The sequence below is a fragment of the Chroicocephalus ridibundus genome, chromosome Z, assembly GCF_963924245.1.
Source record: "Chroicocephalus ridibundus chromosome Z, bChrRid1.1, whole genome shotgun sequence".
In the NCBI taxonomy this organism is placed as follows: domain Eukaryota; kingdom Metazoa; phylum Chordata; class Aves; order Charadriiformes; family Laridae; genus Chroicocephalus; species Chroicocephalus ridibundus.
The window spans coordinates 48,052,006-48,124,094 of NC_086316.1; the positions used below are offsets into that span (position 1 = coordinate 48,052,006).

The 72,089-nt window shown below is 40.3% G+C and overlaps 2 protein-coding genes across 3 annotated transcripts; one reads left to right on the forward strand and one right to left on the reverse strand.

Annotated features, from left to right (window-relative positions):
- Positions 1-9,247: 9,247 nt before the first annotated feature.
- On the reverse strand, positions 9,248-24,917 carry CZH9orf85 (chromosome Z C9orf85 homolog). The gene is made up of 4 exons (XM_063320699.1): positions 24,761-24,917; positions 15,159-15,265; positions 12,114-12,227; positions 9,248-11,340 (listed from the first exon to the last, which is right to left on the reverse strand). The coding sequence occupies exons 1-4, from the start codon at positions 24,860-24,862 to the stop codon at positions 11,163-11,165; spliced, it is 501 nt and encodes a 166-aa protein (XP_063176769.1). The 5' UTR covers positions 24,863-24,917; the 3' UTR covers positions 9,248-11,162.
- A 175-nt stretch (positions 24,918-25,092) lies between these two features.
- ABHD17B (abhydrolase domain containing 17B, depalmitoylase) lies at positions 25,093-51,757 on the forward strand. Of its 2 annotated transcripts, XM_063320757.1 has the most exons (5): positions 25,093-25,418; positions 31,834-32,067; positions 32,155-32,308; positions 47,892-48,071; positions 48,899-51,757. In XM_063320757.1, exons 2-5 carry the CDS (start codon positions 31,842-31,844, stop codon positions 49,116-49,118), a joined length of 780 nt encoding a protein of 259 aa, XP_063176827.1. In that variant the 5' UTR covers positions 25,093-25,418; positions 31,834-31,841; the 3' UTR covers positions 49,119-51,757. The 2 variants fall into 2 exon arrangements, with proteins under 2 accessions (XP_063176827.1, XP_063176826.1); XM_063320756.1 differs by having other exon boundaries at positions 25,094-25,418; positions 31,834-32,308; positions 48,899-51,753.
- Positions 51,758-72,089: the final 20,332 nt, after the last annotated feature.

Below are 72,089 nucleotides of genomic sequence, written 5' to 3' on the forward strand. Positions count from 1 at the left end.
AAATGACCAAATACAAATGTCTGCCACTTGATAAGCACAAATCCTCCTGTTACATGTTATTTTATGTAAACCAGCAAGAGCTTGCTGAAAGAAATTATTTTGCCATGTCACATCCAATTCCTAAAAAGTTATATTACACCTCTTTACAGAATATGACTTGCTCGATCTTCATGCACGTAAGGTAAAAATATGTTGTTCCGTATACAGTTTAGTCATGTGATGGCCTGTGTCCTTTACTGCAGTGTCATTTGCAACACAAGAAGCAATGTGGATCAAATATTCCTTGAAAAAATCTGCTTTCAACATTTACCAGCAACTTAGCCACTGCCTTATCCATTTTATAAAGCCTACCTAGAATATCTGATAAGACACCATTAGATTTATTCTGTGATAACAAAAACTAATTTTACATTATTAAAATATTAATATTTTTATTTGTACATTTGCTATTAATACTAGCAGTAAATCAGAACCACATTCTGAAAGCTGTAGTTTTCACGTGCATCTTCGTTTCATGTTTTTCATTTGCTCTTTAATTATAAATGTTTGCAATGTAATTTGTGGTACAAATATTGTGACGTCATCGGTCATGATTGTGACCAGACATTTGATTTTGATACTTTTACAATTTCCATTATGTAAAGGAAGAGTTCTTGACAGCCGAACATTGCTGGTGTAGCTAATTCAGTCACCACATATACTGCAGTCAAGGGAAGTGATTCATGAGCTAAATTGTGAACAAAAATGAACTTTTTGTCTGCTATATCTCCTCTACATAGTCAAACAATAAAAAATGCATCATTTGTTTTAAGCAAGTCTTAGACTTTACCTAAAATGGTTCAACTGCAATTACCTTTCAACAGAGAAAAGCGTTGATGCCCACCCCCAGTGTGATGTTTTATATATAGAAATACTGTTCTGCTGTTACCATAGAAATAGTTTAAGATCACAACAAAAAAATATTGGGGAATGTAGGGAAGATTTAACAGCATCTGTTAAATTTTGCTTTCAGTGCACAAAATACCCTCAGAAGTAAAAACAGTCAAGCCTCTGTTCATAGCAAGTGTCCTAACAGGGGACCTAGGGATTGTCGTGACAATGTAAAGTTGTGTAGATCATGGTCATTGGATTGCACACAGGGCTGTGGGGAAGTCTGGTCAGCAACAGGAGGGATGTCCTTCCTGTTGGAAATCTTTGGTGCTGCCACTCCCTGAGAAAGGGCCAGAAAAATAAAAGCATGGATGATTGATAGCTGTCTTATCCAGCTCTTCTCTGGCTACAAGTCTCACACCGTTGGAAGATGGATCCTTAAGATCAACTTTCCCAAGATCTGGGTCAGAGAATTCACTTCAGGGATGAACAGGAGTTACATCATTTTTTTGGGTTGGAAAGACTTTTACCCCCAAATCTGCCTCATTTCAGAGTTGAGACCTCCTCTGGAACAATAGCCTTTCCACCAAGAAAACTTCACATCACAAATATATACTGACATAATAGCTTTTCAAAGGAGTCTCTGTGTGACCAATTTGTATAAACAAGGTTTTTACCATTTCTGAGCAAATACCCTTGCAAATCGTCACATTATAGTGAGACTCCACATGCCCAGGAGGTCTTCTCAGTAGAAGCAAGTTTTGTTCTAAGTGTCTACATATGCATAAGGCTTCATAGTCAAAATTGCCATTAGTACAGTACAAATTTAAAATGCCAGCCCCTGAGACCATTAGATTCAGTAGCGACACTCCCATTAATTTTTATAGTCTGGTCTTGACCCAAGATGAATGAACAATCCCATAATTCTCAGAAAAACTTTCAGTACTTCCAGAACAAAAATCTTATGCAGTTCTGCTCTATGAATTACTATACTGACCTTTAACACTAATTAAAACTACAAAAGACAAACCACCTGCTGCTCTCCACAATTTCATATGTCACTCTTTGCATCCAAATCTTAAACATCCAGCACCTTATAGGTATTTTTTTTCCCCAAAAGTCTTCAAATACCTAACTAGTAAAGGAGACATTGATTTTTTTAAAAATGTAGGTTCAGGTCTTTCTTTCAAGCAAAGAGATGCTTATCATGCATTTTACCCCTTAATGAATACAGCAATTAACTTTTAGTGAGAGGCAAACGTTTAATCAGATTGGTGCATATGGATCCCCATGTGTATGCTCATAAATTTTTTTACAAATTTGTTCAGTCTGTACCTAGAAAGATCCGTGTTGACAATTTTACAATAATTTATATTTTTGGCACTCAGACCGAGATTACTGTGACAGTGAGACAATGCAGAAAGCAAGCTCAGTACATAGATGTATGGGGTCTGGCTGGGATGTGGTTGACTTTCTCCACAGCAGCCCGCATGGTGCTGAGATTTGAATTTGTAACCAAAACAGAGTTGACAAGCACACCCATGTTTTGGCTGTTGCTGGAGAGTGCTTGCACAGAGTGAAGGCTTCCTCTCTCTTTCACACAGTGTCCCCCACCAAGGAGTAGGCCAGGAGCGGGTGGGAGGCTGGGAGGGCACACAGGTGGGACAGCCGACCCGAACTGGCCAAAGGGATAACCCGTACCATATCACATCTTTGTGCTCAGCAATAGAAACTGAGGGAAAGGAGAAGGAAGGGAGGGGATGTCTGATGGTGTTTGTCTTCTCAAGTCACTGTTAACGCATGAGGAAGCTTTGCTCTCCAGGAAAGGAGGCTAAACATCTGCCTGCCCACGGGATGTGGTGAATTGGGATGGTGTGATTGTATGTGGTTTGTGCAGTGTCATGTTTTGTTGTGAATTGTTAGTTAGTTTGTTTGTTTGTTTTTTAAATTTGCATGACAGGGGGGCGGAGTACAGAACGAGCACATTAGCACTGACTGTGGAAAATTCAGCATCTGTCTACTTGTGGTATTGCAGCTGCAGGTGTGGAGGCCAGGCTGGGAAGCATGGCCTTTGAAGCTTTCCCTAAAAACAGGCACCAAGTTAAAAGCAGAATTCCCAGCTCGGGTGTCCGCCCTTGATCCCAGCTCCTCTCCTGAGCAGCTTGCTAGAAGTGCAGATCACCTGGATGGCAGCTCGCTGCACAGATCAGGGAGGGTTTCATCCCTGTGAGGTAAAAGCTGCTCCGGGGCATTTAAGCCACCCGCTTTCCAGACACCCAGCCTGGACCCCTGGGACTGCTGGTGGGTTTTAAAGGCATTATCCCCGCGCAGTGTGAAGACAACTTCCAAGCCAACTTTTTCACTTTGTTACAGTGACACCTGGTGTTGTACCAGAGCTTCTTTGAGAGAGACACGTGAGGACGTCCATAAACACAACTAGCAGAAATGCTTGCGTCTTTGCTCAGCCATTCGCCATATGTCACTGGCAAGCAAACGTGCCGATTTTCGAACACAAGTTTGGGGTTTTTTTTGGGCAATGTTTTCTTTGTTCCACATTCATTAAGTGAAAAAAAAAAAAGAGCTAAAAAGAGCTACATCCTTTTTTTTTTTTTTTTTTTTTCCCCTTACATCCTTAGTCTAGGCAAGGTCATACCTCTCATTTGTACGTGTATAGAAGTCGTACGGTGGGCAGCAGAATCACATGGGTAAGGCATCAGAGTAGGATGTAAGAGTTTTGGGTTCTGCCGCTCGTCTCTTGCTGGCCTTGTAGCTCCTGTGACCTTACACATTTACCCTAACTGATTTACACAGTATTCTCTGGAACAGCGACTGCCACACGGATGTGGGGCCCTCATCTATAATGGGGTACCAAAGCACTCTTGTAAGCTAAAAACACACACATAAAAAAAACCAACCCATCCTTCAATGAAAATATGTCAAATATAAAGCCCAATGGACTATCTTGGTATTAAATCAGTTAGGGAAGATATATTTAGCCACCACCAATACAGTTTACTCAAGATCAGTAAATCAAGCTCCCTTGTAACACAACTTACCTTTAGGAAGGAGCAAAGCACTCCCAGCTGCAGAATAACACAACCCAGCGGTGGTGGTGTTAAAGCAGGAGCTTTGTGCAGAACATTGCTACGCTCAATAGTGTAACTAATGGCAAACACAGCTTTAATATGAAGGAAAAAAAAAAAAAGTCATGAAAACCCCCTCAAATTACAGAGCTAAAGTGGCAGTAACTCTGTATTTTGTCATTCTGAAGGTCTCACTTCAGTTCCAGGAATGGGTTTCTTAATCTGAATTATTCTTTTTAGGTAACTTCCATTTAGGCCCCAGGAGAACAAGTACCTTACAGCATACTGACTGTCCATTACAAAGTTTCATTTAAGTTGCTTTCCTTTTCACCTAAAATTAAGAGAACTCAAACAGTAACAAGGTATTTCGTTCCTTGGAGCCTGCTTGCAAATCTCCTTTAAAATGCTAGGGGGCAATAAACACTAACTTCTTGTCAGGCTAATTATGGTAAAGCTGTAGGTTTATTATTTGCGGTAATTTCCATGCACATTACAGTGACAGCTGGAGACTGTGAGGATGAAGAGAGGCAGTTGCAGCCTGTGTGAACCTCTGTATTTCCATACTCACAAGCTCAGTGCCGTGTTTGTTTCAGTTTGAAGCTTTTTCTTCTTTTTTTTTTTTTTTTTTTTTTTTCCCCCCCCTTCTTCTTTTTTCTTCTAAATGGCTTTTTTGACAGACCTGGCTTGGGCACCCTGCCTGTCACCCTCAGATATTTGGCAAAGAACCCTCTCTCCATTTAAAGGCTAGAGGCATGTACATTACCCTTCCTTTTGAGCCACACACTGTGTTCTCATTAATGGCAAGCAAAGCATCTCTGCTTAGTGGGAGAACAATGCACACTTTTAATTCCAGCCTCTATAGCAGAGAGAGGTCTGCACTGCCACGCGCTCGGAGTGGCAGGGGACAAGAATGCCCAACGGGACGCATTTCTGAAGTGCGCTGGGTGAGGGCTACAGTCCTTTTTTTGTCACAGCCAGTCAGCTGCTAATGTGGTTTTTTTGAAGTATCGTAGACAGCCATCACCTTTCTTTGGTCTCCACAGACCTTAGAGAGAAGTTCAGCAGTAACGATGTGAAAGAAGCCACTAGTTGAATGTGGTGATCCCAAACATAATTCTTTCTCAATGCAGAGAGATCCACATAATGTCAGTACTACTTACACCCAAATGCAACCTAAGCTAATACAAAAACTGGAAAAAGTAGAAAATTTTCTGCTGAAACAGAGCAAAAACAATAGCTCTGAAGTTCCAGTCACTACATAGTTTTGAGATGGCTTAATGCTTCATGTAACACTTCCCTAAAATAGGAAGATTTTGGCATAACACCACCAGTCTGGCTAGACATAAATTCCTTATGGTCTTCTCAGAGCATAGGACTATGGTTTTATAACATAAAGAATATATTATGTCTTTTCCCCAAATAAGGCAGGTACAAGCTTGTTCCATTCTTGCAGGTTCCATCACTAACTTATTATAAGAAGGACTGAGCTAATACTGAAGAGTTGTTATCCTTTGAGAATAAGATATTAGCCATTCCCAGAGAATAACTTTTTAAATCTTTGTCATGTAAGCAATAGCAAATTTCCTGTTGATAGAAGAATAGACGTAGTCTGATTTTATGGGTTTTATTTTGCCTTGGAAATGGAAGGCTTAGGGTTATTCTGCATTTCTTTACTATAAAAAAAAAAAAGATACTGTACGGCCCTTTTATCCTTTTCCCGAAGACGTGCGGCCTCATTTCATTTCACATACATCTCACAAACATCACTACTTTGAAGCAAGCAGTTTGGTTTATGGTTCTGGCATCAGTTCTGTTGCTGATACTGGGAATAACCCAGAATAATCTATTGTTGCTGTCAGTCAGAGGCTGTATCAGCTCTCATTCAAGCTAGCAGCTTCTACAGTTCTATAGTGCAGAACTACACACTGTGGGACAAAGAGAGAAAATAACCCTAAAAGGAACAAAACAGTCAGGGGACAGAGTAAAGTCTATGAGGAAAAAAAAAGAAAAAAAAAATTAAACTGCTGCACGTATAGCTTGCAATTACTGATTTAATATAAATGCTACAAGTTTCACTGCTTCTACATATGCTAATATGTAAACTATGGATACTCATTACAGATTCTTTTCATACATTATGTCACACTTGCTCATGTAAGATTTACGAAATAGCAAGCCAAGTGCAAGGAGCATAGCTATGACAAACTGGAGACTCAGAAATGCAAGCTGTCCTAAAAAGAGATTTCAGGTGATGCTGCCATTCAGGGAGATGCCTAATCCATACATTTTTTTATACAAAAACATGGTCTTCTATGTTGCAGTTTTAAGAAAAATATTAAAATATTTGGTTTCATATAATAATATAAGTGCTTTCAAAGCACTTCTAGTTACGAGACTACACCAGACCCTTTTAACTTGGGTTTCTAAAGCTGTATCAAAGTCAAATGAAAGTACAGATACTACACAGAGGTGAAATTCAGGTCAAACCTTAATGTGTTGGATGTGGTCTTCAGCCCCTGTTTTCAGATCCTCAAACTCAAGCTTCTTATTGGTGACTGAATTATGACTCCTATCCCCACTATTACAAACAGTTGTTTTCTCACTGACTTCAGCGGGAAAAAAGAGAACTCCTGTCTGATTGCATCTTAACTATTTTAGAGGCTCCGCCAGGAAAATCTGCTACCTGAAATATGCCAAATATTTCATTTCTAGTCTGTTATAGGTCATTTGTCTGAGAATGTGTTATCAATCCCTAGACAGATCTACCTGACTTCGAATACTAGTGTATTTTCAACTGGTTTGAGGTTTAGAAACCCTACTTTACACTCCCACTGTATGTGATGAGAACACAATATGCAGGGCACATAGTTTGTTTCATACACAGTTTTGTCCTTTAACAGCTTTCAAATAAAAGGTAGGCAGAAAAATGAAGTGAAGCAGATGCTGACAGCGTGCATGACCAGCTCCCTAAGCATCTGATTATTAAGAATGTCTCTCCCTGCTACTTAAAAACCTTTCCTCATTAACTCCGTAAGTCAGCCTGATGCTTCCTATAAACAGAGGTAGTTTTGCATTTTCCACCAGCATCCGTTTACTTGTGAGAGCTCCTGAACAAAGAAAACACATATAATTGTAGGGCTAGAGGGTTACAAGGTGTCTCACTTTTGATTACCTGCTATATTTTCCTCTTTTTCCTTGCTAATGCTATGATTTGCATCTCAGCATCCAAGTACATGCCCATTATAGTGAGAAAACAACCCATCCTTTTCCTAATTAACCAGTGGTTCTATAAACCTTCAGAGGCTGGTATTATTTCAGTACTTTAGAGGAAGACAGATTAATCAGTAGCTAAAACAAGAGCAGAAGAGCCCAGCCCATGCGAAACTAGAAGTAACTCATTGGGCAATGCTTTTTGTATAGCCTGATAGTTCAAAACATTTGGTGATAGGATGTTTCAGAGACGCCTGTGAACTTTGACAGAGAAGATCTGACAGAGAGGAATTATGCTAGGAGGCAGCACTGTGTCCATACTGGACTCTCCTCCTACTGCAATGAATCCAAGACCATCCTAAGAAATCCTTATGTATGGGAATTTGTTTTTCCGGAAATACATACAAGTCAACAGTGACAAGTTCTGACAGCTCAAGCCTATGATAAGCATTTCCCCTTGTGAAGTGCGAATCATCTTGCATGCCTGCTGACAGTCCATTATCTAATTAATTACTGTCGGTGTTGAGTCACACTAAATGAGAATTGGTAACACTCCTGAGGACAATCAGTTAACAGGAATCCAGCTGTGTCAGCAGCATCACCGCATCTCCTTTATTCTTCAGATGACTAATTATTAGCATCTGTCATTCTCTTATTCAGTAATGTATTTGGTAAGGACTCGCAAGGTTCAGTTAAATTCTTGAAACTCCCGATCAGTCATCCTAGACCTTGCATCTCAATATCCTGCAGGCATGATGGTATAATTATTTCCTTTCTCTTGAAGTTTACAAATGCAAATTCATTATTCTTTGTGAAAGAAGAGTTAGCAACCTTTCAAAATCTCAATTAAAAACTCTTAAATATACAACTACCCTAAAGATTTTCTCAGAAATTTCTTTGACTACTTTTCATCTCCTTCCTTTTTTTTGTTTTCTCACCTAGATATGATTTTACTGAAGATCAGTATTTAAAGGAGTTCTGTTCCTGCATAATCCTCTGTTCAACAAGTTCTTCAGAAAAAAACCCAACTTTCTTGAAATTCAGACTATTACTTAAAAGTCTTCAAAAAATAATATCTTACTGTAATCACAAATATGTTCTAACTTCAGGCAAAATCAAACCAGAAAACTAAAATTGTTCCTTTAATTCCTGTTAGAGGTGTCTTCAGTAAATACAAACTCCTTTTTCCTATGACAGCAAGTGTGCCTAAACTTAAAGTTAGCAATTTTGCAAGCTGACTCAGAACCACCATTGTACATGGTTTTAGTTGCAGCAGTCCTTCCCAGCAGTATATATTTTAACCACAGTTACGACCAAAGACAGAACGCTTGCCGGAACCAAGGGCTGTCTTCAGAGAGGTTGGACTAACACCAGCCAGACACCACTGCAGCCACGCTCACGCCAAAGTTTTATCAACCGCAGTATCAACTGCCCACCTAAACTCCCAACAGAGGATTAGCGGTGTGACACGAAGATGCTAACTTTAGAGGACTTTCCCTAATGTTTGTGTTTTGTTGCTACACGTTGCTTATCTGTGTGGCACGGCTCTTCCCCGGTACTGACAGCTTGTGTCACCACTTTGAGAAGAGGGCCCTTCCCCTTATTTTCTCATTATACAGCTCCTACCAGTTCCATGACACGGTTTCCTATCGTTTCAGGATTTCCTCTCGCCTTTGGGCAAAGGGCTAGGCCATTACCTAATTTTTCCAAGTGGCAGAACATTTCCCGTACGTATGTCACTTTCAAAAGCTGAGTTCACTTTTGATGACACTCATGGTTTCCCCTTCAGAGACACCCTTTCTGAAGCTAGCTCTAGATTGCTCATTAACTCCCCCTTACGCTCCCCACCCAGTCATTTGCAGTGCGTATGGGGGATATTCCGTGTTCACTCTATCAATGTCAACTGGCAGGACAACAGGTGATGTGACACAAAGTCAGACGTCACTGCTGTCCTGCTGGGAGGACTTATCTGTCAATGCAACGTGACCTTCAGACCAATTTCCAGTCACTTCTAAACACCAAACAACCTCCTTTTCTGCCATGAAGCGCCTCTCAGTGCTTTGCAGCTTCAATTACTCTTCCAAAACAAACCACTGCCCTTCTACAAATTTTAAACTTCTGAATTTCTTATTTTTTATTAGTTGCAGTTAAGTGAAAAAACCAATATGTTTAATCACAAAACTAGTGGTTTAGCTTATAAACAACACGTTTGTTGAGTAGAGAGAGAAAGGAGATGGGTTGTTTGGGTCATCAGTTCTTGTCCTTTAGGACTGCAAACAATTATGTAATAAGCAACTCCAGAAGGAAACATAATACCACCCAAACACTTAGTGAACTTTAGACTTTGTCTCAGTGAAAAGCCACAAAAGTCATGATGCATCACAACATGGAACATGTGGTTGTGATAACATGTGGTTATCACAAAACACTTAGCAAAAATCTACCTATGCAAAACCCCCTCAAAAAAAAGAAGAAACCAGAAAGCAGATTACTAGTCCTTAGAAAACATTAAAAAAGCATGTTTTAGATATTAAGATACAAATTTACAAATAGTTTAGAAAAGGTAAAAGGTTGTTTTAATGTACAATATGAAACTGAAAGACAAATCTAAATAAATAAAATGTAATAAAAGACAAAGCTCATTCTTACGGCCTTATGTGTAGTGATAAGCAACTACAGTTAAGAAAAAACAGTAAGAGTTCACTGTTCCATGACTGATTACAAGAATTTTGTTGTTGCCGGTTATTGCCAATACTAAATAATAAAGCTGTCCTTTAAATCAGAACAGTTTCTAGGCTATTGACTGCTGAATGTCAGTACCCCACATCTTGCTAACCAGATTTTCTTTTAAGTTAAGGTCTGCTACAGCAGCCACAGGGTAGCTATCTCCACCCAAAGGATAAAGTTTCAGTATTTTACCCATGGCGGGGGGGGGGGGAATAATCCCAGAGCTAAAGTCCCTCACAGTTTATTTGAAAAAGGTAGTTTGGGAATCAAATTTTTCTGTGCCCACTACTGCAAATCAGGCAGAACACCAAAGCGGATGTGTAGCTGTTATGCGGATAGTAAAAATGGCATAGTATATCGTAATAGGTTAAACCATTTAATTACTAGGACGTACTTCTTCAGCTTTATTTATAAAGGTAGCAGAAAATACGAAAGAAATCAAACCATCCTGATTCCCAAAAAAGGACAGTTACTGCAAATTCAGTTAAGTTCTTCCTAGAGCTTAACCTACATTGAAATAACCCCTAAAAAGAACTGAAAATCAGGAAGAGAGTAATTATATAAGCATGAAAACACTTGTGTAGTGTTGTGCTACCAAAGCAAACTACATTAGACCTGCAGTGAAAGGAAAAGAAAGCATGAGACCTGTTATGAGAAATTCTAAAAAGTCTTCAGGTTTTTTTCTTTGCAAAACACTGGTGGTAACAAGGTCACAGGTTTGTAATGCATACTTATATGTGGCAAATAAGCATTAACTACTCATGAACTTTACTGGTGGTGACGATTAGGCCCTTTTTTTGCACAGAAGAGAAACAACAGGCATAGGGGTAACAACCACTTGGTATTTTGACCGTGTTTGGAAACTCACTGACAGAAGTTGCAAGTTTTTCCTTCAGCAAACTATTACAGCTGGTTTAGCTCTTCCTTTTTGTGACAAGACTCTCTATTCATTCTAGTTTTTCATGTATCTTTCCAAGTGGCAATACAACAGTCGCTTAACAATGAATTTAGAACAATTACTTGAAAAGGCTTTATTCCAGAGAAAAAGGAAGTTGTTACTTGTATACAAAAAATAACTCTGCTTAAAGATTCAATTTCTGAATCTTTTCACAAGAAATTCTGCTCTTAATACAAAAAAATATTTTACACAATCCATCTGATGAGCATGCCAACATTTATATGAAAGGACCTGTAAGGTTTTCAGAGCAGTTTAAGACAAACATTGGTTTACGAGTTCTGATTGCATATAGTCTCTCACATAAACTCAACTTTTTAGATCTCTGTCCTTTCAAAATTCATACTTCTAAATTGTTCTTCAAGCACATCAGAATCTTCATCATTGTCTGTACTACTGAAGTTTGTATCAAAATCCAGCTCATCCTCCAATCCACTGCTCTTTTGGCCATTTTTAGTAGTCACACTCTCAGTTCTGTCTTGTCCTTTATCAATCCTGCAGAAAGCAAGAGCATATTATCACCACCCACATCTGGAATTTATTTTTCTCTTAAACAAGAATGGGATCATGGGTAGAATATTCCACCGGGGACGGAAGGAGGCAGGGATGTGGGGAGGAGGAAGAGAGGGACAATAACCTAAAGTTTCTTTCATGTTGAATAGGAAAGAAATAAAAGACAGTAAAGGAAAAAGACTTGGTGAAGAAAAGAAAAAAAAAATATATGAACACTTTGACCAACTACGCAACCACTGGCCAGTTGTCATAAACTAGCAAATTAATATAGGATGCTCAATAAAGAGAAAACTCTCTTAAAACAATTAAAAAAAAAAAAAGCTTGCTAAATATATTGCGGTAACTGTGCTCAATATCAGCCCTTGTTTAGTTTTTCTGTTCACTAGTAACTGAATCACCAAATGACAGACAAAACGCAAACAGTAAATTGGCTTATGCATATTTTATGGTGCTCTATATCAAAATCCATTCTGAAGTGCTTTGTTCCTAAGGAAGATGTGCCATTTACCCTTTGGTATTAAAATAAAGTGTCTTATCCAAATAATACTTTTTTTGGGCCAGCCCCACTAACATCAATAGGCATTTCACCCCTAGCTTCAGCAGAATTGAGGTTTCCTACTGATTCCTGTCAGGATTATTCAGAATATGGCATAAAGTACAACAGCTTCTTGGCAGTTTCCAAACAAGCTTTATTAAATGGGGAAGAAACAGTGCAGTACTGTTTCTTGTAACTATGTAACCTATGAGCTACTTACGGAATTACTATTTCTTCTTCTTTTCCACATTTAGCACAAATTTCTAGTTTACCAGCACATGGTCGACAAATAATATGGTAAGGATCTTTTACAGTCTTCTGGAGGCACTTCACACTGTGAGGAAAAAGAAAACATGATTTAAAAGTATCCATGGACACTTATTAAACATTCTGTGTTCAAAACCAATATAGATATACTTTTCAAAAGTGGAACAACATGTTACAGACCAGTTTCACATGAAACAATTAGTGTTTTAGCAAGCAGCACTATCAAAATCATCGCCTGTATTCCCTCTCCTTTAACTTTTTCAGGAAGAATGGAAGAACTATTAAAACAAGAAGCGAAGAAAAACATAAAATCAAGAATTTTTATATTTAAAGTGACAAAAGAAACCTTTCCATTAATTTCAGTAGGTAGTTTCACTTTAAAAGCTATCTAACTTCTTCTTTTGGTTTAACAATAAAAGAAAATAAGAATATGGCATAAAAGGTGCACACATTTTACAAATCAAAAGCTTTTGAACTTTTCAGAGGAAAATACAGCCAGTGCTGGACTTTGCTTCCTATGAATACAGGCCTGCACAGAACTGTATTCTGAACAAGCCCAATCTAATTATGTAGAGGTTTTTGGCTATTCTTTTTCAAGATATGATAAAACTCTGTAGATTAAGTCAGTTTTAAAATGCTATGGCTTAACATTCAGCTGACATTTCTAAAGCCTCACAGTTTTGGAGAACAGAACCCAGAACCATATATCCCATGTAACACAGCTGTCCTAAAAGTCACTCCTTCTTGGTTCCTCAAGTGCTCAAAAGTCTGTTAAGAAAGATTTAGCATACAGTTCTGAACAATGGATTTGCAGACTTGGCTAAAACAGGATGAAGAAAAACATCAAGTGTTTTTGCATGCCTTATAAGGAGAGATGCACTAACTAGCATCTAGCAAAATAGAATTTTTACTCGCTTTCTCAAATCTCATTCTTAAGCACTATAACCTTCTCCCTACAATCTTCATCTAGGCTCTGCTGGGCCTTCATTATTAAGATATGCAATTCCTTACAGCTTCTTAAAAGCTGTAAAATCAAAAGAATTGCTGTAGGACACATTTGACAAAAGCAAAGCCTGAACTGCCTAGTGTTTCTGGTCTTCCCTCTCCCCCAGGAAAACCTTCAGTTAGATGTCACTGGAAATATCTACGTAATTTGGGGGTGTGTGTGTGTTTATTTTTTTTCCTTTTTCTTTCTTCTATGTTCACTTACATTAGTATTAAAAACATGCCTACAGCTCTTCCCAGCCATGTCACACCAAACAGGGGCACTGTCAATGCAAGACAGATAGACCTTTTTTTTTAAAAAAAAGTTAAATATGTAATAATGAAATACTTGAAATAAAAGTAAAATAGGGATAACTTGTGATTGTACTTACAATCATAATTTTGAAGATGTTAAAAAACTAAAAATAAGTTGGGGTAAAAATAAAGGGGGAGAAGTCCTCCATTCCCATTGTTTGTGATGTGAAGAACTATTTTTTTTTCCAAAGTCATATTTTTAATGTCTACAATGTGTTTACTTCACCTAGAAGTTCACCCATTGAAAATCTTCATAGTCTTGCCCTTTCAGAACAGTGGCCCACTCCATCATTGTACTGCTGTAGGCTGGACTAGAAACTACCACCTCTAGAGCTAGAATGGTCTGCAGCCTGATTTATTTGTGCAAAAATAAGACAGAAAACATCACATATTCTGTCATAAGCAGCTGTCCCACAATGCCACTTTTTCTATTTCCAATGTTTCTCTGATTTACATGCTTTTTAACTTATTTGTTGGGTTATTTTCATTCCTTTGAGGGTAGGGAGAAAAGAAGTAAAAGAATCAGATCTACCATCACATGATTTGTTACAGCTCGTTACTTTCAAACAGGATGCACATAGTCATTTGAGAAAGAGTTAAGAAAGACAAATCCCAGCTTTATCTGTCGTGAATAGAACCCAGAATGTTTACTTTGAGAACCAGTGAGATTTCTACCCAATCAAGTTATTTTTCTTACATGAAAGGTTGAAATTGTTTATTAAAAGCAAAATATTTGCTGTATGAGGTTTCACATTAAAAAGTAAAACTTCTCACAAGTGGGAGATACAGTACAAACAGATATTACTTCCCTTTTAACCTACTGAAAATCAAAATAAAATACACCACCATTCAGGGAACTGTACACACATACATTTACAGAGCCTCTTCAAGCAGTTCGTAAGTATTTCAGAACTATGCAACTGAGAATACACAAATGCAGAGCAAACTACTTTGACAAAGATGCCTGTATCATACAGCCCAGCTGTAGCTTCTTTGAGTTCAACGTTTCACTGTTGAAACACTGTCTGTGCCTGTAAGGTAAGACGTAAGGACCTCTGCAGCTGAGCAAGTAAGAAGAAAGCAGAGTACCCACTTCAGAAAATTAACCTGCCATAAACCTATAAATTATCGTAAGGTATTTATAACTTTTGTTAGGTACTTATCCAATAATACAGAACTGTATGCAAACAATGCAAAACATTTAATATTTAGGATTACAGTTTCATATATAAAAAGAGAGAAAATGCAAAGCAGTAACGAAATGCATACATTGCAAACGTTTTGTAGGAACTGAGGCCTCAGTAATGTCTTTGTGAATTACGAAAGTTAGAAGTGCAGATTCCTCTCATATTGACTTGCAACGAGGCCTTGGAAAATTGTGTCACAACTGGTTCAGCTTTGACTTTTTGTTCAAGAGGATACACAGACAGTTTTGGAAACTTACAGGCCCAGAGTTCAAGCCTTTCAACAGCTAAGAGGGAAGCAGTTGCTTTTCCACTGTGCTTTCTTTTCAAAATTTTAAGATAAAAGACTAATGAATCAGAAAACTAACATTGCATATATATTGTCATTGTAGACTCCAAATTTGGAGAATGGGATATAGTAGCAGCTACTACTTGTGAGTTTCCAAAGCTAGAATATTTTCCAAAAAGTTCACAAACTACACTGTCAGCAATTAACACAAAGTATGTTAACTCACCATTTTTTAGGTTTTGATAGTAGTTTATACTTGCTGAATTTTACCCGCCACTCCAAGATACCTTTGCAATGTTGACACACTCCATCATGAAGCTTAGCATTTATTTTCTGAATGAATAAATAAATAAAAATTAAAATAAGAATACATTGGAAATCTCCAACTTTTACGAATATATCTTGCTTAGAAAGTATTTCCACCCATCACGTGATTAATACAGTATTTAGAAAGATGTTTGTTTGATGTTAGCATAAGCATTTCACACACATTTACTGCTAGGAACTTTATTCAGTGGAAAGAGTACTGAGATAGTCTCATCCCTCAAGGTAGTCTTCATTATTATTATCATCATAATTTTAATATTATTAATAGTAGTACTTATTTATGTTATTATATTGTTGATAACAGATTATTATAGGTATTTTGTTTTTTCATCTCTATACATTTTACAAAGCATATTTAAGTAGAAATGAGCCCTGAAATACTGGGTTTTTTTCCCCAAAGAAGATAACTTGCAAGACTTAACATTGAATTTATTATTGCTCAAGCTACCGTTATACCACATACTTTAAGTAGCCTCAGGATTTTTTCTCAGATCACAATGAAGTTATTTGTTGTCAAATCATTCAATGTCTCTTTCATCATAAGATTCCTTTATGAAAAAGTAGTACATTTTTGCTCTCAAGTAGCTAAGATAAAATCCTCAAAATGGTAATTTAAACTATGGTATATTTTCAAGACAATGCAAAGTTTACCTTAAGATCTTCTACAACATTTTGTGTTTAGTTTGTGCAGGAATACAAAATGTCAACTGGCCAGTACTATTTCCACAAGAGAAGTTATTCTGAGATAGGAAGTAGTACCAAACCACACTGTTACCCTAAATAACAAGCAACGTATGTTGCTTAATCTGCACTAAACCTACTTTTATTTCTTCTCTACCTAAAAACGTCAGCAGTAACTTTATCATATGGCTGTGTGTATTCATTCAGACCTTTAAAAAGAGAAATTTCACAATTAAAAGAAAACGCATATAGCCAAAAAAAGTAATCTATTATGCCTTTTTTAAAACAGCTTTAAAATAGCTACCATACCAAAATCACATTATTAATATAGTCTAAACCACACCTATTTCTTAGAATACCTAAAAGTTCATTGGAACAGATTCTGCATTAATTTGGATCACAGTTTATGTTATTCTTTTACAAACAAACTTAAAAGTTCTTCTATGCATGCAGTAGCTGCTGAAGTAATTTCCTGATTTTATGACCCACAAGAGCTTCTTGCTACTCCACAGAGTTCTACTTCAATACATTAGACAAAAGAACAAGTCCAGCTTTAAAAACACAATATCTTATTCTATTCTGAAAACAATGTATACGGCAGAGGAAATGCTACTTATGAGTAAGACCATACTATGGGATTTGTTTTCCATTGTTTCCATTTTTACTAAATTTCAACCATTCCATATGAGTTTTCCTTTGGTGCGGTTAACCAAAGGTGTGGTGCTTTTTGGCTGCTTCAGTTAAAAGACAGTAAACTTTTTTCCCCAAATGATCCAATACAGACTTGTCATGTTAAAAAAAAAATAAAAAAAAAAAAAGAAAGAAAGACAGAAGGTTTTGCAGATTGCTTGAATATTGAATATAGAAAGCTCTGGTCTGATATCAGGCATGCACTATGAATTACATTTTCCAAGAAACACAAGTGTTTAGCTAATATGGAAACTTTATGAGAGAAGAAAATCATTGGTAAATTCTCAGCAGATATCTGTTAAAGGGCTGTCAATTCAAACTGCTGTCAGCACTGACTGTTCATTCTTTCAAAATTCAAGCAATTTGAAGATAAGCCTTCTTTTCAGTGCTTGACTAGCAGAAAGTAAGGCTCCAAGTATTACAGCCTGAATAAGCTTCTAATAACCTGCAAATCAGCCTGAACTTCCCAGTTCTGCCTCTCACTCTCCTGATTTGCATTAATTAGTAATGCAGGAAGGGAGAAAGACACAAACACTGTAATTTGTATTCCCAGGTGTTCTTTACTGTGATCAACTATTTTCAGTATTGCTAAGGCAGAACCTAATAAACGTCAGAAGACTACAATAGTTTAAGCTGAAGACAGCTGGCTGTCTTTCCAAAGGGAGTTATCTTCCTTGCTGAAAACTGCCTCCAGTAATTCCAGTAATATGTCCTGACATCACGGCTGGGGACAGGAGCCCTGTTACTAAGTGATGCAGGGACTGGCTCAGCAATGCGTAACACACTTGGAATGCACGAGGCCATGCTCAGAACTGCATGTGGCATAAACAGTGCAGAAGAAAAAAGTAGGAACTACTTTCACCTCTCATCTGAAGGAAATCCAAAGTTTGTCAAAGAGGCAGTCTTACTACAAATTCTGCTAAACATTTGCCATGGAACAAGGAAATATGCATAATTATTACCAATTAAGCTTTACAAAGCTCTTCCCCCTCCCAGTACGCTTATCATCTGTCTCCAGAATATACAGCAATCTTACAGTGCTGAACTTCTTTTTTATTTATGTTTTTTTCTCAGAAAAACAAAAACGCAAGCCATCCCAAATTCCAAAGATGCCTTTTCATGTTATTCATTGTAGAGATCTTCGCATGAAAATGTCACCTTACAGCAAGGCCAAGACAGTAGTCATGTGGCATAAAGGCTATATTATTGGGACTTCTTCACCTTCGTTTCAAACAACAAAGCCCTGCATCTTATCTGATGCCCTCATCCCAAAGACTAGTCCTCCGTCTACACTAACACATTGGTTCACCACTGGAGAAGGTCTTTAGAAGATAAGTAACACATAAGAAACTCTAAAGTAAAATAAAGTTAATGTAATTCAATTGCACAGTAACAATCATATTATCCACATAAAGGCAATGAATCTCTATCAGACTTCGTCTGTGTATTTTGGTTACTTCTACACAGTCACATTTGAACTGTTCCATTTTCTTGCTATGATCAGCAACACTTCAAATATCCAGTGCAAAGACACAGATTAAAAACATCAACCAAAACACTGCTGAAAAGTCTTTTGACACCAAATTAGATTGTAGCTATGAAGATCATATTTATGTGTAACTTAAAAACCTGATCCAGGCATAAAGATACCTAAATTCTCCAACCTTGTCACCTGTAGGACCACAAATCTTACACAGCAACTCAAAGAAGCCACACAGTACCTGCTCAGAAGGTAACTGGAAGCAAGACAACAGCTTTTAAGTTCTAATTTCCTCCTTCTAACAGGCACAGCACAGTCTCTTCCTCCCCTTCAGCAACTTCCTGTATTTTTTAGCCAATGTTGGCACTTCAGGTGTGGGGTGTTTTAGTTAATCATTGGCTCAGCACGTCTGAATGTGAGAGAGACTATGACTCTACAATCCTTCTACTAGGCTGTTGATTTAGCAAGTCAATAGAGAATGACGGATTGATGTAAAGCAAGCAAACAGGGAGACTTAAAGAGTTCAATCTTGTGTTTGCCTTCTAAGTTTACTTTGCTCAGAAAAAATGTCTGATACGTAGATGTTACTATTATTGAAACAGGTTGATAATTCACTGTGGTTTTCTACATTAAATTCAACATTTCCCTTGACCAAAAAAAAGTATCATATCACTTTCAAAAGCAACGCAGGCTTGAAGAATCAAAGAATGCTGTCGTTAACTAAAGATTTGGATAAGTTAGTTTTTAAGATTTTTAAAATCCTTAAAGAACGTGAGAGTAAGTTCTCCTAACAAACTGGAAGAGAAACTTTCCTGGTATTTCAGTTCCCAGTCAGAATGGGGAAGTTATTAGTTAAATCAAAGAAATCCCTCTGCTGCCTACTTTTCCTATTAACTTTTTAACGTATTTAGTACGTTTTTTAAACTTTCATATATTTGTATTTTCTTCCTTTCACCCATTCAACAGCTTGCTTTCCATTAAGGGTACAAAAAAACAACCACGCGAAGAGCTGAACAAGGTTTGTCAGCTTCATTATTCCCTTCCAACTTTTCTATCCAGCTTTTATGTAGGTATTTAGCGCTCATACACAAAACGGTGGTATTACTTGTGGACCAAAATGGTTTTCTTGGTGTGAGAACTACCCTGACAGGTTAGATTCTGTTTCTGTCACAGCAGTTTCTCTATTATTTTTTTATGCTCATTTCCCTGTTTTAGTCAATAGCTCTTTCCTCTTTTCTTTTGCCGTACTTCCTTCCAAGGACAAGTGCAACTCATCCAGTGCTTATAGTATGTCAATATATTCTCCAAAGAAATTACAGTTATGCAATACAGACATACATAAACAGTCTTAAAGTATACAGTCACAAAATATTCCATGTTCATATTATATACACACTGTCAGGTCAACAGCATCCTCCGTGTGTTCACATAACCCAGTATTAAATCATTTAACAACCCACCAAAAGCAGTTCAGAATGTATTAAACACATGCACCTACACCTACTAACTTGGCACATAAAATAATCCCTAGCTTAAGCTAGCATTAAAGCACTCATAAGCAAGATGTAATGATGGGGTTTCAAAGAAGCCTCACTGTCTGTTTGGAAGTTTCTAATTATGTGTAAACCTATGGGTATTTTGATTTACTCTACTGAAAGCAGACTCCTACTACTGAGCACACATCAGTGGTCTATTCTGCTGTAAATGAATGCAATGTCAATGCCATCCATAAACTTCCTTGTCAGAAACACAGGTGATACTGCTGCAACCAACAAGGCTCAATGCAGCGTTTCTGAATAACTATATAATTGTGAAACTGTCATACAAGAGACCAGCTTTTCAGGGTTCTAATACATATTTCACAGGCTGAAATCAAGTCCCAAAGAGCTTCACTTGCTCACACATTGTATTTGTACTACTTTAAATTTCATTTTTTACATATTTTCTCAGCTGTTTCTAATGTTAAAGGAGAAGCCGCTGTCTCACACACACACAGGGACACACACATGCACACACACACAGAGACAGCTGCACTCCCTCCGTCTTCGGGCTCGACCGCAGGTTTCCTGCAGCAAAGTCTCAGGTGTCAGATTTTACAAAAATAAGTAATTTAATTGAAAGGTACAACAATGAGGTCAGCCCGGGCTGGGTGCCTCCAAGAAGGGAGGGACCTCGAACAAAGAAATCCCTGGGCAATTAGACCCTTGAGATGTGTACAGTTGCCCCTCACGCTCTTCGCATGTCTCTTAGTCCAACGGTGACTTCTGGTCTGGGGTCTTCTAACACATTATTGGATTCTTTTTCTGTGTCCAGGCAGGCAGGCCATTGACCACTCTTATCTTTTGATTTGCAGTCTCTGCTGAGGGTTGTAGCCTCCTTATCTTCTGGTTTACGTTTCCTGTGTGCCTGCACTCACTGGCAGAACATGGGGAACTGAAAAGTCCCAGACTTGGGGAAAACACTATGAAAACATCAGTGTGTTATGGACAGTTTCCTCATACTAAAAGACTAAACACAGCACTGTACCAACTGCTAGGAAAATTACTATGAAAATTAACTCTATTGTGGCCTAAAGGCTTCAGCAAATGTAGCTACTCATGCTAAGTAAAGTTAGGCAAACAGCATAAATCACACCATATGATAATCCTAAGCAATTTACTCTAACTAAAACTTACTTATTTAAGCTAAACAACTAATATCTCTTAACACTAAAGAGAAGTTTATTTAACATTTTAACCAAAGCCTTCAAGTTTTCCTTACATCCATACTGGTTACACGTGGATGGCTTTAAGGGCCTTTTGTCCTTTATTGCTAAGGACTTTAAAACACAAGAAATGAAGACTTCTCTGAACCCAATTCCAAATGGCCATCTTGGAGATCAAGATGGTTAGCTTTTTTTAGATCAGTGACCATAGATCTGAAAGCATGCAAGTAACTGGCAAGAGAATGTACACACTTTGAAGGACTGACAGTCAACTCCCATCCTCTTCTCCACAAAGAACTGAACACACACACACACACACAGACGCTTGCTCTCTCTCTCCTCTCTCACCCCACCATGTCCCCCTCCCGAAACCAAGTTAGGTTACAGTCCAGAATGCCCTTCTGAACCCAGAATAACAGGGGTGGCTACAGAGTGGACTTTAGCCTACCAAGCCACTCTATGTTGCAGCAAGAACAGAAACTAACCAAACTCCAATACTGTTATCTGACAGTTCCAGCTGGCTGCTGGTTTATCTATATCCCCCCTCTGAGCTTCAAGTCACGATCACTGACTCAACCTTTAAGCTCTATATTCACCTGCTCTATTCCTACTGCCCTCCCACATTCTTGACCCAGCATCTCCACTGAAAGAAGTTAGTTAACCATACAGCCAGCTGAAGAAGTAGCTGACAACAACATGATGCTAAAGCTCAGGTTCAAAGTTAATAACCTCTGAAATTTAGGGAAATGCAGATTATCATCTGGGGCGTACTTAATGAGAGGAAAGAAATGGAGAAACAGATCAGTCATTTGGGTGTAAATATGAATCACTTTGTGGTTTACCATCTTATTACAATGGAGTTCTAAATGCTCTCATTGAATGCTATTTGCTTTCATCTCTAGAACTACTCAAGCTTCCATGTTGACTTATGTAATATACTTTACATAAAATGTATATTCATATAACATAATATGTATTCCTCAGCTCAGTGCTGCAAACAGCTGTTCTGGAATATACTATGTAAAGCAAGCACGCATAAACAAATTCCAAGATTCAGTAACTAACAACACAGTGTATCTTAACCTGTCCTAGCTCTTCCATCTTCAGTTCATCCTAGAATGCAAGCTTCCCCAGCACTGTCGTAGGCAGCTACCCAAATACAGTAGAGAAGCAGTGCACTTTGCTGCAAGGGTGTTCACCTCAACTAGCCTATCCCAGATTAATGCTGTAGGTTAAAGACTGACCATTAGACGAAAGACAGATGGATCTTTCAGCATGTTCTGCAAGTAATCACATTACGGTCTTTAACCATACCATCAGAAAATGGATGTCAAGGTCAGAGTCAGACAGAGAGCACAAAACCTTTCAAAAAAAACAGAAAACAACTGGATAGTGACTGCCAGCAGGGAAAAGTCAAAAGACTATTAGATCATTTTCCTCTGCAGATACTGCTTCTCTGAGAGAAGTAGCAGTAACACTGCAAATAACTACCTCAGCTCCACCCACATACAACCTGAAGCTACTGTAGTTAATATTCAACATTGCTAACGCAGTGCACAAATGCAGGATAAAAATTTTAAGCTAAAAAGCATTCTGCAGCCTTTAAAGATTGTATTACATTGGACAGAGCAGAACAGTAGTCAAAGATAAGCCAAATACCTAAAAAATAATATAATAATTTTTCAGTGATTTACAGGAGATCCACCCTCTTTCAGCAGCTCTGAGCATTCTTCTGATCTACTGAGCGGTGGAAAGGAAGAATGCCCTACTCCTCTATCAGTCCCTGTGATCAAATTGCTACTATTTCTTCCTTTCCCTCGTCACACCTTGAACATCTGTGGCACATCTGATCATTCACGACTGCACAAGACAGAGATGCAAAACTGTCATCATTCAGCATAGCCTGTATCTAAACTATGACATTAATCACCACTTAACTACTTTTCAAATTTCTCAAATAGAAGAAGCAGACCTAGTCATCATTATAAAATCACTGTGTAACCCCTAGCACTAGAACTTGATCCCTTAGCGCTAGAATTTGTACTTGAACATTTGCAATGTACATGTGCATTTGCCAAAAGAAAAATGCATTCTTTCCCTTTATCACACACTATATAACACCATAATGGGAAGCATCATCTTCAAGAAGCTCCTTCCCTGTGTTCAACGATCTCCATGAACTAGCAGGCACAGAGAGAAAAGAAATCATTCGCATGAAACAGAAAAGAAAAAGACAGAGCCCCATATCACAGTTAATGCCCACAATGTCTACACTGAAAAGCTTCTAAAAAAATGTATTTATTTGAGTGAATAGTACTGTGTAGCCAGTTTCATATGTGACAAAATATTTAAAAAGGGAAAAAAACCCACCATGTGGGTACTAAAATGATCACTTCAGTTACAAAACTGATGTCAGAACTCAGTTTCTCTTTGAAGACTTTTCTGATAGACTAACTCTCTAGGATATTTTTGTGTGTGTATGTGTGTAGAGGCCAGACAGGAAAATACTCAATCAGGGATCATGCAGTGACTCACACAATAAATAACACTGGTGCTACTCAGAGACCCAGGAAAGCAGCCTGTTCAACTTGCAGAACCAGTCCTACAACATCTGGAAAAAAAAACAAAAAACAAAAACCAAAAAGCAGACCCACAAAAAACCCAACCAAACCTCCCTCTGGTGCCATTGTTTTAACTTACGACTTTTTTTTCCCTCCTCTCAGCTCTTTTTGACAACCCAGTCAGGTTCAGTTAAAGGGATATTGACGTAACAGCAATAGCACCAGGTAAGCCTCTTCTAGAATGCTCATCTCGTCTTTTGTTCTATTCATCTCTTTCAGTTTAGCTTTTAAGACAAAACATCCCACTTCCGCGTTGTTACTGCTCGGGCACACTGCTCCGTCTTCATGCTCTCCAGCATTGCGATTACATTACCACAACTACAAGCACGGGGCACGTACTAAGAATATATGGTAAACCATTACCTTTTCCTTGCTTAGAAACAACGACAACAAAAAAAGGCAATGGTCTTTTGTCACAATAGCGTGAAAATATCAAACCATGATAATGCGTGTAGCAAAGGCACCAATAAAACAGCTAAAGATACCTTTATATGTAACTACTCAGCAACGCATCTTAAGATTTTTTTTAAAGCCTTAAAGCAAATATCAGTCTTTTTTAAGTTGTCTCAGAAGTAAGCAAAATGAAACTCGATAGTTAGTTGGACGATGGGGGGAGCTGTTCAAAATAAATTCTCAAAATGTTAAGATGTCTGAAGTAAGACCATGTAGTTACAAACTTTGAGACGACCAAATACCTTCCAAGAAGTCACATGGATAACATTGCAGGTGGAATGTTTACTTACTGCACTCGCTGCACAAAAGTAAATGCTTTATTTCAGTCTTACTACTAATAATTCCTTGGCTTAACGAGGGCCTTTCATGTCACAAATATGATTCAAATTATCACACAAGGCATTTGCTTATGCAACTGCCTAAGACACGGGGCCAGGTGACAGCTGACTGGAATGACTTGTTAGGGATTTTACTCCCTTGACACCTCAGCGAACGGACTTTTCAGACAGATCCTGGTCAAAGCTTCTCCACACGGCTAAAATGATGAGGTTTCTCGGTATCCGCTGTTGTACGACTTCGCTTGCGACTCCGAAGCTCTTCAAGCCAGCGGGCCGCAGAGGGACCGGCCGCCGCCGCAGAGACGCCTGCGGGCCCAGCAGGCCGCCGCACCTCCTGCCCGCGCTTTCGCCGCCAAACGCCACCCAGCCCCGTCCGCCGCTCCGCTCCGCCGTCTCGGGAGGGACTGCCCCCGCCTCACGCACCCGCCTCTACCACGCAGCGACCTACGCGGCCCGGCGCGCTGCCGGGAGGGGAGCGGAGAGGCCGAGGGGCCGGTGTCAGTGGCCGGTGTCCGTGTCCGCCCCGCCACCTACCTTGCGCCGGGCGCTGGTGTCGTACTTGTCGTTCCTGAAGGCGTGCGCGTTCTGGTACCGTTGGGGCCGCGTGCGCGACACATTCCCCTTCTCCGTGCTCATCCCCCGGGCAACCGCCACTGCCGCCGGCGCCTGCCCCGGAACCGCTCCGCGTCCCACCCTCCTCTCTCCCCCCCCGTCCCGTCCCGTCCCGTCCCGACTCGCCTCGCCATTGGCCCGCTGCCGACGTCTGTATCACCCCTCCCGCCCACCACGGTTCGCTGTCTCTCCGCGGCTTCCCGCCCACCCGCCTTCAGGCGGAACCTCAGTGGCCGGAGCGGCGCTGCGGGCTGCACCCCCATTGGTGGGCTCCGGCCGGTCCCGCCCCGCCCCGCCGCTACCCCTCTGCCGCTGGAGCCGCCGCTCGATTTGATGCAGTCGCTTGGTGAAGCGAGGCCGGCGCCGCCGCTCCCGTAGGCCGCGGGGAGAGCAACCCTGCCAGCGGGCCGCGCGTTCTCTGTCTGCGGGGCGCGGCTACGGGCAGCGGCCAGGGCGCTGACAGCCGCCCGCCGCCGTTACTCAGCACAACCGGCACCCCTCCCCCCCACGCCGGCCCAGCGTCGGAGCGGTGGCCGTTGGGAAAGGACGGGGCCGCCGCCGAGCGGAGCGCCAGGCGCAGGTACGGTGTGTCTGTGTGTGTTTGAGTTTGTGTCCCGAGTTGCGGTGAGAGGGGGATGTCAGGGAGCAGCTGGCGCGGCCCCGGCTCAGCGCTGGCGGCGGGGTTGAGGTTCGAGGATCCGCTTCCGAGGCGTGGCGGCGAGTCGGCCTGCGGCGGCCCCGCCACTCCCGGGGCTGTGGCGTGGGGCAGGAGCGAGGCCCGCGGCTTTTCCTCAGGGAGGGAGGTGGCGGTTCCGCTTCCCGACCCGGGCAAAGGGATGGCGGCCCTGGCGACCCCACTCCCCCCCCCCCGCTCCCCGCTCAGTCCGCGTCCCGGCTGCGGGCCCGGGGGCCGCTCTCTGCCGCCCTCGGTGCCGCCGCCCTCCGAGGGCCCGGGGAGCTGCGAGTCTGCCCGTCCCGGGGCTCCCGTCTCCGTTGTCTTGCTGTGGGTGCCTTTGTTCGGGCAACAGGCGCGCTGACTTGTTTAAATTCTGGCTTTTAGCGGGTCGAAATAGTGCCTCCGTGTCTGTGTTGTTGACTTCTGCCGAGTCCCTTTTAGATACAGACACCTTAAGAGTTCATTTAATTTTCGCGAGCCTGATTTAATGTATTTCTTCAGCTTCTGCTGCTGACGTTGGGAGTGACCCTGGCTTTAAAGTTGCTGTCAGGTATTATTAACTTTAAAGTGTTTGGCCAGAAGGTAGCTAGAAAAATGCCTGACTGCAGAAACCAAAATAGTACAGATGGTACCGATTTTAAAAGCGTAGCTTCTTGCTAGTGATTGACCCACCGGTGCGGTGAAGCGCCAGCTTGATGTGGGTGAAATACAATCGGGGACGCGAGCGCCTGTCAGCTGCAGGTGGCTCTAGCAGAGCAGTCCCTTAGTGCAGAGTCTTGCTTGGAGCATGCAAAACATTGTGTAATCCCGCTTAATCCCACAGCTCTCTATCTGGGATCTTCAGAGGGTTTGTTTATTCTTTAGGTGAGAAGGAATGGCTGGGTTTTTCACTTGGTTTTTCCTGTGTTCCCTTTCTCTTTTTTCAACTGTGCCATTAGGTTTTGAGGTACACCAAGTAACAAGCATAAGAAGAATGTCTCTCTACACAAGTTAAGCTTTATAACATTGCTGGAATTTGTGAGAATAGTAAAGCTATTTATCTATTTAAAATCAACCTAATCAAATGAAGTTTTGGTCCTGTCAGGCTTCTCTGGTTTTGTGTAGGCTGTTTTGCTCTTTGAAAACTACCTTAAAGAGTTACTCCAGGGTATTTATTGTTATGGCTTTTTCACTAGTGAATAGACTTCCTCTGTGTTTTTTTCTGGACTTACCATATATCCTTTCTTAATAATTATATTAGTTTAATGCTTTTATATAATACTTAATCAGACACTGATTTTTTTTTCACTAAATACTTTGTTGTTTTAACTCTTGAAGTAGTTGGACGATGTTTATACCCTTCTATTCCATATTTAATAATGCAGATGTTGAAATAAATATGACTGTGTCAGTAGTGGCTTGAACTCAAGTTTTCATTGCATTGTGTTCAATGAAAGGGTAGGGGAAACTACATTAGAATTTCTTCTTTCAGCAGTATATAAAGAAAAATGGCGAGTAAAAAAAAAGAAAAAACCCACACCCAAACAACAAACCCCAACAATTTGAATATCTTGTCTGCTATACTTAGAGCACCACTAAAATTTACAAACCAGCAGCTGTATTTACAAGTTTCACTTTGTTCTTGTGAATAGTTCCTATAAAATAAGTAATTTAATTTAAATATACAATTACAATAATTTATATTTAATGTAAATATAAGATTTCTAGATAAGTATTTGCAAGGGTTGGGCTTTTAAGGCTAATATGTAGCGAAGTGCTCAAAGATCTGCATAGTAGGAGCCAGTCTCTTGTAATGGCTTGCAGAGGAAAGAGGACAGGAATAACTGCTTGTGAGAAAGAACTACATTTATGTTATCCTAGGAATCACAAAATAAATACTCGAGGTGCTCTTTCAAATTAGATAGACTTTTCTTCCCTTCTTCTGTGAGCCTTAATGAAGGCAAAAAGGTTAATTGCTGAAGAATGGATAGAAATTACTGCCTGTGGGCATTTTTACATTTGTCGTTTCCAATGTTACTTTCTTATTCATGAGAGAGTTAAAGAGACAAATTTGATAAAATGATCTTGTCTGTCTTTTAAAAGCTATCCCAGAAAGGGGTGGATGATGCCACTTGGGTCTGTTTTATTTTTTAGCCTGTCTTGGTGCAAGAGTGGAATTTTATCAATTTTCCAGTTTCTTCCACAGAATTTTCCTACTTAATTTATATGAAAAATGTGGGATAGTTTTAAAAGATATATATTTTTTTTTTCTCTTATTATGTTCATTTTGTTGTTAGTAATTTTACCAGCAACTGTGTTTCCAGAGCAGCACTGGCTTCTTTATCACTACTACTTAATTTATCAGAAATAGCTATGTTGTTGGGAGGTATTGATCTCTGCATCTGATGATGCTACTGTAATAAACACTGAGATTTACATCATACATACTCAGAAGGTGTTAGACTATAACTTAAGTGGTCACAACATATCTTAGGCAAACGAGTCCCATTAAAGTTATTCATCTGTACTTGCAGAAGTGTATGCTTAAGGTAGTTTGTGGTTGGTGTTGTTTTTGCCCCAGTTTCAGTAAGAGTCCAGACAGAGCATACGCCAAGCCCATTTGTTATTAATTTTTAATGCAACTTCACTTGTGATACCTCGTTGCCTTTCCATAAATTATATTTTACATTTAATTGGTCTCTTAAGGCTGTTGATCTCCAAAGCTTTTGGAGATCACACCAAGGCTGAGTGATGCTAAATGAAGAGGTCTTTGTGACTTTTCTTTTAGTTTTTACCATAACAATTTTTTGGCTAGGTTAATCATTAGGAAATCATGTTTTGTGTCTTCTAACATTAAAAACATTTAAAAAAAAAAAACCCACACCAAAAAAAAACCCCAAACAGAAAAACCCCCCAAAACAAAAGAAACAAAAAACACAGACCAAAAAAACCCTAGAACAGAACACTACTCAGGGGGGTAACATTAAATTTAATCCCTCATTGAAGTATCTAAGCAGTACACCTTCTGAGGAAAGATAATGCTTGTTTAGTTGAAGTTAAATTATGACATCTGGTGGATAACTACTAGGAGGAAATGCCGATTCAGTTGAACTTTTAAACACTGATATCAGAATTACTCTATACACCCTGGGGACTCTCTCACATCCTGGTTCCATTCCAGATCCGGACGTTAAGAACACACTTGTGAACACAATGAATGACAAACCAGTTCCAGTATAATGGCAACATTGTTTGCATTTAGTTGAAGGTATCCTCTTGGCAAAGTTCAGTAGGTGTTTTGTGTCAAATTTGTTCAGTTAGTCATGCTAGGGATCTGCTGTTTTTCTTAAGTCTTCTGAATGAAGAAAGTAGCAAATATTTATTTTAAAAAAATTGTTACTAGCCATGATTTAGATGGCGAAGAACTCTGACATCAGAATCTTTAGTTTCAGTAGACGGAATTTCCACTGGATTAAATGGACATTATTTAATTATTATTAAATGGACACTACAGTCTAGTATGGGGGAGAAATAGTACTTAAGCCATGATCTTCAGTATAAGTCATTTGCCATATGTGGCAATATCTCATTTTTAGCACATTTGAGTTATCTTGGGGCACAGTACCACCTCATCTGATAAACTGTGGTTACTGCAGTACTGCCCTGTGTATGAATTCCACAGGCCAGCTTCCAGTCTTCTGAAATGACTTTGACAAATAGCAAATATTTTCTGAGTGAGATCATGTTTGTAGTGTTGCTGGGCTGTTTGTAGTTATAAATAATGTAAACTCCTGTTTTAATTCTTTCTGACAAGTGGACTGGGAAGCAAGTAAGAAATTCCTGCAGTTTTCATTGTATGCTGGAGCAGAGTGCAATCTGCTGTTCCTGGGCAGAACACAGTATTTATACCTCACTTTTGGAGGTACATATTCTTCTAAACTTTTCACATAAAGCGTTTCCCCCACCCTGCACCCCCTAGAATAAATTGTAGTATCTAGCTTTGCCCTTCAGCTTTTCTGCAAGGATGGGAACACTTACTCAAACAAATTGGTTTAGTAGTTTCTGATAGAAATGGAAGTGTCGTTGAATACAGGGTCATAAGCACTTATTGAACGAAAAAAAACCCAACAACCTGTTGAGGCATCACAGCAGTTCCTCTGGGCTGTGAACATGAACTTTCTAAGTAGAAGTGAAAGAAGTGTCTCCTTCAGTGCTCACAGCTGTAAGAGAAGTCAAGAAGGAAAATAGTCTTGTGTTTTTCCTGTGGATAAAACAGCCCAAGCTTTTTGCCAATCCCTACGCGTCTTCCCCTTCTTGTCCTGACTTGCATGTTTAAAATAAACTTAAGGTCCAGCTAATCTCACCTGCCAGGAAACAGATGAGGTATTCCAAATTTGAGTGACTATTTGTGCTGATTACATAAATACATGAGGTTGATCCTTTAGCTGGCAGAAATACGGTCATTTGTTCAGGATCTTCATTTAAGAGACAATCTGCCTTTTTATGGAAGGTGATCAGTACACCCTTCCTGCCATCTCCTCTAAATTGGTAGTGTTGGTCACCCGTATCTAAGAATCTGTGATTTTGATTTCCCTCACAAAAATCTGTTTTCCCTTTTTCACTCAGGGTGAAAGCACTTGGTTGTAGCAGCCTTGGTGCAAAAAAAAAACAACCCAACAACAACAAAAACCCCCCAAAAACCCACAAACAAACAAACAAAAAAATGGGGGTTTTGTGCCCTACAAAGAGAAGTAGTATTCCAAGAATGCTCATGCTGTTTATCAGACTGTCGTGCTGTGCCTGTGTTTCCTACTGTACAAGTACACTCTATGTAACATTGTACGCAGTATGCATTCATACTCTATCACAGGGAAGAGACCATTCATGGATCCAAAATACAGATAGGTTCTGTGATCTGTATTCAACAGTTCTTACAGCAGCGACCTTGAAGCTTTTCTAAAGAGAAATTTATACGGGCATGAAAACTATGCTTTTTATACAAGTTAGAGGACAAACTTTGAAATATGATCTAAATATCACCAAGTATTATAGTTAGCAGTAAGATTTTATTGTTGGATTACCCAAGTATTTCTGAAATGACATGGGACTGTGGACGTCAGAAGTCAGCTTGTTTAGTTCCCATCTGTAAACTTGCATCTAGCAGTCAAAGGTGGTACATTAAACTGTAAGTGACCTGGCAGGAACTGAGCTTGAGACCTGTAGATTGATTTGGGATAGAAAAGTTGTTTAAGTTAAGGTGAAATATCAGATGCCTTAGCACAAGGAAAGTAGTGTAAATGCCTGTCTTAGGTGTGCTGGTTTCCAGTACGGCTCTTGGCAGATTTCATCACTCTTCCTACCTCTGAGAAAAAGTATTGTCACAATAAAGGATTTTTTTACCTCTCCTTTCTCCCTGCTGTAAATTAAGAGGACACAATGCCTGCTTTTCAGAGCAATTGTATATTTCCCTAGGTTGCTTTAGGTGTTTGTGTGTTTACTTCTCCCGCCCCCAACTCCATTAACCAATGCTTTGAATTGGTATTCTACATTATATTGATTTGCCAAATATGTGTGATAGAATGTTTGGGTTGGGATGTTTTTGTCAGTGCATTGAATAAAAATAGTCATTAATATAATCCCAATTCCTGTGTGCAATACAGAAGACCTTCGCCAATAATTTCTTTGAAGGGTTTGGAAACATTTATGTCAGCTAGTATGTGGAGCAAGGAAGAGTTTATGGCTGTATTTTAGTGTACTGAGGGTCTACAATGTTTGCTAAGCCAGCAGAAACATCTTGTTTTGGCTTCTAAGTTTTGACCGTCATGCACCTTTCATACTGCTGCTACTTCTTGCAGGAGCCCATAACTCACGATTGCAATATGTATTCTCTGTATTTAGGAAATGTTGTAGTGATTTTTGGCTGCAGAGATCTGCATAGCAAACACTGCAACATATTTTAATTGTTCTTTCTAACATAAGTATTTGTCAATGGGATGAACACTTCTCTTAATGGCTTAAAATGAGGGACTTCATTTCCTCCAGAGAAACTCCAAAACTCATGCTTGTTCTTTCACTGGCTAATCACATTTTAGTTTTAGTTTCTGGCAGGGCTTTAGAGTTACCACTCACTCTAATAATATGCTCATTCTAAAGTAGCTAATAATATCAAATAATCTGTTATATAGAAATGTACGTAACTATTTATATCCATGCTTCGTTAGATGTTTACATTAAAATTATCTATTATTTTCTAGAAAGGTTAAGCTTACCTTTTCCATGAGTTTTTTTTTTATAAAGGATTGTAACTAGGAACTGATACCATTCTCTCTTCCTGTTTCAGACTAGAAGATGAATAACCTTTCCTTTAGTGAACTGTGTTGCCTGTTCTGTTGTCCGCCATGCCCAGGGAAAATTGCCTCCAAACTGGCATTCTTACCTCCTGATCCCACGTACACACTGATGTGTGATGAGAGTGGTAGTCGTTGGACTTTACATCTCTCAGAGCGAGCAGACTGGCAATATTCTTCTAGAGAAAAAGATGCCATTGAGTGTTTCATGACTAGAACAAGTAAAGGTAACAGGATTGCCTGTATGTTCGTGCGTTGCTCACCTAATGCCAAGTATACTTTGCTTTTCTCACATGGAAATGCTGTTGACCTAGGACAGATGAGCAGCTTTTACATAGGACTGGGTTCACGGATTAATTGCAACATATTCTCATATGATTATTCTGGATATGGTGCAAGTTCTGGGAAGCCAACAGAGAAGAATCTGTATGCTGACATTGATGCTGCTTGGGTGGCTCTTAGGACAAGGTAAGACATTAGTTGACATTTTTCTTTTACAGCTTGCTTTTCAAATGGTTGTACTTAATCTGCATTGGTAGTTTAAACAGAAATGCTGTATTTTAGGATTAATGGATTCATATCCAAGCTGATTGATGGTGCCTTATGCTGAAGGCATTGTCAATACTGAGAACAATCAGTATATAGTATCAATATACTACAAGAATTGGAATGGGATGAAATTTTGAAAAGGTTGCAGTCTTGAATGATTGGAAGATAATCCTTATTGTCACAGTTTGGGATGTCTTCAGTTAGAAATATCAGACAATAAGAAAAATCTACAATAATTGATTTCCCAGTAACTGAACCACTGGTGTGATGTAGGTGAGAGAAAGTACAGGTTGGTTTTTCAGCTAATTCCATCACCTACTTCTTTTCTAGGGAGGCACAGTGGAAAAGCTGTTATAGGAGAACCTTGTGAGACTCTGTTTGGATTTCTGTATGGTGTTAGACCACCTATGTTTCAGAATTCAGACTACCACCACCACTATTTCCAAAGATAGCTTTCTATATAAAAAAAAAAAAAATTTTTATCTTAGCAAAATATGATGTGTGGGAGAGATTGTAATTGATCTGTGTAAATACCTTATGGTGGGAACAAAAACCAGAAATTTGAATCAGTAGTGTGAGCTCAAATAAGTTAAAACTGGACAAGGAAAATAATGCAAATTGGAAGGATGTTGCTTCAGCAATTTCTGTGTTCTAAGACTCCAGTTTTAGAGAGAGAAAATCTGGAGGCATTCTCTGATATAGGTAAGAATCCCAGGCACCAAATAAACACAGCACTGAATACCCACTTCTTAAATTTGAGAGCATTTTTCACTATGTTTTTTTCCACTTAGAGGAATATTATTCTTGTGTTACAAGTACCCAAACCACAAAAAGATTATTTTTTTAAAATGCCATGTGATTGTAAGAATAGATGTTCACCAAAAAAAATCCAATCATATTGTGTATTTTGCACAAAAAAAATAATCTGTGAAAACCTGAATTTAATGTAGAGCAGCTTCTTATTGTTCAGTAATTGCAAGGTGAGTGTGCTGTTTAAAAAAATAATATCAGGGATGTGACTTAGTGTAAGGGCATGTGTAAAGACTCTTTAAAAAATCTTGGAGCCTGGTAGTTGTCGTAGTGAATTTAGAACTTGATCAATGTAATGTTAACTATTTTTCTACTACTGTGGAGTGGATCATGCCTTTTCAGTGTTTTAAATACATATATTGTCTTGCATTTCTTTTACATGAAAACAAAGGTGTGATAGTTCTTTTTAAAGAAGCATATTTTATTCATATATTAAAGTAGGGGGAAAGCTTATTATCATAAACCTCATACAACCACAGGGGACAGGTATTCAACCTCATCTATTCAAAAACATGCGTACTGTGTTGTTAGATTAGGTTTTGTCATTTCTTTTGATTATAGTGGAAAGCTGAGATGTAACTAGACATCCGTTCTGTAAGCCAAGAGCTGCAACAGGTGCACTGGTGGCTGTGATTTGTAGTTGATAGGTGATCTGGAAGATAGCCATTTGGTGAAATACGCAGTAACATTGGTCAAAACCATAATATGGTTTGTGAACAGTATGGAAGATAGTCTGAATTGTTTGAATATATCAGCAGATGGAAGAGAACGAGATGCTGAAATTTAATTGCTTGTTTATGTTAGTTTACAGGCTCTGTTTCATGAAGTAATTTGTATTTATTGTCTCTCCTTCCCCCTGATGAATTTCTAATTGAAAACCTAAAAGGATATGTGATTGGAACTGTATTCTCTCCTCCATTCTGGAACAATCCATAGTGTGCATTCCCTAGTGAAATAAAATTGTTCATTGTAATATCCTATCTGAACATGCCCTTTGCTGAACAGACATTGTTGAGGGGAACTTTAAACACATACTCCACTTATCTGCTTTTCTTCCATTCAGGAATTACCTCACCTCAGTCCCATTTGCTGTCTTCATTTATTTTTTGTGTCAAAACCATCTTTAGAAATACGCAGTTCTATAGAGTCTGTAGAGCTTGGATTGGTCTGCCTGACTTCTGGATTTCACAAACGTGAACTGAATTTTTTCCATTGCTTCAAAAGTGGTTGGTATTAAGAGTCTCCTCTGTTGTACTTCCAACAACTTTTCAATTGGCAGACCTGGTCTTGTCCATGTATCTCAATGTAGCATTGAGAAGTTCAGCATGTGGCTCTGGATATCGTGGCTCACGCAGTTTGGTTACCCGTCTGCGGTATTCTCTTGAGCCCTGAATCAGTGCTTAGCTGTGTTTAAATACTTGATGAATATCTGGACCAGAATGGAGCCTTTGAGCATTTGCTGCAGCATTGAATCACTTTTCTAGCATAGCCTGTTCTATCAGTGTTATACTGACAGCATCTTTAACGTTTTATAATGTAAGTGTCCTGCAAAAACAAATTAATTCAGCGGATTGTTTGCAGAATAGATGTAAGTATAGCTGTAACTCCTTTGAAATTCATGTTGGTGGGATGAGAGAAGAAAGGGATCCTAGGCTTTTAAAGTGTGTGTCAGATTGTGATGAGATGAAGAAAAGAATGGAGAAATTACCTTTGGAGGTTGATCACAGCCACGCACAGCTCTCTGCATTCCCTTTTCTGAGAAATAGGATCATAGAACCCAGCATTACAAGGTGTTTTGGGGGTACTTGAAATGCTGATGGGGGCTGCATTCTACAGTCAACACAGCTGCTTGTGGTAGAGACCTGTTAGTGTGTTAAGTTTTATATCTTGGAAGGACAATCTGTATGGTAATCTGTAAATTGGCACAACTGTCCAGTGGGGCCTAAACACCTAGGGTGAAATAGTCTGGAATTAGTATTGAGGGTGGTGGAGAGGTTGGTCCAACACTACTTGCTTAAAAGTGGTTGTTGTAAGGGTATGTGAATATTATCATTCATGTAAATGAATACAGAAGGCTAATTTGGCAGCAGATCAGAAGAGGTAAACAGCAGATGCAGTTTCTGAATTGTCTCCCTATTCTTTACCCGCTTGCAGTACTTTAATAGGAAGCCGTAGCTATCCATGTGGATGCTGACTGTAGAAGGTAGCAAGGTGATTCACTGCCATTGTGTTTGGGAAAGTTGTGCTTTATTGCATATTCATGTGCATGGGACTGTATAAAAGCTGCAAGTGAGGACATTCTTTTTCTGACTGTCATAGCTACAAAGTGTTGAAATGCCTGGAGTCATTTTGGGATACGCCTGTTTTCTGCTGTCCTGGTCTCTGAAGACCTTTGATGACACCCTAGCAAGGGTGGAAAGGTTTAACCAGCCCTAGGGAAATGCAGGGCAAGTGGTGCTCATTCAGAAACCTGAAGACTTCCTGGAGTTAACCTCATGACCAGACTTACCTTTAAGAAACCAAACAGCCTTTTCATTGTTGCTTATCATGGACTGTATAACAATTGAAAAATTGAAGAGTAAATCTCACCATCAAACTGATGTGTCAAATTGGACAGAATGTTCATAATTTGAACAGCCAAATACAGGAATAATATCAGATCTATTTGGATGTCAGCTGAAAGTGCTCTTTTGAGAATTCATAAACTACATGTTTGGGTTTTTTATTCAAAAGTGGGGGGGCGTGCTAGAAGATGAGGTGCCTTAGCTTCGAATATTTGGAGAGACTTTGAGCTTTTATGTAAATTGATAGGAAAAAGTAGCTCACTTTTATCATGAAGAGAAATCTTGCCAGTAAAACAAATGTACCAGTAGCACTATAAAGTTTATAAAACGCCAAACCATCATGAGAGAGGCAGAGGTGATGCAGTTTGTTAATTATTACATGCATGGTCAATGGGCTTACCTCTCATAAAACAGTTCCCCTTTTCTTCTAGCAATGTTACGTGTTGTATACACAAGAAAGGGAATGTGCATCTGAGTTGAGGAAGAGCTGTACGCTCATCAATCTTATTCGTGGCCTGGAATGTTGCTAGTTAAAGGTGTGGAGGTTGTTGATGCCCTTCATGTTCTGCAATTTGCAGCTATAATTTTGTGTGTTATGTGCATGATGACAAAAGGTTCTGAAATGTGCATTGAAAATTCCCTCTGGATGTTCTCCCTTGTTCCTTGTGCCACAAGCACTGCTGGCAGTTGGTTAAATGCATGTGTTGCAATAGCTTCACACAGAGTGGCCTCACCAGAGCATCTATTGCACCTCTTCATTAGTGTAAGCCTTAGAGGTACTATTGAAAATGTACCCTTCTAAGGTTGATTTTATTGATACTTTATTTTATTATTGTAAAGTGAGCGAGTCTTCTAGATTAACAGCAGTAATTCAGAAGTAAAAAGATAAATTGCTTTCTGTCTCCCTTAAGTATATCAAGGGCAAAATGATTTGTATTCTAAGAGCCTGCAAGTATAGTATGATAATTTCAGCTGGTATTTGGTTGTAACAGGTAACAGAATTTAAAAAAAAACAAAAACAAAAAAACAACCAAAACACACTTGTTACAGCCAGACATGCATTTTGTAGCTTGCATATTGCACATCATAGTAATGTGATGTATATCCAATTAAAGTGTTCAAGCTAAGATCAAACAGGGAATTGAGCAACCTGATTTAGTGAAAATTTTCACCATTAGTGAAAAATGGTGCCGGGGCTGGACTAGATCATCTTCAAACCCAAACTGTTCTATGATGCTATGAAAAGAAAAAAAAGTAGGTGGGAGGGGTGGAAAAAGGTGGACTGCCACTAAGATAAGTGTTTAGTAAAGTGCAGAAAAGGTCTTGTAGCAGAGACAGAAATGTAAAGGAAATGGTAAAAGAGTTTCTGCTACAACACATTATGAAGTGTGTCACAAAGGGGGGAAAAAAGAGTATTTCATTGCTGCTTAGCAATTTTTCTTTTCCTGCCAGAAGCTGAAAAGATCTGGCGGGGGTGTTGAAGGTTGCCTCTTTTAAAAGAAACCATCTATATTTGATCAGCATGTGTAGGCTTGCAGAAGAGGATACTGGCTTCATTAGTTGCCCTGTGTTAGCTTGGGCCTTGATTCTAGGGAGTGGTCTGATGGTAGTTACAACAACTTCTTGCGTTGTTGCTTTCTTTAACCCACCAGTGGCATGTCATTTCTTACCTGGCTGTGAAGACAGCCAGCACAAAGGAGCAGAAAAGTAGTTGCTCTATCTTCTGACTAATTCAGTTTCCTGAACTAGTTGGTGAAGCCAAATGAGGAGCAACATGTGACTGAAGATGCAAATAGGAAAGTGGTTCTCTGCAGTTTGGCAGTAGCTTAGCTTTGTAGTGACATTAACCTGTATTTTTGGTGTGATGATAGGGCAGAAGTTTGTGAGTACTCAGACATTCTGTGTGGATGCTAGCAAGCTTATGGCAACAGAGGTACATTTAGTTCTATGTAAAAACTGCTCTTCAAGTTCTATGTGCTTTCCAGGCAGGTAGCCCTTAGGTGCGTGAATATAAAGGATGAATCAGGTGTTGAAAAGAATTGAAATCCCAGTTACTGTGGGAAAGAGAAAGATGTTGTGGGCAGCCTTTAAACTGTGGAATACATCTATCTAAATTTTATGCCAGATTCAGTCCAGTATAACTTGTCCCTGAGGAGCAGTTCTTTCTCTGAGAAGGTACATCTGTGCATGGCTACTTTAAAGATCTTGTTCCAAGGTCCTTTCTGGTGATTATGGCTTAAAAAACCCCACCATTACCACCACCAACAAACTGAAGGCCCGTCTATTCTGACACTAGTTATCTAAGATAACTTGAGTATACAGTAATGTTTACATTATTCTTATGATCAACATAATTAGCTTTCAAAGTTATCAACAGTTTTTACAGCATGTCTTGTAGCTGTTGTCACCAGAACAGCTACTTACAGCGTATGGGTCTGTAACTGTCACATTCCCCTTCCTCAGGATGGCCTGTAATTCTAAGTCACTGATTAAGAGAACAACATTACTGCCACTTTTTCTCTTGATCTGGCATTTCCCTATTTGGGAGACAAGGTGTGAAGTCAACTAATAATTTTCTGCCAGACTCCTGGAGTTTTCTTGGAGTTTACAGGACTGTCAAAAGGAGTAGATGAATTTTATGAGTGGAGAACTTACTAATAGTTATCTTTTCAAGAATTCTTACATCTTAGATTGGAAAGTAATAATTTTGGGAGAGAGGAACTGAGGGACGTTTGGGCTCTTCCTTTTTCCCCAAACTCTTCAGGAGTCTGTTCAAGAGGAAAGGGAAAAATGGCGACAGACACAGCAGATGATGTTCTCTGGTTTCCAAGCTTCTTGGTTTTTTTGTTTTTGGATTTTTTTGGTGTTTTTTTTTTTTTTCAAGTCAGGATATTCAAAAGTCTGACTACTTTGAACCACCGCTTCTGGTGATTGCCCCCAATATTTTACTTTCCAGACTGTGAAACAAATAGTTTCTGGTGGGTGCTGTGAAGGCAGTCTGTTTGGCTGTGATGGAGAACAGATTATTTTAATCCAAATATAGTAAATGCTTTTTTTGGGATTATTTTTGCAGCTAGCATTTAGCTATCTTTAGGCTGAAGGCCTTGGATCTAAAAATAGGGGGAAAAATAATGAGAAAGAGGAGAATATATTCTCCAAGTCGTACTTTTAAGTTTTGCTTTAAATTTCTGTGCAATGGCCTGCATCTTGTAGAACTCAATATTTGAGGAAATGTGAGTATGATAATTTTCAAGGTTTTTTATTTAAGAACTATGCAATGTCATAACACACTGCAAACCTCATGCCATACTAATGATGCAAAGTGTCAGGTATTAATGTGAGTTTTGTTCAGATTATAGGAAAGGGACAGAAGGCCATACTGTGCTTTTAGAATGGACAAATGTGATTTGAATTATTTTGAACTGGGACATTGTCGTGGTTTAGCCTCAGATGGCAACAAAGAACCACGTGCTGCTTGCTCGCGCCTTCCTAATACAGGAAGAATCAGAAGAAAAGGCAAGACTCTTGGGTTGAGACAAAGACAGTTTAGCAGGACAGCAAAGGGAACAGGCAAACAACAACAATAACATGGACAGAGGCATATACAAACACAATTACGGGACCGCTGCTCCCCAGCGAGCGGCCGGACCTGGGACGCCCCCGCCCGCTCCCAGCGGCGACTTCCTGCCCCCTCCCCCGGCAGCTCAGGGTGGGCATGGCTCACATGGCATGGAATACCAGGGAAAATTAACCCTATCCCCGCCAGAACCAGGACATTATCCACCCCTTATTCCATACCATCTATGCCATGCCCAGATCTTACAGGTTCCAATGAATTGCCACCACTCTCCCCTGTCATATATATATAATGCCCTTAGTTTATGGGCCATCCCTCCAAAAGTGTCTGTTGAGCTCTTGTAATCCATGGCTTTGGGCTCCATCTGTTAGAACAGTCTCTCAGGGCAGGTGAGATGCTGGGTGGTGCTGGTCTGTTGCATGCTGTATTTTTTGGAGCTTGTGACTGGTGCACCCGGTGTGGCTCATGCTCACAGTCCGTGGGCTGAAGATGTAGATCTTGAGGAAGTTGCTGGGCGCCAGCTGCTGAGGTCAGTTCTTATCCCATCATCCCTGTGCCTTACTTGTAGTACAACTGATAGCAATTATAGTAATGAGGACATACAGTGACAGTGTTACTTAGTAATTAACAACACACAATTTGATTCATTGGCTATTCTCACCCAAAATGAGATCCCCATGAGGTACACATCGGACTTCCCCATCCTGCCGCATCACCCACCAAGTGCACCCAGGTCCTTGGGCAAAAGCAATCCCACGGATGGGTTTGCCTTTGCCTGAGGCAGGACTAACCCAGACTGTCTTCCCTAGCATATTCTTCATGTGCGCTACGGGGACTTTATCCCCTTCTACAGTACGTGGAAGTTTTGATTGGGCAGGGCCAGCCCGATTGTTAGATCCCCTGGTGTTAACTAGCCAGGTAGCTTTTGCTAAATGTGTATCCCAGTGTTTGAAAGTCCCACCACCCATTGCTCTCAGTGTAGTTTTTAACAGTCCATTGTATCGTTCTATCTTCCCAGAGGCTGGTGCGTGATAGGGGATGTGATACACCCACTCGATACCACGCTCTTTGGCCCAGGTGTCTATGAGGCTGTTTCGGAAATGAGTCCCGTTGTCCGACTCAATTCTCTCTGGGGTACCATGTCGCCACAGGACTTGCTTTTCAAGGCCCAGGATAGTGTTCCGGGCAGTGGCATGGGGCACAGGGTATGTTTCCAGCCATCCAGTGGTTGCTTCCACCATTGTGAGCATATAGCGCTTGCCTTGACGGGTTTGTGGCAGTGTGATATAATCAATCTGCCAGGCCTCCCCATATTTATATTTCAGCCATCGCCCTCCATACCAAAGAGGCTTCAAACGCTTGGCTTGCTTGATTGCAGCGCATGTCTCACATTCATGGATGACCTGTGCAATAGTGTCCATGGTCAAGTCCACCCCTCGGTCACGAGCTCATCTATATGTCGCATCTCTTCCTTGATGGCCTGAGGAGTCATGGGCCCACCGAGCTATGAATAGTTCACCCTTATGTTGCCAGTCCAGATCCACCTGAGCCACTTCAATCCTAGCGGCCCGATCCACTTGCTGGTTGTTCTGATGTTCCTCTGTGGCCCGATTCTTCGGTACATGGGCATCTACATGGCGTACTTTCACAACCAGATCCTCTATCCGGGCAGCAATCTTTCCATAGTTCAGCAGCCCAGATGGGTTTGCCTCTGCGCTGCCAATTTCCCTGCTTCCACTGCTGTAACCACCCCCACAGAGCATTTGCCACCATCCATGCGTCAGTGTAGAGATAAAGTGCTGGCCATTTTTCTCGCTCAGCAATGTCCAAAGCCAGCTGAATGGCTTTCACCTCTGCAAACTGGCTCGATTCACCTTGTCCTTCACTGGCTTCTGCAGCTTGTCGTATAGGACTCCACACAGCAGCCTTCCACTTTCGATGCTTTCCCACAATCCGGCAGGACCCATCAGTGAACAGGGCATATTTCTTCTCATTTTCTGGCAGTTTATTATATGGTGGGGCCTCTTCTGCACGCGTCACCTCCTCCTCTGGTGACATTCCGAAATCCTTGCCTTCTGGCCAGTCCATGATCACTTCCAGAATTCCTGGGCGACTGGGGTTTCCCATTCGAGTTCGCTGCGTGATCAGTGCAGTCCACTTACTCCATGTAGCATCGGTTGCATGATGTGTGGTGGGGGACCCTTTCTTTGAACATCCAACCCAGCACCGGCAGTCGAGGTGCTAAGAGGAGCTGTGCTTCTGTACCAACTACTTCCGAAGCAGCTCGAACCCCTTCATATGCTGCCAATATCTCTTTTTCTGTTGGAGTGTAGCGGGCTTCGGATCCTCTGTATCCCCGACTCCAAAACCCTAGGGGTCAACCTCAGGTCTTCCCTGGTGCTTTCTGCCAGAGGCTCCAGGTAGGGCCGTTCTCCCCGGCTGCGGTGTAGAGCACATTTTTAACATCTTGTCCTGCCCGGACTGGCCCCAGGGCCACTGCATGGACTATTTCCTGTTTGATTTGTTCAAAAGCTTGTCGTTGCTCAGGACCCCATTTAAAATCATTCTTCTTCCGGGTTACTTGATACAGAGGGCTTACAATTTGACTGTAATCTGGGATATGCATTCTCCAAAAACCCACAATGCCTAAGAAGGCTTGTGTTTCCTTTTTACTAGTTGGTGGAGACATAGCTGCTATTTTGTTGATCACATCCATTGGGATCTGACGGCGTCCATCTTGCCATTTTATTCCTAAAAACTGGATCTCCTGCACAGGTCCCTTGACCTTACTTCGTTTTATGGCAAAACCAGCTTTCAGAAGGATTTGGACTATTTTACTCCCTTTCTCAAAAACTTCTTCTGCTGTGTTTCCCCATACAATGATGTCATCAATGTACTGCAGATGTTCTGGAGCTTCACCCTGTTCCAGTGCAGTCTGGATCAGTCCATGGCAAATGGTGGGGCTGTGTTTCCACCCCTGGGGCAGTCGATTCCAGGTGTATTGAATGCCCCTCCAAGTGAAAGCAAACTGTGGCCTGCACTCCACTGCCAAAGGGATTGAGAAGAATGCATTTGCTATATCAATTGTGGCATACCACTTGGCTGCCTTGGACTCCAGTTCATACTGGAGTTCTAGCATGTCCAGCATTCCAGCGCTCAGTGGTGGCGTGACTTCATTCAGGCCACGGTAGTCTACAGTTAGCTTCCACTCTCCATTAGATTTTCGCACCGGCCATATGGGACTGTTAAAGGGTGAGCGAGTCTTGCTGATCACTCCTTGAACCTCTAGTTGACAAATCAGGTCATGGATGGGAATCAGAGAGTCTCGGTTTTTGAGATATTGCTGCCGATGCACCGTTGTGGTAGCAATTGGCGCCTGCTGTTCTTCGACCCTCAACAACCCCACAACAGCAGAGTCCTCTGAGAGACCAGGCAAGGCAGACAACTGTTTAACTTCCTCTGTCTCCAAGGCAGCTATGCCAAAAGCCCAACGGTACCCTTTTGGGTCCTTAAAATACCCTCTCCTGAGGTAATCTATACCAAGGATGCATGGAGCCTCTGGGCCAGTCACAATGGGATGCTTTTGCCACTCATTCCCAGTTAGGCTCACTTCCGCCTCCAGTACAGTCAACTCTTGGGATCCCCCTGTCACCCCAGAAATACAAATGGGTTCTGCCCCTCTATAGCTTGATGGTATTAAAGTACACTGTGCACCCGTGTCCACTAGAGCCTTATACTCCTGTGGGTCTGATGTGCCAGGCCATCGAATCCACACCGTCCAATAAACCCAGTTGTCCCTTTCCTCCACCTGGCCAGAGGCAGGGCCCCTCTAATACTGGTCATAGTATCCATTACTCACTTCTTGCATGAATGACTTGGAAGTTCCTTCAAGAGGATCAGAAGCAAGATCAGGCCTTCTGCTTTGTCTGGGGAACTGCCCACTGGAAACTGGGGCGGCACTTTTCCTGGAGGGATCCCCTTTTGTGGTTGTCCTTCCTTGCAACTCCTGTACCCATGTCCGCAGGGTCGAAGTAGGTTGTCCATCCCACTTCCTCATGTCCTCTCTGTGGTCACGCAGGTAGAACCACAGGGTGCCTCGTGGTGTGTACGCTCTCTACTCTCTCTCTTGAGTGGGGAAATGCCTGCTCCTAATAGCTGAGACGCTGGCCCGTGCAGGTGGGGAGTAGCACATATTCTCTTCAAGTTGCTGGACCTTCCGCGACAGTTTCTCCACAGCTGAGACAAGGCGGGAAGAGAGACTTTCTTCATATCTCCGGAGCCGGCCAGCCACCTCATCCACCGTTGGTCCCTCTTCACCTTTCCATTCCATTACTGCCAGTGAGTTGGCATATGACGATGGTGCACTCCGCACAAACTTCCGCCACATGGGCCTTGTGCATTGCACCTCATCAGGGTCTGTGGGTAAGTCTGCATTGTCAAAGTCATAATAAATCATCTCCCGCACGGCTAATTCTCTCAGGTACTGGATACCTCTTTCCATGGTAGTCCACTTGCTTGGTTGACATACAACATCCTCACTGAAGGGGTACCTCTCCCTCACGCCTGACAGGAGTCGCTTCCAGAGGCTGAGGGCTTGGGTCTTCTTCCCAATTGCCTTGTCAATGCCGCCTTCCCTAGACAGGGATCCCAGCTGCCTGGCCTGCCTACCCTCTAATTCCAGGCTACTGGCCCCGTTATCCCAGCACCGGAGCAGCCAGGTGACAATGTGCTCGCCTGAAAGTCGGCTAAAATCTTTTCGCATATCCCGCAGCTCACTCAAGGATAGGGATCGAGTAATTACCTCTGGTTCTGCCTCTTCCTCCTGCTCTCGTGATGACCCTGGTTCATCATCATCTCTTACTAAGTGACCTGATTTCTTCGTGTACTTCTTCTGTATGGGGGCAACTGATACTGGCACGGGTTGGTTCCCTGGTTCAGCGGCAGTGTCTGTTGCAGGGGTTGCAGCAGCCGCAGTGTCTGTTGCAGGGGTTGCAGCAGCCGCAGTGTCTGTTGCAGGGGTTGCAGCAGCCGCAGTGTCTGTTGCAGGGGTTGCAGCAGCCGCAGTGTCCGTTGCAGGGGTTGCAGCAGCCGCAGTGTCCGTTGCAGGGGTTGCAGCAGCCGCAGTGTCCGTTGCAGGGGTTGCAGCAGCCGCAGTGTCCGTTGCAGGGGTTGCAGCAGCCGCAGTGTCCGTTGCAGGGGTTGCAGCAGCCGCAGTGTCCGTTGCAGGGGTTGCAGCAGCCGCAGTGTCCGTTGCAGGGGTTGCAGCAGCCGCAGTGTCCGTTGCAGGGGTTGCAGCAGCCGCAGTGTCCGTTGCAGGGGTTGCAGCAGCCGCAGTGTCCGTTGCAGGGGTTGCAGCAGCCGCAGTGTCCGTTGCAGGGGTTGCAGCAGCCGCAGTGTCCGTTGCAGGGGTTGCAGCAGCCGCAGTGTCCGTTGCAGGGGTTGCAGCAGCCGCAGTGTCCGTTGCAGGGGTTGCAGCAGCCGCAGTGTCCGTTGCAGGGGTTGCAGCAGCCGCAGTGTCCGTTGCAGGGGTTGCAGCAGCCGCAGTGTCCGTTGCAGGGGTTGCAGCAGCCGCAGTGTCCGTTGCAGGGGTTGCAGCAGCCGCAGTGTCCGTTGCAGGGGTTGCAGCAGCCGCAGTGTCCGTTGCAGGGGTTGCAGCAGCCGCAGTGTCCGTTGCAGGGGTTGCAGCAGCCGCAGTGTCCGTTGCAGGGGTTGCAGCAGCCGCAGTGTCCGTTGCAGGGGTTGCAGCAGCCGCAGTGTCCGTTGCAGGGGTTGCAGCAGCCGCAGTGTCCGTTGCAGGGGTTGCAGCAGCCGCAGTGTCCGTTGCAGGGGTTGCAGCAGCCGCAGTGTCCGTTGCAGGGGTTGCAGCAGCCGCAGTGTCCGTTGCAGGGGTTGCAGCAGCCGCAGTGTCCGTTGCAGGGGTTGCAGCAGCCGCAGTGGCTGCTGGTCTGGTCTCCATCTTTTCCCCCTGAGGGTGCTGCATAATTCTGAGCAGTGCCTGGTAGATACTGGCCAGGGCCCAGCACAGCGCGGTGAGTTGTGCCTCTCTAGAATAGCCACAGCATTTTCCCTTCAAATATTCTACCACTTTATCAGGGTCCTGTAATTGTTCAGGGGTGAAGTCCCAGACCATTGGAGGTGAGTAGTTCTCTAGGTACCTGCCCATGTTCTCCCACATGCCATGCCACCCCTGACTATCCAGCCTCGGAGCAGATCTCCGGGTGGCAGTCTTAAATAGCTGTTTAGCCTTAAACAGGACGTGGAACACATTCAGCAGACATAACAATAGGACCAGGCTGGTTTGAGTATCCCAAGGATATTCAAAATTCTCAAAAGCTGCCATACCTGACCCGAAGGAGAAAAGGGAGGCAAAAGAGCTGGGGAAAGTGCCCCCCCCCCCCCCCCCCCTTTCCCCCACAGACTGGGTTTAATTAATAAATTCTGAGAGACGATGCCCAAGGTACGGACAGGACAGCAACACCACATAAAAGTCCCAAAGTAACTGTCTAACAAGTGATGTTATCATCTCATAAGCCGATATTGCACAGGGCAACAAAATGATAATCCTCATCCCTCTCCCAGAAGTAACAAAAATCATCGGAAGGAGTACATAAGACATATAGGAATTCACATAACACAGCCATGAGAACAAACCAAGCAACATGGTGACCAGCGACTATTTGCCTAATACAATAAACGCATACAACACATTCGTTTTTTCAAGCTCTAGTTGGATTCTGTCATTATCTCAACCCTTCGAGCCCCACGTTGGGCGCCAAAAAGGACTGTCGTGGTTTAGCCTCAGACGGCAACAAAGAACCACGTGCCGCTTGCTCGCGCCTTCCTAATACAGGAAGAATCAGAAGAAAAGGCAAGACTCTTGGGTTGAGACAAAGGCAGTTTAACAGGACAGCAAAGGGAACAGGCAAACAACAACACGGACAGAGGCATATACAAACACGATTACGGGACCGCCGCTCACCGACTGGACCCAGGACGCCCCCCGCCCGCCCCCTCCCCCGGCAGCTCAGGGTGGGCATGGCTCACATGGCATGGAATACCAGGGAAAATTAACCCTATCCCCACCGGAACCAGGACAGACATTCATTGTGAAAGAATAGGTGCTAGCTGTTCACAGTTCCAGAAGAAATACAGAAATAGTGAAGACCTTACATTTGTTTTGGTTTCAAAGCTTTAATTTGTTATATTTTTATGTGTTGGAATTTTGAGAAAATATTTGTTAATCAGAATGATTGAATTTTTTTATTCTGAAAACTGTTGTGAGATGGAGGGCTTGCCTGTAGTTCCAGGCTGATGATTGAGTCCTCATATGTTAGAACTCTTAATTTGATTACAAAACTCAGAAAGCTGAATAAGGTGCTGATAATACATGAGAGCAATGTTTGGGTTATTTTGGTTTGGTGGAGTATTTTTTGTTGGGTGGTTGGGTTTTTTCATTTGGTCTTGTTTTATTTGTTTTGGGTGGGGTTTTTTAATCTTTTTTTTTTGTAATGCGGTACAGTATCTCTTCCTATTTAAGGTACTTCATTTCCCAAATAGGTTCAACAAAGGTAGCCAGATAGATACAGTTTTGCAGTCTGAACCTGTACTGAGAGTACTTTGTTAGTATAGATCAATGTATAGCTGTATATGTTAGTATAGATCAATGTATACAGCTCACTTCTGCTGTGGGCACTGTTTTGCCAGAGTAACTTTCCGCGTTTCCAGTGTTACTTGGGAACCGGCTGCTCTTTGTACCCACATTACTGCAGAAAAATATATTAAATCTGACTTGTATAAGTGTTAACTAGCTGTTTCATGACTCTCTTGTTTGCCTCAGGTAATTACAGAAAAAAATGAGTGTTTTCATCTTACTAGGAGGGAGGCTTTGACTAATTTTGTAGTGCTTATTGGGCTGTCTTAATTGTGGATTAGGTTGGGTATTCCTCTTGCTAGCTTGCATCTCCAATCAACTGTGATAAGAAAGAAGCGTCTCAGCTGTTACATAGAATGCATAACGTTCTTGCCACTGTCTTTGTGGGCATGATCTAGGTCAAACTAAATTGCTGATCAATGTTATCAACTTGTAGTATTTATCACGTATCAGAAGACTAAGCTAATCAAATTTTTGCAGATTTGACTATGCTCCATTTGATGATACCCATAGAGCTAGTAAGTCTGTAATCAGTTTTCTGTTGTAGGTCCACTAGAGTTACCAGTAAAGGCTTTCAGCTAGTACAGAATTCACAATCTGGATTAAAAAACCAAACAAACAACAAAAAAACCCAAACAAAAACCCACCATATTTCAGTATCATTCAGGCATAACGCCAAAAAAAAGTGCAAATACAAAGTAAATAATTGTTCCTTTAAGTCAGGAATGTTATAGAATATACTTTTTTGTTCTTCTACCAAGCTCCTGTTTCGTAGTTAGTTTATTTTTAATATAAATTTTCATCCTCAGAAATGTTTTTTTCCTTTTGCCTTGCTATGTAGTTGTGATTTTGTCTGTTTCACTTTATATGCCACTTTTGTTAACATTTTTAATTTTCTAGGTACGGTATCCGCCCTGAAAATGTGATTATATATGGCCAGAGTATAGGAACAGTACCATCTGTGGATCTTGCTGCTAGGTATGAAAGTGCTGCTGTAATTCTTCATTCTCCACTGACCTCAGGAATGCGAGTAGCTTTTCCTGATACAAAGAAGACCTATTGCTTTGATGCATTCCCAAAGTAAGTTGTAGGATTTTGTATTCTGCATGCATTTTTCTCTATTACAGAAGTTTTGGGACTAGGGAAACAAGTAATACAACAAATTCTCTGAAATTTCTTTCAAAGATTTAAAAAAACAGTTGGAGAAAAATCAGGGTGAATAACAGCAATGAGGAATATTTGATTTGAAGGAGTTTACAAACTTTGTAAATCTTCTAGGTTTTTCACATCTCGATTCATTTCAGTGGGTATCTGATAAAGAATTGATTAGTTTTCTTATATGTAACCCCTAATATCTCCAATTCTAACAAGCAGTTAATCTGGGTAACTGAACAAAATCTTCTGTAGACCTTAACTGAAGAAAATTCCTGTCATGTATTTCAGAACTATACCACTAGTTGATCATTACAAACTGGTACGCTTGTCTGAAAGAATTACGTTTGAGCATCTAACTTTTTTCCCCATAGATGGTCAAACTTTTAGTGCTAAAATTCTCTCACCTCTGACAAGCACTTTTTTACTGAAGAACTCTGAAGTAATATTTTAATCAGTCCAGTGACTTTTTTTTTTAAGTGAACACAGTAATGAATACCACTTTTAGATGGATTGCTCTGTTATTTGATCCTAATAGTTTCTAGTAGTGTTTTTCCTTTCTGTGTGGCTTTACATGTGCTACTGTAATGGCTTCCAGGGTGTTGATAAGATCTAATTTTCTAATGATTTAAACAACCTGAGAATTAAATCATTTAAACTACAATGTGTACTTAAAAAGTGAAATTAACAGTCTGATCCTTCAAAAAGATGTAATAAAGCACACTGTGTTCATATATGTGATCTCTTTCTTACAGCATTGACAAAATTTCTAAAATAACATCTCCTGTGTTAATAATCCATGGGACTGAAGATGAAGTAATTGACTTTTCACATGGCCTAGCATTATTTGAGCGTTGCCAGAGACCAGTAGAACCACTGTGGGTACAAGGAGCGGGACACAATGATGTGGAACTCTATGGACAGTACCTTGAAAGATTAAAACAGTTTGTGTCACAGGAACTAGTGAACTTGTAATTTTCTTTATATATTTACGTGCTTTTTCATTTCACTGCAGAACTGCCTGCCTTGATAAATACATAACATAAAACCTGAAGGTTGTGTTTTCAAATCATGTTGGTTGCCTTCATTAAATATACAGGTAATGGTTTGTCAACATAATTAATGAAGGTTTTAATACCAGCGTTATAAACTGGAATTACGTGATCACACAGTCAAGCTTGGCAGTTCGTATTTGTGGGGGATGTTTTTCTTCTGAGATGTACAAAAAAATCAGAGTACTGTATGAAATTTTAATTATATAAAATCAAATGCTGTAAAAGTGTTGCCAAATGCTTTAGCATATCAAAAACATGTTTATAGATATTTTTTAAACATCTCAAAATGTACTGTGACTTACTCTGTTGCACAGGTGTAAATTAAAAACCAGACTTTTAAGCAGTTGGTCTGTAAAAATGTAATAGCCATGAAATTTGAGCAAATACTAATGTATGTAATAAGAATAGACAGTCACTGGAAATGACTCATGCCCTGTTATAGGGGGAGGGAGTCAAAATATATCTCTCTTTCCATATTTTTTCTTATCTTTTGTGCTTAGTTTTACTTTAGTTGTTTTTTTCTTGTGTTGTCCCTTACCTTTCACACTAAACAAATTTACCCACTCATCTTCTCAGCTGTCCTAATCTTGCCAAAAATAATGCCACAAGTTATCATTGTTGTACACGTAAATATCATTCACGTGATTGCTACTGAGGCCACTAAGTACTTCACTGAAACCAGTAAGACTTCTAGAGCCTAGGCAACTTTGTGGACAATGTAGTTTAAACATTGATTGCGTAGAGATGCAATATTTCATTAGAAAGAACCTGGAAGTTTATCCAGCTTTGTAATAAACAATTTGCAAGTTTGCCGTTGTCTGATCAGACTTACTTTTGGATGTTTAGTGTAAAAAGCTTACTGGTTTTTGAGTATTATATGGAAATTTTATTAATCGCACCTTGATGGGGTGGGAGGGCGGGGCAAGAAGAGAACATTGACACTTTTCTATTAACTCACAGTAAAATAAACTTTGTAAGTTGCCTTTCCCTTGAATGCATTTTGCTTGAATAAAACTATGAAAAATAAACTTAATTATAGGTAGACTATTTGTAAACAAAGTGATATTCCAACAATATACACTGTGCTTCTAATTTTAAGGCCTTATGTAGTTTAATTGTTCTGCTTGGGTTTTGTGATTGAGACTATTGTATACTTAAATGTAGATTCAAGTATCGTGAAAACTTTGGTTAAGATGTGTTGATTAACAGTAAACATATTCCACACGCTTGCTGTTCTTCCTTTCTTTCTTTAAAAAGAAATAGCAACAGTCGCTTGCGATATCAAAAATAATAAGCAACTCCCCATTTACTCTAGGAAATCTGAGACCTAAAGCAATAACCCACTGCTATGAATTGTCAGCACACTTCTTTATCAGCAACTGCTGTTATGATCACCCTCCCACCCCCATGCCTTATTTTATTTCTTTCTACCATTCAGCATACAGATTTTCTGCTGCAGAGCTACTTATAAACATTCTTCTGTAATGAATTAAAATTTATCTTTCTTTGAAATCATCAGCAACTTCTTGTTGTATGCTCTCTGGTTGGTTAATCGACTAGAAAGAAATTCGAATTTGTTCCCAAGCAACCGGGTTCTTGTTTGTCATCTTGATCAGGTATGCTTCAGTATATTCTGAATTTCAGATTAGTATTTGGGCACAATAATATTAGATTTAAAGATTTTCATCCTAATCCAAGATTTTGCAATTGGAAGTGTGCTTAAGTAGATGTGTAACTCTGCTTTATTACATCATACTGTATACACAGTTTGATTTTATTTTCTTATTACCTTCCAGCCACTATCTCTGACTTAGATGGAAATCATTACCATTACATGTTTGTTTTCTTTGGGATGAATTAAATCTGTTTTGAGAGTCCTCTTCAAAAATTCACAAGTAAGGAATGTAGAACTACAATGGTAAGTGGTACGGATTGGCTGATAGCACTGCAAACTGCAGGCAAACGATCAAGTGTCATTACAAGAACTATGCGATTGTGCCAGGGAATATTATGGCACCCTGTAATTGAAAAGAGAAAAAAGGTAGAATAGCAGTTTTCCTGCTTTTGTTTCTGTGTTTTGTTGAAGCAGAACAAAAGGCCTGACTAACAGTGTTTTGTCTTCAGTAGATGCAGCTGTGCTGGATTACACTGGTGAGTAAAGGTTCTGGTCTCTTTGGGACCACTTATGCATGGTTAATCATTACCGGTTTGTTCTCATTTGTATTTTACACCTAGATTTTTCAGATGAGTTGTTTACTGAAGGAATTAAAATTGGTTTTAGTCACTGCCTAGCTTGTACTGAGAATCATATTATGGCAACAAACTTGTTACCAACATAAAGCAACTTTGAGCTATTGCAGTTACGAGGAAAACATTTGACATGGTGGTTGTCTTGTCTTTAAACCATCATTTTGGTGAAACTGACAATGGGCTGTTGTTTTGTGTTATAAATGCAATTGTCTCATGATAAATAACAGTTGATTCAGCATTCATTAACAGGACAATGTTGTATTTTCGGGAAAAAGAAAAGAGCATTTTGTGAACCACGTGGCGTGGTCTCATTCTTTTCTTTTTTTTTTTCTTTAAGACACAAATACTTGACAGTAAACTATCTTTTTCAGTTCTGGAAACCTTGGCAAATCAACTTTAAAAACAACTTCATTTATGTAAAATATTTACCTCATAAAGGTGGGGTCTTTGGGGACAGGCCTTGCAATGTCACATTCACAGCTACACATTAAGAAAAAAACCAAAGTCCCCTCTCTTCACTGTCTGCCTGTGGCAGCAAAGAATTCTACTGTATGTTCAGTTAGCTACTCTTATTGACTGTTTTCAAACATGCCTACTTTTTCAAGGTGGGGTGGTTTTTAGTGAAAAAATGGCATGTTTAGTTCTGGACTCTTTTAATTGAATGACATTGTGTATCTGGGCTAGCTACTTGATACCTATGGACTATTCCAGGTCCTACAGATAGGAATTTTTCTCGCTATACAGTAGGCATTATTAATATTTTAAAGACAAAGATAAGGAAAATAGTGTTTGAGAACCAGAGGAAAATGCATTCTGTATAAGTAGAGGGCTGATCGCTTGAAAGCAGCTCTGCAGAAAGGGAGTTGGGGACCCTGGTGGAGAGCAGACTCTGCACCCTTACAGCAGAGACGACCAACAGCATCCTGGACTGCTTTAGGCAGGGACTTGACAGCAGGTCAAGGGAGGTCATCCTTCCCCTCCACTCCATACTGTGAGTGGAGACACATCAGCAGTGCTGGCTCCAGTTCTGGGCTTTCCAGGGTCATGAAGATACGGATGTACTGGAGCAAGTCCAGTACAGGGCCACAGCTACGACTGAAGCACTGGAGCATCTGTCATTGAAAGAAAGGCAGAGAGAGCTCGGGCTGTTCAACCTCGAGAAGAAAAGGTTTGGGGGAGGATCTTAACTATGTGTGTGAATATCTGATGGAGGGAGGGAGTGGAGAGCGCTAGATTTTTCCCAGTACTGCCCACTGAGAGGACAAGGAAAATAGGAATTCCAATCTGAATACCAGGAAAAAACTTTTTTTTTTCTGGGAGGGTGCTAGAACACTGGACCCAACTGTGGTGATCCCATCTTTCAGAACCCGGCTGAGCACAGCCCTGGGGAACCTGCTGTAGCTGACCCTGCTCTGAGCACAAGAGTTGGACTCGATGATCTCAAGGGGTCACTTTTGACGTCAGCCATTCTGTGGTTTTGTGAAGTATGGCATGCAGATGGTTTAGATATTTCTGTGCTATCACTATACACCAGCTCAGAAGTGGAGACTGTTAAGTTACAAGAATTATCTTCATTTACTGCTCTCCACTTTTGGAAGTTTATTTTTCAGCAACAGAAAACAACAAAAAGACTGTTATGGAAAAAGCCCTTTATTTCTTAATCCTGACACTATCACTGTTTGATGTGCTGTTGCTGAGACTGACTCTTAATACCAAAAATTTGTACCACAGATGGTGTCATCAGAGATCACATTGCTACTCTACTACAAAAGGAAGATTGAAAAGCTAGATGTAAAGTATAGGCATGCTATCCTGAAAAGCAAAAAAAGTGCTTGAAAGACATTCTCAAAGGTGGGAATGTTGCATTCACAACTACTGTTACCCTATGTCCTTGGCAAGCAGCGGAGGAGACTGAAGGGAGATAGGGTTGTTGTGGGTTGTTTTAATAAAATTAGTTAATATGGCTTGTTCTACTTCACTTGAACAGTATTTGGAAAAAAAAAAAAAACCTGAAAAGTTGTTTATATTCTCATTGGGGGGAAAAAAAAAAGCTTTTCAGGAGCTACTCACTGCATCAGGCTTGCTCCCCTTCACTTAAACAGTTCAGATAACATTTGACTCTTTCCAATCATTAAAAGTTAGTGTAAAAACCCACTGAGTTTAAGTAGCTCCAGATTCAAATTTCAGCATCAAATAGCCTTAGAACCCTCTAACGTATGAAACTTCTTAACCAATTTGCATTGAGAGAATATTAATTATAAAACAGCCATAGAAGCAATGTTTCCCTGTGAAGAAATTCCATTATATGATGATAAGAATAAATTCTACACTATACCTTCTTCCTTTTTTTTTTTTTTTTTTTTTTTAATTCCTCCAGTAAGACCTCTTTCTGTGAAAGGAAATAAAATGCTAGAATAGTTCTGGTAAAATGGCAAGGAAAATACTTTAAGACTGAGGATAGTGTTTAAAGAAATGTTCTTAAAAACTGACTACTGTGCCAGCAAGAAAGGGGCCAATGTTAAAAAGAAGTATTTCATCAACTTTTCCCTAGAGGTATTAGTAAGGTATCTTAGTGTAATAATCTATTTCAAAATAATTAGAAAACATCAAAAGGGTTTTGTTGCCTAGAAGAGGTTTTGTGGCTGGTAAATGAGGCATCACACAAATGGTTGTAATTTTAGTGTTTCATTTTCAATTATTATTTTTTTTTGCTTGCAGAGGGCAAATAGTTTTCTAACCTTCAGCACTGAAGAGAAGACATGGAAGAGGGATTATTGAAGATGAGATAGGCAATTTACCTTCCTATTATGCTAGAAGCTATGTACATCTCAAGTAGGTAGCTGTGCCCTGTTTCCTCCTAAAGCACAGGGTGTATCATAGAATCATGGAATGCTTTAGGTTGGAAGGGACCATAAAGATCATCTTGTTCCACCTCCCACTAGACCAGGTTGCTCAAAACCCCATCCAGCCTCGCCTTGAACACCTCCGAGGATGGGGCATCCACAACTTCCCTGGGCAACCTGTTCCAGTGTCTCATGACCCTTACCATAAAGAATTTCTTCCTAATATCTAACCTAAATCTCCCCTTTTTCAGTTTAAAACCATTATTCCTTGTCCTATCGCTACACTCCCTGATGAGTCCCCGTGTGAATGGAATCAGGCTCTCATATTGGGACATTTTTTTCTTATGAAGCCACAAACGTTTTTGCCCTAAGTTTCCTTCTGGAGTTGGGCAAATAGTGGATTTACTAAATTGTTCAAAAACAAGAGTTATACCAAAGATCCAAATGAGCGAGAGCAGCATTTTAAGTCATTTGATCAGCAACTCACCTAGTGCCTCAAAGACATATAATGTCAGTGCAAGTCTTTCTCAAGCATCTTAAGCATTGCAGAGGTCCTTGGTTAGGTAAGTCATCTTGTTTTAAAGATCATACAATCTTAGGACACTTTAAATGTAAAAGGATTGTAAACCATCCTAAGGAGAACAAGTGAACTCAAAATCATCAGCAGCTTTATCTAATTGAGTTGGAGGCATATGTGATTCATTGTGATTTTGCCCCTGTTGCGTGAAAGGGGGCCAAGCAGTTTTGGCAGAAGATAAACCCCGTTGTGTTCTGACACTCCTCACCGAGGTGGGAGGCTAGGTGCGCTAGGTTTAAATTCTGAGTGATGCCCAATTCAGCACTATCAGCCCAATCGCGTTTAATATGTATTAAACTATTACGATTTGGATACACTAATAGTGGACTGCACCTTCAGTCTAGTCGTGCTCATGAACTAGCACGGTAACTCTCGAGTCTTTGGTCGCGTTCAGTGAGAAACCGAAACGACCAGCTACTTGAACAGTGCAGTTTATTTAAACAACAGATATACAGGTTCTTAGGATCGCCAGTGATAAATACGCTGTCTGCAAATCACGTGCAAATAAAGATATTGTTAATTACACAAAACGCGCGGCAAAGTTATGAACAATACAGCCTGGCTATAAAGGTAGGAGAGAGATTCTCCAGAGAAATTTCTGAGTTCCTCGAGGAAACACTCGGTATAGTCTAAGTCTCACCCAAAGGCGTCCCTGTGAGGGGGAAGAAAGGCTCAGCCCGTCAGCTGGTCCCGGGAGTCAGTGATGGAGTTCTCCTGACTTGTTCGCGATGGTGTCTTCCACGATATCCCCCTTCTCTTGGGCTATTTTTATACTATTTTTTTATCTTCAAAGTGGAGTTTGAGTGACTGTAGTCATTAATACTTTTATTATGATTGGTGTACTCAAGGAGGAGTGGTGGCACCTTGGGGGCGGGTAGCCTCCGGGATGGAGGTGTGTTTTGGTACATCGTAATGAGCAAAGTTTGCACAAAGGACAGCATTTCATCAACATTTGATACAAAGTTGGCTCAGGTAGCGTGTAGGCCTCTTACCTGTTCCATAGTACCATCTCGTTCCCATATCTGCTATTCGTCACAAGGGAAGGCCACGGAACAATCACGTTCTGTTCCATCCCTCGTGTAGTTTCGCAAACAACCTTGTACAGGGAATCACAGATGTTGCATTCTTCGTGTGCCAGCTGCGGCTGGCAGGAGCTCTGAGCTGAGGCTCAGAAGCCTCTTGATTTTATGACTTTCCTTAACGTGTGAACAATGCCGTACTTTTGTGTTCTTGGCCAATTTAGTAATTATTCCACAGCCGCAAATCTTGATTAAAATAAGTTTGCTAGGTGCATTTGGTAGATGCTGCACACTATTCAGAACTCGAACAGAACTGTGCTGGTCACTGGTTTGAAATGGCCTCCCAGAATGCTCCTATTTTGTTAATGGCTATGTGTTAATTCGTTAGAAGCACATTCACAAAAGATTTGGGTAATAAAACCTAAGTTCTGACAAGAAGCATTGGGGTTTTCAGACCTTTCTGCTACCCAACCTGGCATGTGATAGCGCTAAATGTATAGTTTATTTAGTATTTGGACAATTCCTTTGTAGCATGCTGTACGGAGAAGGGCAAAGTATTGCATGGTTTACTTAGCAGAATTCTGTGTTGTAGTATTATTTATAGTGAGCAAGAAGCTTGAATATACCTGTGAATATACCACTACCTGTTGTGGCCACTTGAGCAGTGTAACACAGACCGTGTGCTTGGAGCCAGAACAGGAGGACAGATGAAGAAAACAGTCTTGAAAAAGTGAGTTCCTGTTCTGCTGTAGTCGTATAACCCAGTGTGCTCTCAGTTTGCCCATCATAGCAAGTGCGTAACAGAAAACCTGTCATTCTGTCATTTATGATTCCTAAACAAAAAGAACTGTAGTAATTCTAAAAGTAAGGATGATACATAGGCTGTATTTTCTCACAAAGGGGAGAGGGTTCTGTTTTAAGGAAAAGTTGAGATTCACTTGTCAGTAGCTAGAGCTCTTCAGAGACTTGAGATATCGTAAGGCATGATAAAACACAGCCTTCTCCAAGCTCAGGATCGGTGCATCCCTAAGAGCAAGAAATGGGGCAAGGGACGCAGAAGACCTGCGTGGTTGAGCAGGGAGCTTCTGAAAAAGCTCAAGTGGAAGATGGAAGTTTACAGTAAGTGGAAAAAGGGACTGACCACTTGGGAAGATTACAAGAACGCTGCCAGAGCGTGCAGGGATGAAACGAGGAAAGCCAAGGTCTCCTTGGAATTAAACCTAGCAAGGGATGTCAAGCTCAACAAGAAGGGCTTCTTCAAGTATATTGGAGGCAAAAGGAAAACTACAGAAGTTGTGGGCCCGCTGTTGAATGAGACTGGAGCCATGGTAACGGAGGATGCAGAGAAGGCGGAGTTACTGAATGCCTTCTTTGCTTCAGTCTTTACTGCTCGGCCCAACCCTCAGGAATTCCATTATTTGGAGAAAGTAACAGGAAAAGAGGAAGACTTCCCCTTGATTGAGGAGAATCAAGTGAGAGATCAATTAGGTCAATTAGATATCCACAAGTCCATGGGTCCCAGTGGGATGCACCCAAGAGTGCTGAGGAAGCTGGCAGAAGTCATTGCCAGGCCGCTCTCCATAATCTCCAGAGGTCCCTTCCAACCCTACGATTATATGATTCTGTGAAAACCATGAGGACTGACAAATCTGAGTATGCAGTCCTGGAATTACCTCCAGAATAATGCAGTTAAGGTAAATGTTAAATCTAAGCTGTGATCATTTCAGACCGTGCTGTTACAATGCGTTATTGTCATGCTAGATATTCACTTAGTAATGGTAAGGAGATGCATTTTACATAAGGCATTGTTCATGAATAACAAAATCACATTGTATTTGCCCATGACACTCTGATCTGTGACATTTATGCTTGCCTTCTACAGAAATTTGCATAAACAGATTTGTTTACATGGATGTTTGGGGAATACCTACTCTAAAAAACATATGAACAAGAGTGTTCATGTGTCAACAAAGCATTATGACTCATTTTTGATTATTGCTTCGTCAGTGTTCAACAGCTCTTCTGTGCCAAGTTGTCTCTCTTTCTCTTTGTGTGGTATGTGAGGACATGGCCGTCTATGAGAATGTATGTGTTTCACAGTGATTTTGTGGTTCTTTTATTTAAACTTCATCACTAGTTCTGAGTTGTAATTAGTACTGCATGACTTCAGTGAACAATTGGATTTTATAAGTAACCAGGAATCACTAAGGTACAGGTGTGTGTTTAAGTATTTGATTAGTATTTTTAAATATACATACATACAAATATTTCATGTATCACTGTCGGTGCACAGAAGACTCTGCTAGATATATAGTTGTTGTATAATTATGTAGTTTCATTGGAGTCAATCGTGATCATTTATGATAGCCAAGGATTTGATTCTTATTCACAGTGAATGATTTAACTGGCTGCAGTGCTTTTCTCTGCTTACCGTTTAAGGTTCCTAGGTTTTTTTTTCCTGTTACATAGGTCTAATTAAAGAAGCAATTTGGTTATGATGATGGGAGCTGATCCACTCTGCTAGGCTTCCATGAAACACAGAGACAACTGTTTCCACATCTAAATTTTATATTATTGCAGGTTTCTGCACTATGTAGACTTCATGTGGAGCAATGGGATGTGGATGCACAATAAAGCTTTTACTTATGCAAGCATATAAATTTCTTGTATGTCAGTTTTTCTGCAATAACCCTGTGACCTTACCCACAATGAATGCAGGATTACTTATGCTTCTTTCTTTTAATTGCATCACCATTACACGTGGGTCAGAACATGCAAACAGATTAGCAACTAGTGCACAGAAAATGCTTTCCTTGCAGTAAATTCTCTTAAAAAGTGCCCTAGTGTGTCAGATAAGTTGTTCATCTGTCTCAGGATTTTGTCTGCAATGGTGATAGGGATTCTATTTGGGAACAGCTTGCAGACCTGGGTACTCTCTGTTGTCAGATCTGGCATCTGACATCCTGAATTTCAGAACTAGCAATGTCAAAGGGTACATCCAGACCTTTGCCCTTTAATATCTGTTTATCTTTTGTATGCAAATTCGTTTATCCCTTTTTTGAACTTCTTGATAGTGTTGTTCCATGGCTACAAATCCAAGAATTTAATTACTCCCTCTAAAAGAAGTACTTTTTTTTCTCCGTTTTAAAGCCAGCTCCTAAAAATTTCACTCCTAAATGAGTGTCCTCCATTTCATGTTTGCAAGATTTGGTCAACAGTTCTGCCATCATCTTACCCATTTTACCCCTAGCAGATTTCACTCCATTTTTGTTTGTAAAGCAAGAGCTCTTCCTCCTTAATCATTTTACAAGTTACTCCTGAGGAGGTTCCAATTGGGCACAAGAGGAAGATGTTTCACAATGAGAACAATCAGCCGCTGGAGTAATCTCCCCAGGGAAGTGGTGGGTTCCCCAACACTGGACACTTTTAAGATTCAGCTGGAACAGGGTGCTGGGCCAGCCGGTGCTGGACCGTGCTTTTGCCAAGAAAGTTTGGACCAGATGATCCTTCAGGTCCCTTCCAACCTGGTGTTCTGTGATTTTAGTTGTCCTCTGCTGTGTCCTGTTGGAGGAGCAGTCATTAGAGTGCACAAAGAAACCGCATTACTGAAAAATATGTGCACATGCTTTCAAATAATCTGATAAAGAGAGAAGACCCGAAGTTTATAAATACAGAATTTAGCACTTGTTCTACATTATGGATCAATACTTCTGTAGACATATTTTTAGTGAATTTTGAGACCATTAGTGTAGAAAAAGAGATGACATTTTTGCAATGTGGGTGCTGATATTGTTTCTGCAATAGAATCATTCAGAAAAAAACATTGTTAGAAAGAAGTACGTCAAAAAAGGAAAACATTCTCTCCAAAGCACTTAGACTTTCTTAACGCAGTCAAAGCAGTAAAACCATGTATCAACATATATTTTGAGGACTAATTTAAATATTCGTCTTTGACTTGTTCATAAAGTTAGCTGATATGTACTATAATACTTTGATGTGATATTTTTGACCAAAGGTGTACATATACATTGATAATTCCTGTAGTGACCCTTTCTTTTCACTCTAGGAATTTTTCTAAGAAAAAAATAAAATTAAGTACCTTTATACCTATATGAGTATTTTTTGGCTTACACTTTACTGTAACTGATAATTTCTTAAACTTTCTTTCTAAAATTTCTTAAAATTTCTTCAACATTGTGTACATTGAACATCCAGGGTAATGACTTTTTGAAAACTGCAGCAGCAGAGAAACAATGAAATAAATAACCTCAGTCCTCAAAGGCTTTTGACCATTAAGTTGCGTGTTGCCAGAGTGCTTATTGTATTGATTGCGGCTGTAACGATATTTGGATTAAAGTAATGTGATCTGACATGTAACTGCCACCTGCGAATATAGGAGGTCTTCCCTTGGCTGTAGATTGTCTCGTTCTTCAGCTCTCAGACGTACGCACGCCCACTTCTCACTGCAGATCCCTACCAGCTCCCATTTTTTCGCCCTTGCACTCCGTCTCGCTGTTCCCTGTGCTCGTCTCGGTGCTTCAGCAATGCAGTACATCCTCCCAGAAACCCTCCAACCTGCTGCCAGAAGTGGATGAGGCTCTGCTGGCTGCGTGCCGTGTCCTGCATTGCGGTGGCGTGGGGGGGGCCCTCAGACAGGAAGGGACTTGTCGCAGCAAATGGCCACAGCTATTCCTGCGTTCATAACGGGGGGATTTGTTGCCAAGGGAAAGGGTAGCCGGAAGGCTAGAGGAAACAGAACACTACAAAGGCACGTCTCTGCTCCCAAGTATTTCTCTTCCATCTTGTGATGGGAAAAGAAAATAACAGGAAAGAGAGGATGTGGAAAATGTAAAGTCCCACGGGGGAAAAGAAAAGAGGTTAAGGTTAGTGGGGGTGGGAGGAAACAGGCAATGGGGAGGCCCAAAGATGGGTCTGCAAACCAGATAAAAGGTTAGGTAGAGGAGGGCAAAAGAAGCAGAATGAGACAGAAAAAGGGGAGATGCTGGGAGTATGGGGCGAGTATGATGGAACTAGGCTAAATGAGAACATGGGAAAATACAAAGAAAAAGACAAAAGAAACTAAGAGCTTTTGGCTTTATAAAATAAAACATTTTTGAAAGAAAAATGTAACTAATCCAAATGGGAGTGTAGAAATTAATAGATGGAGAAGTGCCAAAGACAATGGAAAATGGAGGGGAAGAAGGAAAATGGAAAAGTAAAAGGAAGCGGAAAGGAGAGGAGACGGGGAAACACCCTACAAATTTCCTTATTTTTTCCAGTTCCTGTGTTTTGTCATATGTCCGTGGGGAATCAGTTTATTCTGATTAAAGAATTTAAGTGTAATGGTGGCACATCCTCTACTTTTTTTCATTGATCCTGTTACTGTACTAACGCCAGACCAGTGGTCTCCAAATCTTTTCGATCATGCACCTCTTAGCAGTAAAACATTTTTGAGTATGCACCACTAATAGATGTTTATTTATTTATTATAAATTATATACATGTACTATTGTACTAATATATTATGTACATTATAATACATATAAAAAAATAGAAAATAAAAAAAAGGATGAGATAGAGATGAAAAAAACACTATTTAAAAAATATTTGATTTTATTTATTAATGGTAAAAAACATATATTCCTACATCCCAGTGGATTTTCTTGCACGCAGCCTGTGTGTGCACCTCTCCACTCTCCCCTCTCGTCGGAGACCACTGGGCTAGACCCTAATGTAATGTCTAAAGCTTCGTGATGAGCTCTCTCCAAAGCTACTGCTGACATTTCTGATGGCTCTGGTGATATCACAAGGTGCAGAGCAGTCTCGGCTCTTCGTGGCGGTGGAATCTGAGTGTTTCCAGCACTGCGCAGGAACAGATCCTGATATAGCTAGTTAGGACAGTCAAAATCAAATATATGATTGTTCAGTCTGACCACACTTCAACTTTCTAGGTTCTTGTCATCTTATTTTTACCAGCTACAAGGACAAAAATTACATTTTCAAAAAATATGCACGTTTTACTGAAGGTAGTGGCCATGACTTTGGAAGTTTCTAGTCCTGCTTAAAGACATTGAGAATTTTATTTTGTTTAAGGTCTTTTACATTTTTCTAAGATTCTTCGCAAGGTAGGGTAAGTAAATTAAAGCGAGTTGTGCAAGTTCTTTGAATTAGACCTGCAATCATGCTTTCAGTTGCACTAATAAGATTAGACTAACTGCTTCAGGGATAACTTTATTTACATGTCTTGGCTTTTAATTTTCAAATGTATGTAATAATGTAACACATTAATGTGACATTCAAAACTTAAGTAATAAATCATACTGGGCTTTCTTGAGAAAGGTAAGTCTGCAAACACCTGCCTTCGTTTTGTCATCTTCCCGTGTGCTTTCCTGTGGAAATTCATACAACAAAGGCTATGGGAAAGTAACAGCTGTAAGAAGATAAGAATAGACTTCTATTTAAAGAATATTTCTTTACTTCTGTTTAACAACATTTACATTTAATGTTTATAAAATTCATCGCCTTATGCCTAGAAGCAGCAATTTCAAGCAGTAACAAAAGGCAAACGTTGACAGTGAAACAAAAGTATGCAATGGATTATTTAAAAGTATTTTTAGATTAGATTACAACGGAAAGCTTTCTAACTTTCTTTATGCCCTCTGCTGACATATACCTGAATTACCAGGCTTTAATATATTTAACATTCTAGGCTTTCTTTTAAAAATGAAGTATTTTTAGCAAAGAAAGAATCTTTGTTACAGGCAGATGAGTTGGTACAGTCTTCGGTTCATTGGAAAGGCTCTGGGTTTGAGTGCTGTAGGAATGTAGGAATTTATGCCAGTATGAAAACTGGGAAATTATATTATCCTCTTCAGATTAATTTATACTTATGTTTCAAATATGTACTTTGCAGCTTAGTGTTTTTTTCTGACTTCCTTGTCAGAAGGAAATTTTCTTGAAAGAGTCCATCAATGGTATTGACTATCCTTGTTAGTCACTTAAGGACTAGAATAGGTAGATCCCAAAAAGATGTGTTTAATGTTCGTGGGCTTGACCTTTCTGCTGAGAGCATCAAATAAGACAGTAGTTGTTACAAAACAGCATAGAATTGGGCTGAGATTGCTTGTCTTCAGTATGCTTCCCCACGGTGGCATCAGCAATTCCTCTGCGCTTTATTTTTAACTCACTTTATAAACACAAATTCATCATTCTTTTCATCTGCTGAAGCACTGGTTGAAGTTGACTCAAAGATAAAAGCGTCTGTATCCTGTTAGCTGTCTGCTACCCTTTAAGTAGTATTTAATGACTGTAGTGTTTGTGAGACGATATTAGCAGAATGATAGGAAGACAATACTGCATTGTGAAATAGAATGATATTATCAATGAGGTAATTTAAAAAAAAAAACAACCAAAGTCTCCTATAAAGCTGTGTGTAGGTAGTGTGTCTGGAATTTAGTTCCAAACAGAATGCATTCTGAGAACTTTTATAAGAGATCTGTTTCCCTGAGGATGTTTATGAGTCCTTTCAACAAGGAGGAACCAGTGAACTCAAGCCCAGCCCAATCCGGTATATTAAAAACATATGTTGGACCACAAAGTGTCCTGAGTTTATCCCTGAATTTAACCCAAGCCTTGTCCTTTTAATCTACATCCTGCGTTTTGAACCTGAAAAGGACACACAAGTTATATTGCCAAGCTCCAGCTCCAAAATGGAAGCTAAAAATACTTCATTTTTAAAAGAAAGCTTAGATTCTGATGGAAACATTGCATTCTAGAGAGAATAGAGAGTCCAGAGACTGTAAGGTAAACATTTAATCAAACTTGACGCTAAAGAAAAAGGCAGGGGAGCTAACAACACCAAAGGTGCTTGAGTTTGTACTTTTCCTTATGTGCTGCTACTTACAGGACCAGTTCTGAGATCAGGCATGCTGGGATTTGAGGGGTCATGGACAGGTGCCTGAGGTCCTAACTGATGGGTACCTTGGGGTATGTGACAAGGATGATCACAGCTTGGCCTGTGTAATTCCGTGATGTCTTTTAGTTTAGGCCATTTGTAATCCAGAGGAGATTCAATGCTGCAACTGGAAGATTAAATACATTGCTATGTGTCAACCAGATGACAAATGTAGTGTTCTCATGCTTTAGCTTTGACTGGTCCGTAGTGAGATGCAGCTCTTCCGTTGCTAACATTATCTGAATGTTTAGAAGAACCTTAAGACGTGAGGAACTTTGTCCTAAACTTTTGTTCCTTCCAGTTCCTGTGCAAAGCCATCATCTTTTCGAGGGCTGTCTCCATCCTTGGCCCTGCTCAAGTCCAAGGAAAACAATGGCCTTCACCTGACAGTTCTGTTCAGATCTTAAATACTTGTCTAATTTAAGTTCTAGCTCAAGAGTAGTCCAAAAAACAGGTCTCCTGTGAAATTTCAGGTGTCATCAACCACATATGAAAAATTCAGCATTTTATTGACAAAGTAAGAAAGAGAAAGCTTGTCTGCCTTCCTCATTGAGGAATCATTTGAAAATTTCGCTAGTGAAAGGGACATCATGTATACCAGGATAGAAGTGAAATTCTTTTAAAGGGAGGAAGAAACCTCATATTCCAGACAAGCAATTCCAGATAGCAACTACCATTTCCACTCCAGGTTTGTACTGGAATATGGCACTAACTAAGAGTGATGGGAAGTTATCAGCAGTACTTTTCTTTTTTCCAATCACGAGTATAGTAATTACTAATATTTCCCTTTAAAGTGTGATTACTGAGCTTCAGGATTAGCACCCATGAGACATACAGGAGCCATGCATATCTCATGCCTTTTGTGGTACCAGTCAGTAATCTCTGTCATTAAGTAGATATGCAGTCCATATTTTGAAACTTAATTGTAGAGCTGCAAGCTTTCCAAGGCAGATATTAAGACTGCCTGAATTTACTTGTATAGTATCTCACAAGAAACTTAAAGACGCTCCATTTTAAATACATTGAATAAAACAGGATCCCTTTTTCTGGGGGACAAGAGAGGAGCAGTAAACCAAAGCTTAAACTCTGGAGACCAAATAAAGCCACACATTTCCAAGAAAGAGGTAACTACTAGCAAATCATCCTTTAGACTTGTACCTAGCAACGTCACTGAGTATTTGCTATACAGGGCAGATGGATCAGGTAGTACAGCTTCAAATTTAATATTCTATGAGATCTGAAATAACAGTATGCAAACACATTTGTGTCCATTATCTCATTTTAATTCATTATCGCTACATCAAGTCCATGTTTTGCATCGAGGAGGACGTTTTAAAAGTGAAAGTGATTTCTATACTGTCTGGCTTTCAGAAAGTTTATGATTTATTGCCACATTTCTCTGATTCTAAAAAAGTGTTTTCTTGTAGTTGCTTGTGACAGACAATACAAATTTTGAGGCTGACTAGAGGTAAGCGGTTATCAAAAATGCAAAATAAACAGGGAAAAACCTTTAAAAAATTATTCAATTAAAATGACAGGCCACAAAGATGAAGATGCCATATAATTGCAGTGGGTTGCCCTTGGCTGGCTACCAGCTGCCCACCCAGCCACTCTGTCACTCCCCCTCCTTAACAGGATGGGGGGAGAAAATACAACAAAGGGCTCATGGGTCGAGATAAGGACGGAGGGATCACTCAGCAGATACCGTCACAGCCAAAACAGACTCAGCTTGGGGAAATGTCCTTGTTTGAGCGACACAGGACTAAATTCTAATGCTTGGGAAAACTGCACTTTTAAAAGACCCTAGTGTCTGATGTTGTGAAAATACTTACTTTATAGCCAGCTATGCTATGTGGGTTTCAAGGTCTTGGTGTTTTCGAGGAGGAGCGAGGCCTGGGCACTTGACCCAGGCTGGCCAACAGGATTATTTCATACCATGAATGTCACATTCGATATAAATTAGAAAGTTTGCTGAGAAGTTCTCTCTCTCCCCCCACTTGATGGCGGCGGTCCAGAGAACTCCCTGCCCTGGTGCCAGACCCCTGAGCCCTTCCCTTCCTCCCGAAGCCGTTGCACTCGCCGTGTCCCACGTTTGCTGTCCACTGCTGGGAGCGCACAGCTTCCTGCTGGTGGAATTGGCTGAGCGCAATCCTTGTATGTCTTATATCGATATTGGGATCAGTATTTGTTCTTTAGTGTTATTAATGTTAATTATCTAGACTTATTATATTAAATCTGTTTATATTTCAACCCTCAGGTTTCCTTGTTTATTCCCAATTCCTTTTCCCAGGTGGGGAGGGGTCATCATGTGATAGAATAATTGTCTAAATGACAATAAACTGTTGTGCGTTTCTCAAACCATAACAGGAAATCAATTTGATTTATTACCAATCAAGTCAGAGTAGGATAATGAGAAACAAAATGAAATCTCAAACAACCTTCCCTTCACCCCTCCCTTCTTCAGGGCTCAAGTCTTTTCTCTACCTCCTCCCTACCAGCGGCACAGGGATTGGGGAATGGGGGTTGTGATGTGCTGATCACATGTTGTCTCTGCCACTCCTTCCTTCTCACAGGGAGGACTCCTCACACTCTTCCCCTGCTCCAGCTTAGGATCCCTCCCACAGGAGACAGTGCTCCATGAAATTCTCCAACCTGAGTCCTTCCCACAGGCTGCAGTTCATGAACCGCTCCAGTGTGGGTCCTTTCCACAGGGTGCAGTCCTTCAGGAACAGACTGCTCCAGCGGGGGCCCACCACAGCGTCACAAGTTCTGCCAGAAAATCTGCTCCAGCGTGGGCTTCTCTCCCCATGGGTCCACAGGTCCTGCCAGGAGCCTGCTCCACCATGGGCTCTCCAGGGGATCACAGCTTCCTTCAGCAGACATCCACTTGCTCCAGCACGGGGTCATCCTGCTGCAGGTGGATATCTGCTCCAGTGTGGACCTCCATGGGCTGCAGGGAGACAGCCTGCCTCACCACGGTCTTCACCACAGGCTGCAGAGGAATTTCTGCTCCGGTGCCTGGAAAAGCTCCTTCCCCTCCTTCTCCACTGACCTCCACATCTACAGAGTTGTTTTTCTTACATATTTTCACTCCTCTCCCCCAGATGCTGTTGCACAGCAGTTTTTTCCCCTTCTTAAATACATTATCACAGAGGCGCTACCACCATCGCTGATGGGCTCAGCTTCAGCCAGCAGCAGGTCTGTGTTGGAGCCAGCTGGCATTGGCTCTATTGGACATGGGGGAAGCTCCTGACATCTTCTCACAGAAGCCACCCCTGTAGTCTCCCTGCTACCAAAACCTTCCCACGCAAACCCAATACAATAATTTACATGTAGGATTTGGTTTTTATCTCCTGAAAGGTGTATGAGTTGAAACAGTAATGTTAAAAGTGTTAGACATTAGATAACTGAAATTAATTAAAATAACAAATGTCCTGATAATCTGTATAACTGTGTAACAAACAATCCTTTGTCTATAGCAAGGGATTTGATCTAAAAGCATCCATAGCTTTGTGAAACAATAGTATCCCACTCTTTGCCTTTTTGGTTAGCAGGACTGTGAATGTTCCAATTGCTGAGTGCTTCAAGGAGAGGGCACAAATTTTCCCAGACTCAGACAGCTTCTTGTTGTGACCAGTCCTGTTCAAGAACACCTCCTTTTCTGAAAGCATAACTCTCTCTCATCATACACATTTAAATTTGTTTACCAAGTTCAACTCTTGACTCCTTTGTTCTTAATTTCTTAGGATTAGAGCATGAATCTGATGCATATACAGGTGGAGTTTTACTCCAAAGCCTGCATGAAGCTCATCCCAGTAAGAAGCTGCTGCATTGCTTAGGCCTCACCTGAGTTTTAATCTGAACCCATGGAAAGGTCTAATCATTGTATTAGCTCAGCACCACTGGTGGTTCCTTATGCTTGTAAATGATGTAAATATGTGGTATGAAACACCATTGTTCGTGGAAAAAGTTGGCCAAACGAGTCTTGTTAGACAGGCTGTGTGATACGTGAAGCCTGCAGCACCTTTTCTGTTCAACGCCTCTTCCTGTGCAGTCATTACCTCTGATTCTCTAAAGGCTTGGTTGTGTGGGGTTTTTTGTAGACCCTCAACTGCAGCATTCTTTTTCCCAGGACTTGGCTTCAATTACAGCTAAGTTTTTCTTTCATCTCCATAAAGTCTGTGCTCTGTCTAATTCGGACTTGGATAAAATTGCTTTGACAGATATTACGCTATCTGTATGCTCAGATTGAAGTTTCAGATGAGAAATCATTGTCTAAGAAATCTTTGCTGTATGAGTTTCGGTTGCATTACGTACAAACATGAAGTATGTTCCCAGCTGTAGTCTAGTCTTTTTTTTTTTTTTTTTTTTTTTTTTTTTTTGTCTTTTGTCCTCTTGCCCCATGCAGCTTGCTTCATGGAATTTTGTGGAGGTAGGACTTAACTATAAAATGTTGGTGTCAGTCCAACATGTACATCTGGCTTGCTTAGTAAATGTGCTTCTGCTGCAATAAAGCAGGCAATAGGGGAAGGGAGTGGAACCAAAAAGCAGGAGAGAAACAATAGATTGGTAGCAAGAGAACCTAAAGGAAAATTAAGGGGTCAGCAGAAAAGAACTTTCCTGATCTAATCGTATCTAACCTTAAGTGTATAAAGAATGGCAAGGTTGCACTGAGAACTCTGTCTTGCCTTACGCGTGTTATATACTTTATTAGGTATTTTTTCATGTTTTTTCCCCCTCATTATTTATTGTTTAAATTTGTTAAATTGTTAAACTCATTGTTTATCTAAAATTAAATGACAGTGTTTGAGGAGACAACAGGGAAGCGACGTTCTATTTTCTTAAAAGAGCTGGTGTGTTGCAAAAGTTACCATTTTTGCATTGTTCCTATTTTGTAACTGACACAGAATAGGAAATGCAATTAATCTGAAGGGCAGTTCCTTCTTAAAAACTCACTGATCTGTTCATGGTAGCATATGGTACTTAGAAGTTGTTGGGAAATCTTAAGTAAAGTTTATGTACACAATTACGGGCTCTTCTAAACAGCTACTGTTCAGAAATAAGGTCTTGGCATTACAATGAATACTACTAAGCAAACATCAGCTCAATATTCAGTGGTGACCGACAAAGCAAGAAGACTTTAGAGATGATGTGGGGAGAGAAGAGAATAAAAAGAGAGCAGATGTTTTAATCCAAGGTGCCCATATTCTAGAGCCTACTGCAATTCTGGTTCCGTCATCTTTAAAAAAAGGTGCAGCAAAATTGGCAAAAGAACAATAAGGATGGCAAGATATGAAACAGCTTCCATGTAAGGGACAAAGGAATATATATTTTTAATATCTATTTTATAGATTGGAAAAGAGATAAGTATGGGAGAATGTGATGGAGTGGCATGAAGAAGGTAAATAAGAAATGCCTGTTTCTTTCAACATAAGAGCTATGGGGTATCATATGAAACGAGTGAGTGAAAGCTCCAAACCCAACAGAAAGAGGTATTTCTTGTTACAAGAAGCAGTTATGCTGCAGAACTCCTTGTCATAGGATGTCATGGGTGCTACAAACTTACGTGAGTTCAGAAAACAACAGATTATTTTGACAGAAGCTGGTAAAAAGAATTATATCAACGGTGACACAGCTGCGAATCATTGGAAGATGAGGAAGTAGTACACCAAGTGTTGATGTGTGTTTACTTAACTTTTTTTATATACTCTTGTCATCTCGTCATCAGCTACTGCTGGAAACAGACTGTTTTGCTAGATGAACCTCTGCTCTGGTATAGGGAGTCTAATTTTAATATCACTTTATGCTTTTTTAAAGAAACGAACCTGTGAAGCTAGTAATGGTGACTGTGCTTTTACCTGAAGCTCTTGTTTTAGGAGCTGACTTTGGAAAAGTGGCATGATTTTTAGGATTACTGAATATCTCAACCTGAACTTCCAGTTGTTTAGGGTGATACACGTTCTGCAGCACTGCAAATGCACCTCTGAGAATCAAAGGATTACTTTCTGATGGGCAAACAACTACTTCATGTTTTTACATTTGGCTGTCATTCATATGAGACACCTCAATTCCTGTTTTTTGTAAAAAACAAAAGGTCAGGATGATATCCTACGCAGGGAACCCAACAGATAACTTTTCCTGTAACAGTAATTAGCCTTTGTATTTGTTCTTTCCCAAAAGGAAAAAGGTTCAGTCAGCCATTTGGTGACACACTGTGTTGACAGAAAACTGAAAATTTGCTGGAAACAAACCCCTTCAGTTTTACATACGCATATGATTGCTTTGATACAAAACAAGGTAAGCAACATAACAGCCTTATTCTACAATATTACTTAAAAGTGTGTCAAATGTGTTTTCACTGAATTTTAGATCAATTTTTATAAAAGAGTATAATTTTGAGGACTATGGTCTGAATGTGTATCAGAGTTGAGAGCCCGAAGTTTTGTACAAGGATTTGCACTAGCAAACCATCTTGTGCAAGAAATGAAAGTTCTGTTTCAAACTTGGATTGAAGGGATTTAATTCACAGAAATGAACGTTACCTTGGAGTCCTAAGGTTGCAATTTACCTGTTACATTTTCAAAGACACAAAAAGCATTCCTACCTGCATACGTTTCTTCTTGGAGGAAGTGAGTTACCAGCAAATACAGGTTTTCAGCACTTTTCACGTCTGTTTTTGGCAACAACCTAGAAGCATTATAGCTTTGTTCTTTTTCCACGGGTATTTATTAATGCTTTTTAATTCTACAATATTCCATTTCTACTTGTGAAAATATTTATATTGTCTCTTCAATCAAATGTGTAATGAATAAACATAAAAGCAAAGCACTTAAAATGCATTTCTCTACAGTGGAAACGAGACTCTCTGTCATTCTCCAAGATTAAAGCAACACAATATTGTCATGTATCTGGTTTACTTGTATATATCTGCTAATGAGGATGCAGAGCAGAAATCTGTGGTTTACGACCTCTTCTAAATTTCACAGAATCTTAACCTAAATGATTCTCTTTTAAGAAAAAAATTAAGAGAAAAAAATTCAGGACACAAATTTATTGCATAAAAATATCATTGCATAAAAAAATCATAAAAAAGTGATTACACCAATCACACGAGATGAAACACAAATGATCATTGATATTCCAAATAGATTCAACTAATGGCTAGCAAGCAACTTGTAGGAAATTATGTATTTAACAACAATTTTCTGTCTACCTTATGGATTGTGGAATGTCTTATACTCTGTTGTATATCAAAAAATTTCTGACAGATGTGTAAAGGTCTCTAGACCGTGGCTTTTGACTTACAAGCACAGCACTCCAAACTCAGCTCTCATGGGACTGACTAGCCTAACAGTTTATGTGGTTACATATTGTTTATGTTTCTGGACCAAACAAGCAAACAGGACCAATAGCCCTTATGGTTTTGTTTCTGGCAACTTATCTAGCAATAAGTTGCCATCACTATTTCCATTAAATGCAAGCCAAATTTACTATTACACTTTGCTAGTAAAATCAGTATAAATGTCAACCCAATTAACATTAAAACAAATATTGAAGTGACTTGAAAGGTGGACACCTTTCAAGGGAAGCCTTCCCAAAGAAAAAGTGTTTAAATACAGAAGACAATCATGTGTTTATAATAACATTGAACTAAAATGTAAACACAATGAGAAAATATTATCCGTGTTTCTTAATGCGAGTGGATGGATTGGTTTGGTAGGGAATTGTGACTTTTATTCAGATGATATTAAAAATTAATGCAATATGAATTAATTGCATTTTGTCTCATCAAACTGCATTTTAGGAGAAGTATAAAAGGCAAAATACAATTTCCTTGTACCCATATTTGCATTGTGTGTTTTTTTTCTTTTTTTTTTCTTTGTCTCAGTTATCTGCTCCTCTTTGTGTTTTCCATCTATATATATCTGGTTCCTCACAGTTATGCCATTCACATTTGCTCTTTGTATTTATTTTCAAATATTCTTTTAAAAACCCAATTTATGAATCCTCTTTTCAACCTTCAGTGCAGCCTATACTCCATTAACAGGAACTTTGACATTATCTTTCTGTTTCACTGGTTACAGAGGAGAAAATCTAAAAGACGCTAAAAATTTATCTGGTTTTGCTGTTGATTTTCAACGGTTTGTCATATGACCCAGAATCTTGACATTCTGACATGTTTCTCCACTGTTAAGTTTTTGGTAACAGCCAAACTGAGGGGGAAGAATAAAAGGTAGGATTTAGGCAG

What these genes read in the sequence shown, in the direction of transcription:
- CZH9orf85 (XM_063320699.1), bottom strand. Translation starts at nt 24,862, where the DNA reads ATGAGCACGGAGAAGGGGAATGTGTCGCGCACGCGGCCCCAACGGTAC. An exon ending in CTATCAAAACCTAAAAAATG is followed by an intron (nt 12,228 to 15,158) that starts GTGAGTTAACAT and finishes TTTTCCTCACAG; the next exon opens with TGTGAAGTGCCTCCAGAAGA. An exon ending in GAAGAAGAAATAGTAATTCC is followed by an intron (nt 11,341 to 12,113) that starts GTAAGTAGCTCA and finishes TGCTTTCTGCAG; the next exon opens with GATTGATAAAGGACAAGACA.
- ABHD17B (XM_063320756.1), top strand. Translation starts at nt 31,842, where the DNA reads ATGAATAACCTTTCCTTTAGTGAACTGTGTTGCCTGTTCTGTTGTCCG. An exon ending in TGGGTGGCTCTTAGGACAAG is followed by an intron (nt 32,309 to 47,891) that starts GTAAGACATTAG and finishes TTAATTTTCTAG; the next exon opens with GTACGGTATCCGCCCTGAAA. An exon ending in TGCTTTGATGCATTCCCAAA is followed by an intron (nt 48,072 to 48,898) that starts GTAAGTTGTAGG and finishes TCTTTCTTACAG; the next exon opens with CATTGACAAAATTTCTAAAA.